Below are 70,267 nucleotides of genomic sequence, written 5' to 3'. Positions count from 1 at the left end.
CCCACCCCTGGTCCCTGCATGACCAGGTATCCCAGGTGACACTTGGAGGAATGATCCTGGGGGGGGAGCAGAAGGGATTTTTCTCCTCAGACCAGGTGGAAGCCATGGGCCTGGGGGGACTGGGGACACCTGTGTCCCACCCACAGCCCCACCAAGGTCCAATTTACACCACCCCTTTGCTCGTCTTCCCTAGGTTCTCTTGGATGGAAGCGGAAGTAATAGCCTGGATGTAAGTAGTGGGGTGGACTTGGAGGGTCTCCAGTCTGGGGAAGTGGAGGGCACCTTGGTCCTCCCATCCCTTGCTGGGACCAGGGACATGCCAGTGACCAGTGAGGTCTCATGGTCTCTCTGCAGGTGGGGTTAGTGAAAGACAGGCGAGTGAGGAGCACTGAGGTGGGTACCATGAGTTCTGCTGGCCCCAGACTCTCCCCTCCACGGCCACGACACTCCAGGGCATCCCAGTGTGCCCCAGTACACCCCAGTGCACCCCAGAGAACACCCCTGCACCCCAGTGTTTTCCCAGAGAGGTCCCCTTCCTCAGGGCTCCCACTGCATTCCCATCCATCCCATTACAACCCAGTACACCCCAGGATGCCCCAGTACACAGCCACGCACCCAGGTGGGCCCCTTCCCCAGGGCCCCCACTGCTTTCTGGGCACCACCACACAAACTCCTGTACCCCATTTTTCCCCAGAGGCACCTTCCCCAAGGACCCCATTGCTTTCCCCTGCCTCCCAGTACACCCCAGTGCACCCAAGCATGTCCCTAACCCTCCCTTTCTCCCCAGCCCCATCTGGCTGACGCGTTGGAGAGGCTTTTGCGCCAGAAACGCCTGGTTGCCTCTCTTGATGGCTAGGTGAGCAGCACCATGGTATCTCCAGCCCCACAAAGGATCCTGGGCCCCGGGGGATGCCTGAGCCCTTTGGGGTGGGCAGAATGTGGGTATGGGAGAGGGAAACAGAGGGGACTGTCCATGACCCATGCCCCAGGGTAGGCTGGATACAGCTGCCCCCCTGCCTTTCCTTCTACCTAGTGGGGCTCTACAGACCCAGAGGGTCACCGTGCAGACCAGGTAGGGGCTCTGGTGCCATACAGACGCCCAGGCCCACTGTGAGGGCTGAGTAGGGCTCTGGGGGATTTAGGGGCATCCCTCTGGGTGCCATATTGATCTCAGGAGAGCCAAGTGCTGTCCTGGGTGTATTGGGGGCTCCAATTCCCTTCTCCTTCCCCAGGTCTCTGCAGACAGAGATGGTGGGGGCAAGGCCCCTCTCATTGTTCCAGCTGACACTGGGGGTCACGTTCTGGGCTCTGTCTTTCAGGACTGGAACTGGTGGTGACAGCCCTGTCCTGTCCTCCCCCTCCAGAGGCAGGAGGAGATGATCATCCCTGGATGACCCCCCCCACCCCCTGGGAGCCCTGGGCCATTTCCTTCTAATGATCAATAAACCCCTTCAGCAAAGCTATGCTCTCGTGTGTGTCTGTGTGTCCGAGTCTATGTCCCCTCTCCTCTGCCAGTGCCCCGGGTCCTCTCTGGCTGCACCACTGCCATGAGCAGAGTGGCTGAGGGAGCCCGGACGCCTGAGGTGTCTCTGTAAAGGAGATCCCCTTCCCACCCACCACGTGACCCCCTGATCAGGGCAGATCAGAGCACACTGGAGTGTCCCCCCAGGAGGCTGGGAGAGGCAAGGGGCAGATGGTGCCAGCCCCTGGGGCACACGGTGCTTTGGAGGCACAGCGGGAAACAGGTTCTTACCAGGGCTCCAGTGAGCACCATCCCCCACATCGCACAACGGGGTGTCGAGGCAGGAGAGGAGCACGGAGAGGCAGCCTGGAGCCCCGGGTCCTCTGCCCAACTCTGGGAGGGGTGGTGGTTCCCTGCCCCATGGACTCAGCTCTCCTGGCTTCACAGGAGATTTCAGAGCCCCACGCTGGGCCCATGTGCCTTCCTGGACCCCCAGCCCCACACCCTTGTTGGGGACACCCCCCATCACAGACCAGGAAGGCAGGTCATGGGCTCCAGACACTGGACAGATGTCTGATGACACCGATGGCACAGCTACAGGAGGTAGCTTCTCTCTATTGTTAGCGCCATCAGATCTCCGATATACAGTGTTTCTGTAAAACTCAGATGCTAGAGTTATAACATGCTAGTTTGTGAAATACTGTACATTTCATTTCCAGAAATTACACACAAGAAAACATCTACCTTCTTAGCTCAATTGTCACAGCTCTACTACACAACACAAACTCGCAGGCAATCTGGTACGAGATCTTTGTTGAACTGAACTTCAGACCGCCAATGTAAACGTAAGCATTTTCTTCAGTGAGTCTCCATGTACTGGTGCTGTTTTCCAGCTTGGTATATCCAGCGCTCCGTGCTGCTTTTAGTGAATGTATCTGCTCTACCCATACGTGCATTGCCCAATATTAGTTTTCTTATCAAGCTTTTCTCCATTCTTATGTGCTCATGTACATTAAATCATTTTTTTCAGGGATTTCTTTAACCTGTCTCCTGTCACGTGCCAGCTTTGTTCCTGAAGCCATGAGAGCCCTCCACATGCTTCTGATCCACAGAGATTCCAACAAGCGATCCTCGACCTCACTCACCTTGTGAGTCAGTTAGAAGCAGCTGCTTCACAGTTCCAAGGTTATGGTGCTAAGCTTTCTATCTCTGCTGTAGGAGTGTCCAGTTTGGGGATCTTTTGGAACAGAGAAGAAATAGGTGGAGTTCTGGAGTCCGTGTCTCTAGAACTGTTCAGACAGCTTCCATTGGAAGAAGTCTTTTTGCACTGAAGCCCACTAGCATTTTGACTAACATCTGGCATGGTTTGCTGATGCAACAGTTAAAAAAAATAATGACACCTTCAAGTAATTACAAAAGCAAAAAAAATACTGCCAGACGAGCCACATTTTTATTATACCTTCTTTCTTTTCTGTCAGGTTTCTGCAGGCAAAAAATGGTGCAGATGTTTTCTTTTCACATGAGCTGCCTCAATCTTCATGCTTTTCTTTAGTACGCTTAGGTTATTAGCCTGCCTGTAAACTAATACGAAATTTAGTGTTGTAGCTCTTTTTTTTGTCATAATTTTGAATCACAGCGCCACGGGATGTCCTGTACAGGACAAGCATCAGTACAGATATCAGTGCAAGTTGGAGGAAGTCACCCCACCTGGCCTGAAACTCGGGCAAGAGTTGTGATGCATTTTCCTGGGCTTTTCTCATATGCCAAAGCACGAGCTAAAAAGGTCGGGTCTTCCTGCATTTACTCATGTTGTGTGAGCACAGCTCAGGCGGGTACCATGGATAAACTCTTCCTCAGTGCAAACCAACGTTTAAAGGAGACCACCGTTCAGAACTCTTTCTGCAAAAATACTGTCAACAGGCAACACCAACTTCTTTTAGAGCCTGATCCAGTTAATTCCCACTTGCAAAGTGCAGCAACTGACAAGCGTTTTGGACAAGTGTATCTACAGGCAGTACATGGACATCTCCTGGCTTCACATCGGACTGTCCACTTCATGAAACACAGCTCCTTTGTGAGTGCGTTTACTATGACCTGCAGAACTGTTACTTCACAATAGGGTATATGGTGTATGACTGTAGTACACACACACTTTTGGTTCCAGATGGACTTCCTTTGACAAAGTGTCAAAATAGTCTGTTTTTAAAGCTCATCTTCTCTCTGTTGCTCTCTATAGAAAGAGCTGAGAGCTAATACCAGAGGGAAGCACAACTCACTGTGCGAAGCTACTTCCATGAGAATAAAAAAAATGAAACCCTACAAGCCTAGAGGAAAATACAGGCTTACCTCTGCCTGTGAATGACCGTATAGCGTACATGAAATCAATGTTAACGCTTCCTGCATTTTCCACTTTCCTAAATACAATGCCAAGAAACCACATTGTCACATAGCCTCTCCTAGCAGTTCCACAGCACATAGGAAAGCCTATGTTTAATAGCTTTGCATTACATCTAAATCAAAACAGCAACTTCCTACATCTTTTACCTATTGCATTGTACAACCTGCGCTTGAGAAAGTTTGTACAAAACAAGAATGGCTTTTAGAGCTTGCTAGCATTCGAGATCTTTCCAGTGCACAGAAGGCCACCATCTGCCTTTCGCTGCCCCATTCTCCCGACAGAGGCGATAACATCAAGTGACATCAAGGACAATGTCTGTTAGATCTATCGGATATTACTCATATCCAATTCTTTTAGTCAACACTAGATATGTTTCAGTTGCCTGCATGTATTACTGAAAATTGGATCTCCCAACTTCAAAGGTGAGGAAAATGGCACCTGGACAGTTTTACTGAAAGAGTGATTATGTCCAAAAGAATCTGTCCCCCTTTTGGAATTTAAGAGAAATGAATGAAAATCTTATTTCTCTCTCAAGCGTAGCAGACTGCCAGGCATATACCAAGAAGGGCTGTTAAGAGAGAAAGGAGCACACATGGCATGCTACCTCTTCATCCATCAGCCTTCTGTTGAAATGAGAAGTCTGTTGCAGGTTAATGTTTTGCCAAGTCTTGCTACGATTTGTCCACCACAGTGCACAGCTCCAACATATTTCTGTTCTGACAGATCCTAATTTTATACAAGAAGTTAACTGAGGGAAAGCAGGGCTCCATCACGTGTAACGGTGACTTGGGAAGACAAACGCCATCACTCCAAATGCCATCACCCCCCTGTCCTTCCTCTTCCCCAAGCCCTTTATAAGCTGAGCATGACATCATATGGTATGGAATGTGCCTTTGGTCAGTTGGGGTCAGCTGTCCTGGCTGTGTCCCCTCCCATCCCCAGCCATCCCATTGGCGGGGAGATGTGAGGAGCAGGAAAGGCCTTGACTCTGTGTAAGCCCTGCTCAGCAACAACAAAAACATCTCTGTGTAACAAAAACATCTCTATGTTATCAACACTGTTTCCAGCACAAATCCCAAACACAGCCCCAGACTGGCTGCTGGGAAGACAATTAACTCTGTCTCAGCTGAAACCAGGACAGCTCATGATCCAGCCTCTGGTCCACAGCAGCAGCCAGACTGACCCTGACCGAGTGGAGATTTTCCAGCAGTGGCCAGAAGGGTGGTCGGGGCCTGGAGCACGTTATGTCCAAGGAGAGGCTGAGAGAGCTGCCCTGTTTTGAGAAATCCCTCAGAGCCAAACACTGGAGCCAGGGCCCGGGGGAGATGGTGGGATCTCAGCCAGTGGAGATATTCCAAATTTGTTGAGACAAGGCCCTGAGCACCTGATCTATCAGGAGCTGTTTGAGGAGGGGTTGGGACTAGAGCCCAATGAAATGATTGTCCTTTTTCAAATAGTCTTTCTGTGTGCCAGCCTTTCTGCAACACTGGCAGCTCCCACCCAGCTGAAATCACTTTGGGAGACGATGGTTCCCCTTTTGTACCCAGAAGAACCATAGTGTGAGGACATCCCCCGAGGCTCACATGTGCAGCCAGCACAGCGTGAGGCACTCATCCCCAGGGAAGCATTCCTGGGCTGCTGCTCAGAACCTGCTGTGGACTGAGGACCATCACAGCCCATCGCCAAGGGCAGCCTGTCCAGGATCTCCTGGGACTGTGCAGGAAGGCCATGGTGGCCAGCTCCAGCAGAGACACCCACAGCAGGTCCCTGCATGGGCTCAGAGCAGGGCACATGGAGACACCCAGCAGCCAGCGCAGAGGCACTGTGGCAATGCCTATAGGCTGACAGTGGGCTGAAGAGTGTGGGGCAAGAAGAGGAGACCTCCTCAGCTGGGCTGGCCAAGCCCTGCTGCCCAACATGGCCCCCCGGCCCTGCAGTGCAGGCACTAGATAGAGCAGGGTGCGTTCTTGGGGTGGGGAAACGTCTCCAGCAGCACAGTCCCTGTGGCAGCCCTCCATGCCTCCACCCACAGCAGCCCTCCATTTGGCAGCCCCCCACCAGTACCTGCCCCTGCACAACCTCGGTCGTGTCCCATGCAGGTGTCAGCAGTCAGCCGTGCGGTGGGATCTGCAGGGTGTGGGACAGAAGAGAGACGGCACCGGGCTGGCTGTGCCCCAGGACAGGCACTGAGCCCAGCAGGAGGACGGAGCTGGCCCCACAACAAAGGTCCCTCCCCAGGGCTGGGTGTATGGCCAGCGAGGGAAATGGACGATGCGTGGGGCGGTTTCTCCCACTTGCCCTGGGGCAGCTTCCCCAGCGTGTCCAGGGAACATGGCACAGAGCAGCTCCTCTCTCCTGCACCTGTGATGACTTGCTTCCTTCTCGAGGAGATCAGGCTCTGCTCCACAGGCCCACTGGAGCGGGTCCTCCCCCTGGAGGGTCACACAGCTCCGATAACATCAGGCTGTTCCTGTCCTGGGCACTTTCCAGTCCAGCCCATCCCCTCCCCGGCTCTCCCCCACCTTCCCTGCCCTCTCCCCAGCACAGCCCAGCAGAGCAGCCCAGTCTGGGCTGGCAGTCTGGGCTACTGCAGAGCTCTGGGCACTCAGCCCACAGCCCCAGCCCCTCGGAAGGGCACAGCAGCTGCTGGGAGGCAGAGGGGGGGGCTCATCCTCCCCATCGGCCCCAGGCCTGCAGCTGGCCCCAAGTGCCAGCGCAGGCCACTCCCTCTCGGCCTCTCCTGCATTGACGCTGCAGGGGATCCCCAGCCCTGACCGCCTTTGCCCCACTCTGCCTCCCCGCCAGCCCTGCTCCCCAGGACACCAGCAGAGTCCTGGCCCTGCGGCTCCTCAGGCACCTCCTGCATCTCTCCACTCTCCTGCCCTGTGCCTGCTGCATCTTCACGGACTCCCACAGCACTGCAGAGTCTTTCTGTGGGGGTACCTGGAGTGAGTGCTCTGCCCTGGGGGGACTTCATCTCAGGGTCTTTCGCCTTCTGAGTCTCCATTCACTTCCCACCCTAGAGTACCTGCAGTGTCCCCATCATCTCCTGACCATGCCAGATTCCTTTCCACATGGACTGACCTCTGCCATCAGCCCCGTCATACCTGTGACAGCCTGAGGAATGTGACTGGGAGCTCGTGCACCATTTCCAATGCCCCTGGACACCAAGACGAGAGCCTTCAGCTAAGTGCTTGGTGTCTAACAGTGATACCATGAGATTATTTCCCCAAAGAGAAGGAGAAAACCAGGCGGAAGAGACTTGGAAAGTCCAATTCCTCTGGCTTGTTCTTAGCCACAACTGTATGAAGGAGAGCCCAGGCTGCAGGCACCTCCCTCAGGAGATCCCCTTTTATTGCAGAGAGGCTATTAGGAAGGCAAAAGGTGACACATGGTTCTTCAAGGATCAGACACAACAGGACAGAGCCTCAAGAGAAGTGCTATGAACCCAGGCAATTACCTCTAATGATGATTATCAGAGAAAAAAACCCCCAGAGTACTGGCTTAAAATATACCATAGGCACTCTGCAGAGAAGGGGAGACAAATTACAGTTGGTGGTGCAAGGTCCATTGAATTAGTTTCCTGAGGGTATCCTTGAGCTCCTGGTTCCTCATGCTGTAGATGAGGGGGTTCACTGCTGGAGGCACCACCGAGTACAGAACTGCCACCACCAGGACCAGGGATGGGGAGGAGATGGAGGGGGGCTTCAGGTGAGCAAATATGCCAGTGCTGACAAACAGGGAGATGACAGCCAGGTGAGGGAGGCACATGGAAAAGGCTTTGTGCCGTCCCTGCTCAGAGGGGATCCTCAGCACTGCCCTGAAGATCTGCACATAGGACAGCACAATGAAAACAAAACAACCAAAAACTAAAAAACAGCTTAATATAAGAAGCCCAACTTCCCTGAGGTAGGTGTCTGAGCAGGAGAGCTTGAGGATCTGGGGAATTTCACAGAAGAACTGGCCCAGGGCATTACCCTGGCAGAGTGGTATAGAAAATGTATTGGCCGTGTGCAGCACAGCATTGAGAAACCCACTGCCCCAGGCAGCTGCTGCCATGTGGACACAAGCTCTGCTGCCCAGGAGGGTCCCGTAGTGCAGGGGTTGGCAGATGGCAACATAGCGGTCGTAGGCCATGACAGTGAGAAGGGCGTACTCAGCTCCAAGCAGGAAGACAAACAGAAAGACTTGAGCAGCACATCCTGTGTAGGAGATGGACCTGACGTCCAATAGGGAATTGGCCATGGATTTGGGCACTGTGGTGGAGATGCAGCCCACGTCGAGGATGGAGAGGTTGAGGAGGAAGAAGTACATGGGGGTGTGGAGGTGGTGGTCGCAGGCTATGGCAGTGATGATGAGGCCATTGGCCAGGAGAGCAGCCAGGTAGATGCCCAGGAAGAGCCAGAAGTGCAAGAGCTGCAGCTCCTGTGTGTCTGCGAATGCCAGGAGGAGGAACTCAGTGATGGAGCTCCTGTTGGACATTTGCTGGCTCTTGGCAAGAGGTCTGGTTGAACAAAATGAAAGGACAGGGAAAATTAGGACATCTTCCTCTGAGCAAAGCCACTCCATTTCTCATATAAACACCCCCCAATTGAAATGCCTTTCCCTTCTCTGGTTTGTGCTGGCTGAGTGTGTTGTGAGGAGCTGAGGAGTCAGCTGTGCTCAGCTGCAGTGGGTACGTGGAGCTGGTTTGTGACACCTCCAATGTTGACAACCGATGTCAGATGTTCTCCACCTTTAATGGAAAAATTAAATCTCTGCACTCATGACTCAGAAGAGTGCAGGCTGCCGAAGACAGGCTTAGCATTTCCTTAGAAGAATTTTGTCTGTGGTTTTTATTTTCCACCATCACATCTGGGGAGAGCTCTTGTGAGGGGTAGAAATACTCATTTTAGGACGGAAAAATGGGAAGAGGACAGCAATGGGAATGTGACAGGACAGGCAAAAAGGCTCAGCTCTTTGTAGCTTAGTGCAGAGTCAGGAGAGATGCAGTGTCCATTAGACTGACAGCCAGCTGCCCTGCACTTTTGCTTCTGCTGCCTTGAAGATGATGACAAACAGAAATTACTTTTAAATAATCCCCCAAAACTAGACTGTGATGAGAGATGGGGAGTCCTGGTTCAAAGAGCAGATCTGCAAATGGTTCTTTTTTCCCAGCCCAGGAGTGGAGTTGTGATTGAGAGAGAAGGACACAGCCCCTCTCAGAGGGAAGCAAAGGCCTCTGAGAGGAGAGAACTGACCTCCAAGGGAAAGCTCAGCACTCCCTGGGATCCTACAGCACAGCCGTGCTCTTCTGGGGCAGCTCCCAAGCCCAGCAGCACAGGCAAAGCAGACAGTCCGATGTCCTGAAGATGGGATGTCCTAAAGGCAGAGTCAGCTCATGGCTCAGCAGACAATGCCCAGCAGACATCTAGAGTGAGGGACCACAAGAGAGCAGCCTGAAGGCAGCCTAGCCCAGGGCTTGGCTGCAGTTTCCTCCCACTCCCTGCCCATGTCTCTGCTGCCTGGAGCTGTCCCTGCCAGGAGCTGGTGCTCTGCCCACACCTCTCCTCCCTGTCCCTGCTCACAGAGCCCATCCCACCCTCGGTGTGCTCAGCTCTGCCCTGCAGACCCCTCCTGGCAGCAGGGCCCTGCCCAGGGGCACCTCTGTGTTGGCAGGTCTTAAGGAGAAGAGCAGATCAACCCTGAAGAGACCACAAAGGTGATGTTGATGCTTTGGGTAGGCAGAGGAAAGGGTGAAGTGACTTTATCAGGTGCCTGAAAAACGTGACCCTGGCAGGCGGCAGAGTCCCTGCCCCGGCACACAGCCCCTGGGCTGCAGGGACCCTGCTCTGCAGGACACAGCTGGGTACCCCTGCCTGCACACCTGCATTCACAGCCACTCAAACTTGCCTCTGCACAGGGAGTCCACCTGGCACATCCCAGGAGCTGTGGGCTCTGCCAGCTTGAGGAGATGCCTCCAGGAATCGCATCGGCATTGCCCTGCACCCAGAGACTTACCGTGTCAAGGGCTCTGAAGATTTCTCCTTCCCTGAGCTCTCAGCAAGCCTCCCATTTCCAACTGCCTTTAAGCTCTCTCTGCCTCGCTGTTCTTCCCTCGGTGCCTGCAGGCAGAGCCCTCAGCCCTGCTGTGCTCTGCAGAGGAGCTGCTCCTGGCCAGAGATGTCTCTCTGCAGCACAGCCCACTTGCCATGAGCTCCCTCCATCCCAGGAGACCAGCAGCAGAGGCCCAGCCCAAGGCGGCATGTTAATGACCCCTCTGGTGGGTTTGGGGATGAGTCCATGAAGCTCAGACCCTGAGAGGAAGCTGATGAAACCTCTCCAGAAGTCACAGTCCGATGCAAACCAGCCTTTGGGCTGGTGGTCTCTGCAGCTCTGTCTTCTTGTGCTTCTCATTGCAACCCTGTCACCTCCATAGGAAAAAGTCAGGCTTGGGATGAGCTTCTCAGGTCTTCTTCTGGCTCCCAGAGGTGCTCATCCCCTTTGCACCACCTTGAAACACATCTTGGCCTCTTGGCCTGGCGGTTTCTACTGGGTGGTCACTGTAGATGCTCCTTCTACTGCCCTGCTTCCCTCCTAATGTGGACTCCAATGTCACCTCCGTGTCAAGCGGTCCTTTACCTGCAAGAGCAGCTACAAAGCTCAGAAGCCAGCTGGGCTCTTCTCCAAGCCAGCTGGGCTCTTCTCCCAGCAAGGCACTAGGTTGAATGGAGCTGGGATTTGTGTCTCCCCTTGGGAGCAGTGCCGTGAAGCGGGTGCTTCCAGGTCTTGGTCACTCTCATCCCCAAATCAATGCCTAGGCATGTCCTGTTGACTGTAGGAAGAACCTGGTTGTCCTGGAGATGTTTGCTCATAGGCACACATCTCCTCCTGCCTGTTGTTAGCTGTTGAAATGACCCCATGTAGAAAGCCAGGTGGAGGCCATGGAAACCTGCTGGGTGCCCCCAGCTTTTGCTAGATGCCATCAGCACCCAGCTGGGCTTCCAGTCTTCTCTCTCACTCCACCCTCTTGTGTCCAAATGCAGCATGGACTTCCCATGGAAGTGAAGACATGCAAGTGTGGTGCTGCCGTTGAGGGAACTGACCACAAACCTGAGACAGGCCTCATGCAGAAAGAAATGAAAGTCAATCCTCCTGGCTCCACAACCCCAGAGGGCTTCACCCGTCCACTCAACCCTCCCGCAGAGCCACGGGCATGGGGAAAATACCATGGCTGGCCAAGGCAAAGGTCTATGTGTCCTGTGGCCCCATCGTGGGACATAGGAAAAGACATGGTGGGTAATTGCTCTTTCTGAATGCAACACCAAGGATAAAAGAGAGAAAGGGTCCATCCTGGAGAGCCCTCTCTCATGGAGAAATGAGCTGGAGAGGTGCCTGTTGCCTGCCTGCGTTGGTCTTGTGAGAGATTTTCTCCATTCATCCCTCCTGCTGGGGATCTACACTGACAAAGAGGTCTACCATGCTGTAAGGGGCATTCAGCCTAGTTTGGGAGGAGATCTTCTTGAGAGCCTAAGGGAGGAACCTGCCCTGTGTTCCAGGCAATTCTAGACCTGATGAAAGAGGAATGGGAGGATATGGAAGAGTTCTTCTGGGGCCACCTTCGGAAAGACGTGGTGTGCCTGGCAGAAGCACTCAGCAGGAACACACAAGATGCCATGTTGCCTGTTCCTCTGTTTCTACAGCACCTGAGATGGAACAACCCTGCAGGTAGAGTGATGCTGGGAAGCTCTGGGAAGTCACCAACAGGTTTGTGGTCATTAGGTTTTAACCGGGACCGGTGTCATTGGTTCCTCCTTCCCGGGACAGTCTCCATGCCAGGAAACCAATGAGAAGACAAGGAGGACCATGAGGGCGGTGAGCTCATCCAAAGCGCTCAGGCCAGACCAGCTGGAGGCCATGAGCAGATTGGGAGATAGTTTGCTCCAAGTAGGCATCTGTGTCGTCCTTTCTGCTCTCGGTTCCTCTTCTTTCTACGTCATTGTACTCCTCGCTGTCAAGCAGCCTAGCAGAGCTCTGGGCAGACCTCAGGGTCTACAGAGAAAAGCTCACGTATTCCTTTGTGTCTTCTACAGACAAGAGTGTAGTCTTGAGCATCCTGCAGGAGGAAAAGGACCGAGAAGATTGGGAAACCTCCTTCAAAGCCCTGGCTCAGCCCTTCTTCCAGGTACGCGTGTGCCCAGCTGCTGCTCACAGGTATCACGTACCCAAAGCACCGCTTTGCTGGCGGTCGCGTCCATTTCCAGACACATCCGCTGAGCTCAGGGTGTTCCCACGTGGAAGAAAAGAGATCGGTCCCCTCTTTTTTGAGCTGGGACCTCGTCCTGCTGTGGTCTCCTGCTCTGCTCCTGCAGACAGCTGGCTTCCTGGGTGCTTTTTACATGCCGATTCAGATCCCCCTTGGAAACCAGATGGGTTTCTTCCCTTGGAGAAAATCACCTGTAGGTTTCTCCCTGGGCAGTTCTGTTCTTGTCCCTTTGGTGGCAAGTTCTCACCATGCCCCCCACTTCTCCAGAGCCTTCGTTGCTTTTCTTTGCACTAAGACCCCATGAATCCCCTCGGGCTGCTTGGGCAACGAGGGGTGGCTCCTAATGACCCTGGGTTCTTGCAGGAATGGGAGCAGAGCCTTCACTCTGTCAAGGAGCGGCGGATGAATGAAGGTCCCCATGGCTCCCCCAGAAGGGGAGCTGGGGGGGGCAACTGGGAGATGTGATGGGGTGTGCAGTGCTCCCAGTGCCCCCCAGTGCTTCAGCAGTGCCCCTTGATGCTCCCAGTGCTGCCCCAGTGCTCCAAGTGCTTCCCCATAGCTCCCTCCAGTGCCACCCCAGTGCTCCCAGTATGGCTGCCTGGCTCCCCCAGTGCTCCCAGTGCCACCCCAGTGCTCCCAGTATGGCTCCCTGGCTCCCCCATAGCTCCCTCCAGTGCCACCCCAGTGCTCCCAGTATGACTCCCTGGCTCCCCCAGTGCCACCCCAGTGCTCCCAGTATGGCTCCCTGGCTCCCCCAGTGCTCCCAGTGACACCCCAGTGCTCCCAGTATGGCTCCCTGGCTCCCCCACTGCTCCCAGTGCCACCCCAGCCCCGCCCCCTCTCCCCAGCCCCGCCCCCTCTCCCCCTCCCCTGCCGTGACTCCGCCCCCCGCAGAGCGCGGGAGCCCCACCCGCTGTCGCGCATGCGCGGTCGCACCGGCGGGGAAGGCGCCGCTGCAGCCCAGACCCGGTGGGCGGCTCCGTCCGGTACGGGGAGGGGGTGGGGGGGTGTTGGGGGGGGGTGTTGGGGGGGGTCGGGGGGATCGGGGGTGTTCCCGGGAGGGGGAGGGGAGCAGGGGTGTCAGCGGGAGGGGGAGGGTGTGTGTGAGGCAGAGGAGTGGGGGGAGGGGTCTGTGAGGGGAGGAGGGAGGGGGAAGCTGTGAGGGGGAGGGGCTCAGTGAGGAGAAAAGGGGTGGGAAAATGGGCCACACGTGTGTTCGTGTGTGTGTGTGTGTGTGTGTGTGTGCACCCGCAGGCGTGTGGCTCCCTGTCAGCACCACCGCCTGCCTGGCCCCGTTGCCGGGGGACTCCACCAGTGCCCCCCACCTTCAGGGACACCTGCCTGGGGGCTCCACACACACCCACCACGGCCACAGCCGCCTCGCTGGGGGCTCCACTGACAGCCCCCATGGCCGGGAGCTCCGTTGGACAGCACCATGCTGTGTCTGAGCCCCAAAGGCTCCCTAAATCAGTGTGTTGGATCCCCAGAGCTCCCAAACTCTGAGCCCAAAACCTCCCTACACTTGCCGGGGGCTCCACTGACAGCCCCCATGGCCAGGAGCTCCGTTGGACAGCACCACGCTGGCTCCTAAGGGCATCGACCACCACTATCACCGCAGCCACCAGCCTCTCCTCCATCACTTCCTGGGGAGGGGGCTCCCCAACGGGGCTCCCCATCCTCTGTGTGCTACCTTGATCTGTGGGGATCACAAAGGCTGCAGAGGACCCAGGAGAAGCCTTGTCCTCTCTCTGGTCACAGCTGGACCCCAGTCCTCCAGCTCAGCCCCAGGTGAGGAGCTTTGTCTGGGAGTGACTTGTGGGGTGAGAGCTGGCAGATGGGTGGGGGAGGTTGTCCCAAGAACATGTCCTGGTGGTGTGGTGTAACCCAGTAGGCAGCTCAGCCCCACACAGCTGCTCCCTCCCTCCCTCCCTCCCAGCAGGATGGGGAAGAAGAATCCAAAGGGTAAAAGTGAGTGAACTCGTGGGGTGAGATGAAGGCAGTTTCACAGGTAAAGCAAAAGCTGCGCACACATGCAAAGCCAAATCAGGAATTCCTTCACCACTTCCTAGCAACAGGCAGGGGTTTAGCCCTGGGCAGGAAAACAGGACTTCATCAGGAGTAACAGTTGCTTGGGAAGACAGAAGCCATCTTCCAAACATCCCCCCTTTCCTCCTCCTCCCCCACAGCTTTTTTGCTGAGCATGACATCATGTGGTCTGGAATATCGCTTTGGTCAGATGGGGTCAGATGTCCCAGCTGTGTCCCCTCCCAACTCCTTGCCCACCCCCAGCCTACTCGCTGGCGGGGCAGGGTGAGAAACAGAGAAGGCCTTGACGCTGTGTAAGCACTGCTCAGTGACAGCTAAAACATCGGTGTGTTATCAGGACTCTTTTGGTCACAGATCCAACACACGGCACCGTATGGGCTGCTATGGAGAAAATTAACTCCATCCCTGCCACCACCCGTGCAATAAAGCCCATCCTCCTCCTGGCACGCCAGTGGCACGCAGCAGAGAGGAGAGTTTGGGCACACTGGAGGGGCTGTTGCATCCCACAGGCCTTTGATCCCATCTCTTGTCACTGCCCGACTGCAGCCAGCCCCCAACCCCCACCTGCCCGGATGGGCTCCCAGCAGCAGAGACATGTTGGTGCAGGGGGCAGACGGGGATTTTGGAACAGGACTGGGGAGAAAGGGTTGAATGTTTCCCAGGACAAGAGGCGAAATCTCTCTCCTCTCTCCCCAGCTGTGCTGTCTCCTGCCTGATGTCATAATGCACCTTCAAATGATGCGGGCTGATGTCACAGGGGGATGCCCCACATCACAGGGAGGTCTCCCCAGCGCCACGTGGGTGCTGGCATTTCCCGGCGAGGCCTGGGAGCTGCTGGGCACTGCTCAGGGGCTCTCCACTGCTGCCCTTCGGAGCTGCTCCACAGCCAGGAGCAGGGTCAGGAGGCAGCGGGGCTGTGCTGGGGGACCCTCGCTGACAGGCAGAGCGGAGGCACATCAGAGAGGAGTTTTGGGAGAGGAGCTGCGAAGAGCATCCCTTTCCCTGAGCTGAGGGCAAGCAGCCAGCGCGATGGAGGGCTGCTGCACCGTGGCCGTCAGCTTGGAGCTGAGCAGCTCGTTCCCCATGCTCCTGCGGCTCTCCACCAAGGGTAAGGGGTTTGGGAGCTCCTTCCCCAAGGGTTGCGCTGGGGCTGTCCGCTGTCAAAAGCTGTGGGGGGTGGCTGGACAGGGCTGGGGGCTGCCACAAGAACCCTGCCCGAAGGTCCCACAGGGCTCGGGGGACAATGTAGCAACCAGAACTCCCGGCTGCCCGCAGCCCCCAGGCTCCCATGGGCATGGCTTGGTCCCCTGGCGAGGGGGGCCACCCAGGGCCAGCTTTTCCTGGGAGCTGGTACCTCTTGGGGTTCTGGCTCTGGGATGAAAAGGGGTCCTGCATCCCAGGGGCTGGGGTGTCCTTCAGCTCTCACAGGGCTCTCGTGAGCCAGCAGGAAATGCCTCTGCTGTAAATCAGCCCTTGACTTTGAACTAGTCTCCTCTGGGAGAACCTCTGTTCCTTCCCTCTGGAGCCTCTTGTGCTGCCAGGCTGGCAGATCACATCCTGGGCTCTGGGGTGCCATCCCTTTCTGAGGGTTAGGTGGCCACAGCCCTGATCGGGAGCCCTTCCCACGTCCCCATTTCTGCTCCAGCCCTGCCCCGGGAGCAGAGTAAGGCGGGCAGTGTGAAATGGGGGCACAGCCCCCTTGCCGAGAGACTGTGAGCTGGCTGGCCTGGAGCCTGACCCCTCTTTCCCTTGCTTTCCAGAGGTTGTGGCTATCTGGGACGCTGTGTCCGCGTACATCCTGACGCAGATGAAGCTGGACAAGGTGGGTTGGCCTCTTGGTCTCTCTTTGTCCTGGACAGCCTGGGCGCTGGGGAGCGATCCCTCCCTGAGCATCGTGGCCGCACACCGAGACAGCCTCATGTACCCACAGCTGCTGCTTGGTCAACCAGGAGAAAAATCAAGTCTGGACCTAGTCTGAGGAAGTATTCAGTGCACGATGGGGCTTCACTCTTCCCTGTGGTCAGAGTGGAGAGACCAAGCAGAGAGATGGGGGATTATGCTGGGTCCATACCAAGGGTAACGGCTGGGAATCAGTCCCAGGTGTATTCCCTGGGCTGGAAATGTCTGGGATTTTCTCTGGCCAAGGGATGTGAGCAAGTATTTTGAGGAGGGGAAGAAAACAAATGGAGAACATGGGCCTGTTGCAAAGTTTTCACTTTACCCATCTCTGCAGTACTCACTCATCAGCCTTTGGTCTTTTTTCCTGGGCAGGGTGTCCTGCTCACAGGACTTGGGACCTTCGCTGTGCTCCAAGAGCAACTCCAGGGCAAAGAGGCGGCGTATGCGCTTCGAAGACCAGTCTTCCAGCCAGACATCGATGCATTACATCTGGAGGAGCTGGTGTTCCCTACAGTGGTTATCCCTGGTGAGAAGGCAGTGGCCACCCTCCACTTTCCCCCTCCACGTCCGGGGGAGGATGTGTGCTCTCTGCTCTTTGGCAAGGGCTGGGAGATGTCGGGAATGGCCTCCAAAGGTCGGGGGACAGCTTGAGCTCCCCCAAAACAAACCACTCCCCGAGAGCTGTTTTATAAACGACCGTTTCCCTGGCATGTCGTTACGAATCTTACACGGAAATTTGGCCTGCTGTGGCAGTGACGATGTTCCTCCTCCTCGCAGGCAATGTCAAGATCCAGCCGCTGAACTACAAGTGGCTGTCGCGAGCCACCTGCTTCCCGCAGCACGTGGTGGCGGAGTGCGTGCGAGAGACCATACGCTTGTACTCGTTCCAACTGCAGAAGGGGCGGCGCCTCGCCTTCGCCTTCAAGGACATTGGCATTCTGTCCTGCAAAGACGACGTCCTGTGCATGCGGTTTTATTACGACTGTGTCACAGGGCTGGAGAGGAAGGCCAGCCGGATTGCGCTGCTTCGCACAGTAAGTTGCTCAGGTTTTGAGGGCTGCTTCCGTTCTTTGGGAGCTTATTGAAGGGCGAGCAAGCCAATCGCCCTCGGCCAGCCTGGACGTGGCAGGCCAGTCAAACACCTCTCCCCACGCTCGCCCCCGCTGACTTCTCCATTAGCAAAGAAAGTTTCTTCTGAGTTTCTGGGTCCTTGCCCTGCAAAAAGCCCGGCACTGTTATTGCGCAGTCTCAGCGTTTGCCGTGCAGCTTCTCCAGAGCAGAGCAAGGGTTAACGCTCAAGGAGGAGGATTTGGAAGACTGGTTTGGAGAAGTGGCTTTCTTTTGGAGCGGGAGACAGGTCTGCTTCCTTTGGGAGCCAAAAGAGAACTGCCTTGGAAACCTTCTGACAGCTCCGTGTCACTTTGCAGAGGCTGTGGATGCCAGGTGCAGAGGTCTCCGGTGGAGCAACCACCGCTCGGGGGATGCAGGCTGCACCTGCCCAAGCGTTCCCCAGGTGAGTGCCTTTCCTCTGCAGCCCTCGACCAACCAAAGTCCTGAAGCGACTGGTTTCTGGTTAAATAACGCTGATCTGGGGCTACGCGTGTGTTCTCCTGGACCGACCGGGCATCGTGATCGCGTTTCTCACGCCCAGCCTGCCGTCCTTCCCATCAGAGAGAACCAGCTGCACACGGAGAGGACCTTAAGCTACATTTTCTGGTGTTGGGGGCAGATTGCCAAGAAAACCTGTGCACGGCCACCAAGGAAAAGGGATGCCGTGCCTCGCACGACAGTCAGGAGGATTAGTGCTGGGGAGCTGCAGAGGGCAGGGGTCACCCTTCTTCAAGCCTGTGTCCCCATTTGCTTTCCAGGTTTAAGTTCATTGTGATCAGCAGATCGGTGGCCAAGGCGTTCTCCACCTGGCACAAGAAGGCTTCAGGAAAGCACAGGATCAGCAGAGGTACGGGAACAGGTCCCGCTGTCCAGGTGGGCCCTGCCCCACACTGGATGACCGCAGCCCCGTTAAAACGCACTCCCCACGGGGCTGCTCTGAAGAGCTTCCTCCTTTCCCAGCTTCCCAGGGGTGTCCTGACAAGCTGCTGCAGAGGCGCGTGAAGCTCTCCCTGCCCGTACTGCCAAGCCAGGGGCCAGGCACCAGGCAGCCAGACATGGAGAAGAAGACTTCTGCCAGGTGAGACCCTTGTGGGAAGAGATGAAAGGGGTCCTTGCACTCATGTAGGAGAGACATCCCGTTTGGACACTGGCTGTAGGGACTCGGGAAGGTCCCTGGCACAGGCCCCATGCTTTGTATGAGCTTCTTTGCCCCATCGCAGGCCCCGTAGTGGGGAAGGTGGCGGACGTTGAGTGCTCCCCACATCACTTTGCTTGCCCTTACAACAGACCTGAGGTGCAGTCCTCTCCCATCCGTCCGATGGGGCTCAGGAAAGGCTCCCCCTTGCCATGGGAAATGGCCCCACCTCCCCCGCTTCTTCTGCCAGCCTGGGGAGCTTTGATACCCGATGAAAGTGGGAGACCAAATTGCCCCGTGCTCGTGCCGACTCCTCCTGGTGTCTCTTTGCAGCGTGCTCCTGCCATGTCCAGGCAGCTCCCCCAAGACGAAGGAGGCAGGCAGGCAGGAGCCATTTCCTCCAGCCAGGCCCACCGCTGCAATCCCGTCCTCCGAAGGCTGCAAGAGAGCGCTGCAGGTACGTGCTGTGCCTTGCTGTAACTACCGTGCCGCTGAGACTCGGCTAAAGCCTCTTTGTGCAGAGAGCCGAGCTGAAAGGATCCCTTGGCGTGCGTTCCTTGTAACCTGCCTGTCACCCCCTTCAGATCTTCTTCACAAAAAGGAAGGTGCTACACACCCTTCTTGCCTGTTATTGCCCCGGGGGTTCATAGACTCGTAGAATCATTAAGGTTGGAAAAGACCTCTAAGATCACCAAGTCCAACCGTCAACCCAACACCACCATGTCCACTAAACCATGTCCCAAAGTGCCACGTCTACACGTTTTTTGAACACGTCCAGGGATGGGGACTCCACCACCTCTCTGGGCAGCCTGTTCCAATGCCTGACCACTCTTTGGGTGAAGAAATTTTTCCTAATGTCCAATCTAATCCTGCCCTGACACACCTTGAAGCCATTTCCTCTCGTCCTCTCCCTTTTTATCTGGGAGAGGAGACCAACACCCACCTCACTACAACCTCCTTTGAGGTAGTTGTAGAGAGCGATCAGGTCTCCCCTCAGCCTCCTCTTCTCCAGACTAAGGTTGCCATGAAACACTTTATTCTGGCCAGGGGCTATGGAAAATGTCCAAGTCCTTCCTAGGCGCTTGGCAGTGGAGGTCTTTGGTCACTCAGCCGTGCTCGCCATGCGTTGGCGTGACTCCACGGCCCCTGACCTGGTAGGGGCAAAGCGCTGCCAACCGACCGGCTGAGGCAAGGGGCACCACCACGGGTCAGAGCCGAAGGAAGCTGCTGCAGGAGCTGAGACTAATCCTGCCTGCTGCTGCGTTTCCATCCCCTCCAGGAGGTCTGGCAGCTGTCTGCAGAGTGGGAGCAAGTGAAGAGCCGGTGGCAAGAGCAACGACAGCAAGCGAAGGCAGAATGGGCGGTGTGGGAAGCCTGGGCTGCAGGGGAGGATCGCCAGCCACCCCAGGTACGGGCAGTGATTGACACCGCTGAGAGCAGCAGCGACCCTCTGTGTCGGGGGTCTCCAGGGGGTTGGAGCAGGACTGACACCCAGCTGCACGGCAGGGGTTTGCCTGCTCATCCCCGTGGGGGAGAGATGGGCAGCAGGATCCGAGGGGCAAAAGCAGCCATCAGCCGTGGTGACGGGCATGTGGTGCTTAGTCTGCCGGCTCCCAGGTCCTGCTGCAGGCTCCTTTCAAGAGGTCCTCTGGGGAACGGCACCTCTGTCTGCCGTCTGGTTTGCTGAGAGCATCTCCTCCTTGGCAGGCACTCGGCACTGGAGGCCCTTGGATTCCCCACCCTCCGGCCCAGCCCAGGAGAAAGGAGGTCAACGAGAGGTGGGGGAAGGCGGAAAACCCTCTCCCAGCAGAGGAGATGGCAGCAGCAGCCCAGCTGAAGAGACTCCAGCCTGAGTAAGTGTGCGCTGGCTCTGGACACAGCCTGGGGCAGTCGAGCAGCCATGACCCCGCAGAGATGTCCAGGTCCCCCGTCCCTGCATCCGGGGCTTGTGTAGGACAGATGCTGAGGGACGATGTTTCCCTGTTGTTGCAGCCACCTTTCCCCACGAGCGGTCCAGGTCCTCAACAGGCTGGAGCCGCACCAAGCGCGGAGGAACATTTTCAGGCACGTCGCTGAGAACAACAGGCGGCGTCAAGAGCGGCAGAGGCAGCTCCCCTGGTAACTATCTCCAAAAAGGCACGGTGCTTCCTCCGGCTGCAGGGCCCATCCCTCCACGGAGGGCAGCCCTGGGGGGAAAGAGGGCATTTCTCTGACAGCCCTCGTGTGGCAGAAGTGGGTTTTGGAGGGTGGGTTTGGGCTGGACCTCCCTGACACCCAAGGGGCACTGCCTGGGCACCCAGAACTGGCTTTCCATGTGGGATGTAAAAGTCCTGTCTGAAGACAGAGGGATCCCTGTGATGGCTGGCTCTCCCCTTTCCAAACAGAGAGCATGTCCTTCCCTTGCAGAGTCCTGCCCCAAGACACCTTGCCCCGAGGGGGGACACCTGTATGGGACATCCAAGGTCTCAGCTCCACCTGACTCAGCCCCAGGCTGACCAGCTGCACCTGGGACCTTCTCCTGGGCTTGGGCATCAGGGGCCTCTCCCACTGAAGTGACCCCTTGAAGCTTCATCGCAAGCAGATGCCATCATGGGTGGCCTGAGCTACGCCTGCAGGATTTCTCTGCCTTCTCTCCGTCCATACAATCATTTGCTTTTCTTTCTTCCTCCCTACAACTAGATGCTGGTACCGCAGCAGAGGGGAAGGTGCCGGGAGCGGTGGCTGTTAGCGAAGGCGCTTGGAGGCTTCTCAGCTGCCAAGATCCACCTCTAAAGACAAAATAAAGAGGTCTGGAGCTGTTCCCATCTGGACCGGCTGGTCTGTGCCTGGTGATGGATCCATCTAAAGGGATTGCACACACACACCCCACGTGTGATCCCAGAACTGCTCGCAGGGGCAGGAGGGAATAAAGTCCACGCACACCCCACAGCGCAAACACGTGCACATCCCAACACACAGGCAGGATGATGCAGGTGGTGCTCGCGCTCTCCCCGGGAAACCAGCACAGAAAGAACCAGTGAGAGAAGCCTCACGTTCACAGCTCTGGTCCTCGTGGGGGACCTGAACCACTCTGGTGCCTGCTGGAAGGACAAATCCAGCAGGGATGGAGCGATCCAGGAGATTTCTAGTGCACATTTCCTGGCAGGGGTGGTGGAGGAAAGAAGGAGGAGAGGTGCTCTGCTGGGCCTGGCACTGGTGAACAAGGAAGAAGTGGTTGGGGATTTGAAAGGCAGCGGCAGCCTTGGCTGCAGTGACCCTGAGGTGGTAGAGTTGAGGATGGGGAGGGGAGGGAGCAGGGCAAAAAGCCAAGAGCACAGCCCTGGCTTCCAGGAGAGCAGAGTTCCACCCCGTGAGAGACCCCACCTCTGCTCCCTCCTCTGGCCAGGCCCAGCCTTGGGAACCAGCTGGTGGCCACAAGGAGACAAAACAAGGTGTGGGAAGAGTGGGGTGGGGAGGCACGGCAAGCATCCGTTCAGAAAAATTGGCTGCTGGGCTGTCTGCATCTTCCCCAGACAGGGAGATTCCCTGAGCCGTGGTTGACAGCTCCGAGCGATAAGGGTGTAAATCAACTTTTGCGAGAAACTCCCTCAGAGCTAAAAACTGTAATGCTGACCTTTTGAGGTCCTCCTTGAGTAAGTTCACGGGCAGACCTGTTAACACGTGCTGTTACCTTACTCAAAGTTGGAGGATTTTTGCAGGGAAGCACCCAACAAATGAAAACACGTCGGGGCTCTGGGCAAGTGTCTCGTAAAGAACTGTTTCACTAAGCCTTAAAATTGGGGGTGCCCCAATGCCAAATCGATGGGGTACCCTATGCTCAATTAGCAGCGATAGTCCAGCAGAAAAGCAAGGAAAGAGCGGGAAAGGAGGGGCTGCTTAAGCCGCAGGAACAGTGTCCTTACAGTCCCCTGAGACAGGAACTGAGAAAAATGGATGGACAACATCAGGAGCAGGGAAAGGTGTGGCAGGGACCATACAGGAGGCAGCAGGGTCCCTAAACCAAGACCGGCTCTCCTTAAAGAATAGCAACCTTTTAATCTCCCTTAAGGCCCTGAAAGCAGAGTCACTCGACTTTATCGTGGATACGGGAGCACAAATGTTCCCCCAAAAGTACTGTAGAAGCAGGGGGATTCAATAGCGCAGTTTAGGTAACTTTGGGCTCAGCAATACCCACTTAGGGAGCTTTGGGGCTTAAAGCCAGTAATTCAGCATGTTTTTTGTGATCAGAAATAACCATTTAGGGAGATTTTGGGCTCACATGCAGCTATTTTGGGAGATTTTTGGAGCCCAGGGAGCTTTTGGGCTGAGAAAGAGCCACTTAGGGAGCTGTGGGGCCGAGAAACTGCCACTTGAAGCCATTTTGCATTCTGAAGCACTGATTTAGGCAGCTCCTGGGCTCAGAAACAGCAATTTGGTGAGCTTTTGGGCTTCAGGAAACCCATTCAGAGAGCTTTGGGGTCAGAAACACTCAGTTTGGGAGGTGCTGGCATCCTGATCTTCTTTTTAGGGAGCTCTGGGGCTCCGAAACACAACATCAGGCACTTTGTTGCTCAGAAGCATAAATTTAAGGAGCTTCTAGCCATTTTTTTGTAATCAGAAATAACCATTTAGGGAGCCTTTGGTCTCAGAGGCACCCATTTAGGGTGATTTTGGGCTCCGAAACACCCATTTAGGGAGCTTTTTCACTCAGACACACCCACTTGGGGAGCTTTTAGTGTGAGAAACATCCACTTCAGAAACTTCTCCGCTGAAAACCAGCCCCTAAGGGAGCTTTTGGGGTCTAAACCAGTGATCTAGGGAGGTTTTGGGGTCTAAACCACTGATGTATGAGGAGACAGTGGGGTAGCCCTGTATGTTAGGGAGTGCTTTGATTATGTAGAGCTTGACGATGGTGGTGATAGGGTTGAGTGTGTCTGGGTAAGAATCGGGGGGGAGGCCACCAAGGTAGGTGTCACGGTGGGAGTCTGATATAGATCACCTAAGTAAGACACACTTACTTAGGGGCCTTGTTGCTCAGAAGCATAAATTTAGGGAGCTTTTGAGGTCAAAACCAGAAATTTAGCAATTTTTTGTGAAGAGACTTAACCATTTAGGGAGCTTTTGGTCTCAGACACACCCATTTAGGGTGATTTTGGGCTTAGAAACATCCACTTAGGAATCTTCTGGGCTGATAAACAGCCACTTAGGGAGCTTTTGGTTTCTAAACCACTGATTAAGGAAGCTTTTGGGGTCTGGAAAACACAGTTTGGGAGCTTTCAGGATCTAAAACAGTGATTTAGTAAGCTTTTGGTCTTCAAAACCATGATTTAGGGTAAGAATTGGGGGGAGGCCACCAAGGCAGGTATCACAGTGGGAGCCTGTTATAGACCACCCAAGCACGATGAAGAGTTGGCTGACATATTCTATAAGCTGCTGGGAGAAGTCTCACGCTCGCTAGCCCTTCTTCTCGTGGGGGACTTCAACTCAGCAGATGTGTGCTGGAAATACAGCACAGCAGAGAGGAAACAGTCTCTCCTCCTCACCACCCGGGGGAAGGCGAGGCCTGAGGAAGGCCCTGGGTGCTGGGCTCAGCACGGGCGGTGTGACCGGGGGCAGAGCCCTGTCTCCTGCCAGGTGCCGGCCCGGCCGACGCCAGCGGCTCCCGTCACGCAGCTCCTGGCGCCCAGGGCTGTGGCTGGAGCGCAGGCAGACCCGCATTTTGGGAAAGACTTGCCAAGGCAGAGCAAATCCAGGGCAGCTCCCTCCTGTCCCCTCCCCTCCTGTCATGTCCTCTGCCACCTCTCTGCCTCCCCTCCCTCCCTGAGCGGGCCCAGCCCCCAGGAGCGGACCGAGGGAGGGCAGAGCTGAGAGAACAGCTCCAGGTGAAATGGCCCTTCCTGAAGGCCGTGTCTGCACCGGCACAGTGTCCTGGCTGGCTGAGGCATAGCTGTGGTCAGGGGGCGAGATGCCATGGCTGGCGGGCTGCGTTGGGTGAGCGCAGCAGGACGAGGCCTGTGCCCCGACAGGGCCCTTCCCAGGGCGGCCTGACTCCTCTGGGAAGGGCCTGGACAGAAGCTTCTGGCGTTGGACTTTCTTGCTCTGAAGGTGCCCGAACTAAACCCCCAGAAAGCTACAGGATCATGACAGGCAGCTCTTCCTGCCCAAAATCACCCCCCTCCATCAGCGGGACCCAGCCCCGGGGTCTGTGGCAGCACGGGGGCCAGCAGGCGCAGGGCAGCTCCGTGAGGAGAGGCCCGGGCTGCCCCAGAGCCTTTCAGCTCACAAACACCCATGTAGGGATTTTTTGGGCTCACAAACAGCAAATTAGGGAGGTTTAGGGATTCAAAGAAGACATTCATGGAGCTGTGGGATCAGACACAGCCTTGTAGGGAGATTTTGGGTTCACACACACCTATTTAGGGAGATTTTGGGCCCAGACAGCGCCACGCAGGGAGCCGTTAGGCTAAGAAACAGAAACTTAGGAACGTTTTGGGCTGAAAAACAGCCACTTAGGGAGCTTTTGGGGTCTAAACCACTGATTTGTGGAGTTTTTGGGCTGAGAAACAGCCACTTAGGGAGCTTTTGGGACTGAGAAACTGCCACATAAAGAACTTTGGGGCGGAGAATCTGCCATTTAAAGTGATTTTGCAGTCATTAACAGTGTTTTAGGTAGCAAATGGGCTCAGAAATGGGAATTTAGTTAGCCTTTGGGCTTCAGAGGACCCCTTCATGGAGCTGTGGGATCAGAAACACCCATGTAGAGATTTTTTTGCGTCAGAAACAGAAATTTAGTGAGCTATTGGGCATACACACACCCACTTAGGGAGCTCGTAGCCTGAGAAACAGCCACTTAGGGAACTTCTGGGCTGAGAGACAGCCACTAAGGGAGCTTTTGGGGTCTAAGCCACTGATTTCGGGAGCTTCTGGGATCTAAACCATTGCTTTATGGAGCTTTTGGGCTGAGAAATGGCCACTTAGGGAGCTTTTGGTTTCTAAACCACTGATTTAGGAAGCTTTTTGTGTCTGGAAAACACAGTTTGGGAGCTTTCAGGATCCAAAACACCAATTTAGAGAGCTTTGGGGCTCAGAAAGAGCAATTTAGTGAGCTTTTGGGCTTCACAATTTAGGGAGCTTTGGGCTCAGAAACCTCCCAATTCGTGGAGATTAGGACTAAACCGACTTCTTTAGGGAGCTTTTTTTTCTGAGAAACACTCATTTAGGGATTTTTTTGGCTCAGAAACAGCAATTTAGGGAGGTTTTGGGGTTCAAAGAAGCCATTCATTGAACTTTAGTACTCAGAAACACCCATGTAGAGGTTTTTTTTGGGTCAGGAACAGCCAGCCACTTAGGGAGCTGTGGGGCTGAGAAACTGCCACTTCAAGCTATTTTGCAGTCTGAAGCACTGATTTAGGTAACTCCTGGGCTCAGAAACAGCAATTTCGTGAGGTTTTGGGCTTCAGAAAACCCGTTCAGGGAGCTTTGGGGTCAGAAGCACTCAGTTTGGCAGCTTTTGGGATCCAAAACCACAGCTGAGGTAGCTTTGGGCTGAGGAATACCCACTTAGGGAGCTTTGGGGCTGAAATCCAAGAATTTAGGGATTTTGGGGGGTTCAGACACACCCATTTTGGGAGCTTTTGCACTCAGACACACGTAAGGCGATTTTGAGCTCAGAAAAAACCCAAGTGAGGAGCTCTTGGGCTCAGAAAAACCAATACAAGGCGCTTTTGGGAGTCACAACAGCAATTGAGGGATCTGTGGGGCTTAACCCAGGAATTAAGGGAGCTTTGGGCTCTAAAAACAGATATTTTGGCAGCTTTGGGTCTCAGAAACAGGGATTTAGGGAGCTCTTGGGCTGAGCAACACCCACTTAGGGAGCTTTTGGGCCTCGAAAACACTTACGTAGGGAGCTTTGGGACTCTGAAACAGTGTTTTGGTAGCTTTCGAGATCCAAAACTTTGATTTAGGGAGTGTTGTGGCTCAGACACATCCATTTAAGGAGTTTTGGTGGTCAAACCTCTTATATGGGGAGCTCTGGGTCTCAGAAACACTAACATAGGGTGCTTGGTTGCTCAGAAGCATAAATTTAAGGAGCTTTTGAGCTCAACCCCAGTAATTTAGCAAGTTTATTTGTGATGAGAAGTAAGCTTTTAGGGAGCTTTTGGTCTCAGACACACCCATGTAGGGCAATTTTGAGCTCAGAAACACCCATTTAGGGTGTTAGCCCTTGTCTCAGACACACCCACTTGGGGAGCTTTTAGTGTGAGAAACATCCACCTCAGAAACTTCTGGGCTGAAAAACAGCCACTAAGGGAGCTTTTGGGGTCTAAACCAGTGATTTAGGGAGGCTTTGGGGTCTAAACCACTGATGTATGGGGAGACAGTGGGGTAGCCCTGTATGTTAGGGAGTGCTTTGACTATCTAGAGCTTGACAATGGTGGTGATAGGGTTGAGTGTGTCTGGGTAAGAATCAGGGGGGAGGCCACCAAGGCAGGTGTCACGGTGGGAGTCTGTTACAGGCACATTCTGGGCTCTGTCTTTCAGGACTGGAACTGGTGGTGACAGCCCTGTCCTGTACCCCTCCAGAGGCAGGAGGAGATGAACATCCCTGGATGACCCCCCCCTACCCCCTGGGAGCCCTGGGCCATTTCCCTCTAATGATCAATAAACCCCTTCAGCAAAGCTATGCTCTCGTGTGTGTCTGTGTGTCCGAGTCTCTATGTCCCCTCTCCTCTGCCAGTGCCCCGAGTCCTCTCTGGCTGCACCACTGCCATGAGCAGAGCGGCTGAGGGAGCCCGGATGCCTGGGGTGTCTCTGTAAAGGAGATCCCCTTCCCACCCACCACGTGGCCCCCGATCAGGGCAGATTAGAGCAAACAGGAGTGTCCCCTCAGGAGGCTGGGAGAGGCAAGGGGCAGACGGTGCCAGCCCTTGGGGCACGTGGTGCTTTGGAGGCACAGCGGGAAACAGGTTCTTACCAGGGCTCCAGTGAGCACCATCCCCCACATTGCACAGTGGGGTGTCGGGGCAGGAGAGGAGCACGGACAGGCAGCCCGAAGCCCCGGGTCCTCTGCCCCGCTCTGGGAGGGGTGGTGGTTCCCTGCCCCATGGACTCAGCCCTCCTGGCTTCACAGGAGATTTCAGAGCCCCACGCTGGGCCCATGTGCCTTCCTGGACCCCCAGCCCCACACCCTTGTGGGGGGCACCCCCCATCACAGACCAGGAAGGCAGGTCATGGGCTCCAGACACTGGATGGACCTCTCCCTGTGCCTCACCATGTGTGGCCCAGCTTTGTGGGACTTTGTGTTCATTATCTCTCGGCTGTGGTTTTGTCTCTCCAGGCAGGCACTGAATTACCAACTTTTACATTAGGAATTGTTCCCTCACCCTGCATTTTTTGTCACATTTTTCCCTGCATGTGATGATCTGAAAGGGTCTTTTCCAACCTCAATGATTCTCTATGATTTCATGTCTTCAGCAGGGTCGACTGCAGGGGAATATTTCCCAGGGGGCTGGGAGGACCTGAGAGTCTCCAGGGCAGCAGATTGCAAGCGGGGCTGATGGGCAGCATCATCCTGTTGCTCATCCCTGGGCTGTGGGGTTGGGGCAGGAGCTGTCAGCTGGGAAACCAAAAAAGGGTTTCCTTTTTTTTGGAAGAAAAAAAGAAAAAGCGGAAGCCAGAACCCAAAATTTACCAAGGCACAGGCGTGACAGAGCAAACATGGAGCCAAGGAGAAGAACCCAGCCTCGCTGCTCACAGTAATTGGTGGGCCATGGAGAAAGCACAGGCGCCACTTCCAGGAAGGTCAGCCTGGACTCTGCAAGAGTGTGACCCAGGGGGACCCTGGCCTGGGAGGGATGCGGGAATCGATAGAGCTGTGTGAATCCGTGAGCGATGTGCAGGGGAAGGGGGAGCAGGAGGAATAAAGATGGGGATTGACAGAATCACAGAATCATTGAATACCAGGTTGGAAGGGACCTCAGGGATTCTCTGGTGCAACCTTTCTTGGCAAAAGCTCCGTCTAGACAAGATGTGCCAGCACCCATCCAGGGTTCCTTTTGTTCCTGAAGCCATTAGAGCCCTCCACTTGCTTCTGATCCACAGAGATTCCAACAAGAGATCCTCGACCTCACTCCCCTTGTGAGTCAGTTAGAAGCAGCTGCTTCACAGTTCCAAGGTTATGGTGCTAAGCTTTCTATCTCTGCTGTAGGAGTGTCCAGTTTGGGGATCTTTTGGAACAAAGAAGAAATAGGTGGAGTTCTGGAGTCCGTGTCTCTGGAACTGTTCAGACAGCTTCCATCGGAAGAAGTCTTTTTGCACTGAAGCCCACTAGCATTTTGACTAACATCTGGCATGGTTTGCTGATGCAACAGCTAAAAAAAATAATGACGCCTTCAAGTAATTACAAAAGCAAAAAAAATACTGCCAGACGAGCCACATTTTTATTATACCTTCTTTCTTTTCTGTCAGGTTTCTGCAGGCAAAAAATGGTGCAGATGTTTTCTTTTCACATGAGCTGCCTCAATCTTCGTGCCTTCCTTTAGTACGCTTAGGTTATTAGCCTGCCTGTAAACTAATATGAAATTTAGTGTTGTAGCTCTTTTTTGTCATAATGTTGAAACACAGCGCCACGGGATGTCCTGTACAGGACAGTCATCAGTACAGATATCAGTGCAAGTCGGAGGAAGTCACCCCACCTGGCCTGAAAGTCGGGCAAGAGTTGTGATGCATTTTCCTGGGCTTTTCTCATATGCCAAAGCACGAGCTAAAAAGGTCGGGTCTTCCTGCATTTACTCATGTTGTGTGAGCACAGCTCAGGCAGGTACCATGGATAAACTCTTCCTCAGTGCAAACCAACGTTTAAAGGAGACCACCGTTCAGAACTCTTTCTGCAAAAATACTGTCAACAGGCAACACCAACTTCATTTAGAGCCTGATCCAGTTAATTCCCACTTGCAAAGTGCAGCAACTGACAAGCGTTTTGGACAAGCGTATCTACAGGCAGTACATAGACATCTCCTGGCTTCACATCGGACTGTCCACTTCATGAAACACAGCTCCTTCGTGAGTGTGTTTACTATGATCTGCAGAACTGTTACTTCACATATGGTATATGGTGTATGACTGTAGTACACACACACTTTTGGTTCCAGATGGACTTCCTTTGACAAAGTGTCAAAATAGTCTGTTTTTAAAGCTCATCTTCTCTCTGTTGCTCTCTGTAGAAAGAGCTGAGAGCTAATACCAGAGGGAAGCACAACTCACTGTGCGAAGCTACTTCCATGAGAATAAAAAAAATGAAACCCTACAAGCCTAGAAGAAAATACAGGCTTACCTCTGCCTGTGAATGACCGTATAGCGTACATGAAATCAATGTTAATGCTTCCTGCATTTTCTGCTTTCCTAAATACAATGCCAAGAAACCACATTGTCACATAGCCTCTCCTAGCAGTTCCACAGCACATAGGAAAGCCTATGTTTAATAGCTTTGCATTACATCTAAATCAAAACAGCAACTTCCTACATCTTTTCCCTATTGCATTGTACAACCTGCGCTTGAGAAAGTTTGCACAAAACAAGAATGGCTTTTAGAGCTTGCTAGCATTCGAGATCTTTCCAGTGCACAGAAGGCCACCATCTGCCTTTCACTGCCCCATTCTCCCGACAGAGGCGATAACATCAAGTGACATCAAGGACAATGTCCGTTAGATCTATCGGATATTACTAATATCCAGTTCTTCTAGTCAACACTAGATATGTTTCAGTTGCCTGCATGTATTACTGAAAATTGGATCTCCCAGCTTCAAAGTTGAGGAAAATGGCACTTGGAGAGTTTTACCGAAAGAGTGATTATGTCCAAAAGAATCTGTCCCCCTTTTGGAATTTAAGAGAAATGAATGAAAATCTTATTTCTCTCTCAAGTGTAGCAGACTGCCAGGCATATACCAAGAAGGGCTGTTAAGAGAGAAAGGAGCACACATGGCATGCTACCTCTTCATCCATCAGCCTTCTGTTGAAATGAGAAGTCTGTTGCAGGTTAATGTTTTGCCAAGTCTTGCTACGATTTGTCCACCACAGTGAACAGCTCCAACATATTTCTGTTCTGACAGATCCTAATTTTATACAAGAAGTTAACTGAGGTGGATTTGTTCTGGGTTTTGTCACTTATTCGTAGCTTTACAAAGCTGCAAGCCATTTCTCTGGCATGCGCTGAGAGACAACGGGTAAGTTTACACAATTCCAGTTCAGGGAGTTGCCTTCAGCCATCAGGGCAGTGTAGGAGTGTTCCCTGTGAATGCGTTTCCCCAACTCATGAGGTCAGCTTGTGTCATGGTGTGGTGGGTTGACCCTGGCTGGGGGCCAGGTGCCCACCAGAGCCACTCTCTCACTCCCCTCATTCACTAAACAGGGGAGAAAAGGCATAACGAAATGCTTGTAGGTCGAGATAAGGACAGGGAGAGATCACTCACTAATTATTGTCACGAGCAAAACAGACCAAACTTAGAGAGGGAATTCATCTAATTTATTACTAAGCAAAACAGAGTAGAGGAATGAGAAAATAAAATCAACTCTTAAAACACTTCCCCCCACCCCTCCCATCTTCCCAGGCTCAACTTCACTCCTGGCTTCAACCTTCCCCCCCTCAGCGGCACAGGGGGACGGGGAATGGGGGTTATGGTCAGTTCATCTCACGGTGTTTCTGCCGCTTCTTCATCCTCAGGGGGAGGACTCCTCTCATCGTTCCCCTGCTCCAGCATGGAGTCCCTCTCACGGGGTGCAGACCTTCAGGAGCAAACTGCTCTAGCATGGGGTCCCCCACGGGGTCACAAGTCCTGCCAGCAAACCTGCCCTGGCGTGGGCTCCCCTCTTCACGGGTCCACCGGTCCGGCCTGGAACTTGCTCCAGCGTGGGCTTCCCACGGGCCACAGCCTCCTTCAGGTGCCTCCACCTGCTCCGGCGTGGGGTCCTCCACGGGCTGCAGGTGGAATCTCTACACCCCCTCATCCTTCCTCCATGGGCTGCAGGGGGACAGCCTGCTTCACCATGGTCTTCACCACGGGCTGCAGGGGGATCTCTGCTCCGGCGCCTGGAGCACCTCCTCCCCCTCCATCTGCACTGACCTTGGTGTCTGCAGAGTTTCTTACATCTTCTCACTCCTCTCTCTGGCTGCAAAAGCTCTCTGTTTTTTTCCTTCTTAAATATGTTATCACAGAGGCGCTGATTGGCTTGGCCTTGGCCAGCGGCGGGCCCGTCTTAGAGCCGGCTGGCATTGGCTCTATCAGACACAGGGGGAGCTTCTAGCAGCTTCTCACAGAAGCCACCCCTGTAGCCCCCCCGCCACCAAAACCTTGCCACGCAAACCCAACACACATGGTTTTACCCCAACCAGCAACTGAGCACCACGCAGCCGCTTGCTCACTCCCCCACAGCGGGATGGGGGACAGAATCAGAAGAATCACAGTGAGAAAACCCGTGAGCTGAGATAAAGACAGTTCAATAAGTAAAGCAAAAGCCACACGTGCAAGCAAAGCAAAGCAAGGAATTCATTCCCCACTTCCCATGGGCAGGCAGGTGTTCAGCCATCTCCAGGAAAGCAGGGCTCCATCACGTGTAACAGTGACTTGGGAAGACAAACGCCATCACTCCGAACGCTACCACCCCCCTGTCCTTCTTCTTCCCCAAGCCCTTTATAAGCTGAGCATTGTGTCATATGCTATGGAATGTCCCCTTGGTCAGTTGGGGTCAGCTGTCCTGGCTGTGTCCCCTCCCACCCCCAGCCATCCCATTGGTGGGGCGGTGTGAGGAGCAGGAAAGGCCCTGACTCTGTGTAAGCCCTGCTCAGCAACAACAAAAACATCTCTGTGTAACAAAAACATCTCTACATATGTTATCAACACTGTTTCCAGCACAAATCCCAAACACAGCCCCAGACTGGCTGCTGGGAAGACAATTAACTCTGTCTCAGCTGAAACCAGGACAGCTCATGATCCAGCCTCTGGTCCACAGCAGCAGCCAGACTGACCCTGACCGAGTGGAGATTTTCCAGCAGTGGCCAGAAGGGTGGTCGGGGCCTGGAGCACGTTATGTCCAAGGAGAGGCTGAGAGGACTGCCCTGTTTTGAGAAATCCCTCAGAGCCAAACACTGGAGCCAGGGCCCGGGGGAGATGGTGGGATCTCAGCCAGTGGAGATATTCCAAATTTGTTGAGACAAGGCCCTGAGCACCTGATCTATCAGGAGCTGTCTGAGGAGGGGTTTGGACTAGAGCCCAATGAAATGATTGTCCTTTTTCAAATAGTCTTTCTGTGTGCCAGCCTTTCTGCAACACTGGCAGCTCCCACCCAGCTGAAATCACTTTGGGAGACGACGGTTCCCCTTTTGTACCCAGAAGAACCATAGTGTGAGGACATCCCCCGAGGCTCACATGTGCAGCCAGCACAGCGTGAGGCACTCATCCCCAGGGAAGCATTCCTGGGCTGCTGCTCAGAACCTGCTGTGGGCTGAGGACCATCACAGCCCATCGCCAAGGGCAGCCTGTCCAGGATCTCCTGGGACTGTGCAGGCAGGCCATGGTGGCCAGCTCCAGCAGAGACACCCACAGCAGGTCCCTGCATGGGCTCAGAGCAGGGCACATGGAGACACCCAGCAGCCAGCGCAGAGGCACTGTGGCAATGCCTATAGGCTGACAGTGGGCTGAAGAGTGTGGGGCAAGAAGAGGAGACCTCCTCAGCTGGGCTGGCCAAGCCCTGCTGCCCAACATGGCCCCCCGGCCCTGCAGTGCAGGCACTAGATAGAGCAGGGTGCGTTCTTGGGGTGGGGAAACGTCTCCAGCAGCACAGTCCCCGTGGCAGCCCTCCATGCCTCCACCCGCAGCAGCCCTCCATTTGGCAGCCCCCCACCAGTACCTGCCCCTGCACAACCTCGGTCGTGTCCCATGCAGGTGTCAGCAGTCAGCCGTGCGGTGGGATCTGCAGGGTGTGGGACAGAAGAGAGACGGCACCGGGCTGGCCGTGCCCCAGGACAGGCACTGAGCCCAGCAGGAGGACGGAGCTGGCCCCACAACCAAGGTCCCTCCCCAGGGCTGGGTGTATGGCCAGCGAGGGAAATGGACGATGTGTGGGGCGGTTTCTCCCACTTGCCCTGGGGCAGCTTCCCCAGCGTGTCCAGGGAACATGGCACAGAGCAGCTCCTCTCTCCTGCACCTGTGATGACTTGCTTCCTTCTCGAGGAGATCAGGCTCTGCTCCACAGGCCCACTGGAGCGGGTCCTCCCCCTGGAGGGTCACAGAGCTCCGATAACGTCAGGCTGTTCCTGTTCTGGGCACTTTCCAGTCCAGCCCATCCCCTCCCCGGCTCTCCCCCACCTTCCCTGCCCTCTCCCCAGCGCAGCCCAGCAGAGCAGCCCAGTCTGGGCTGGCAGTCTGGGCTGCTGCAGAGCTCTGGGCACTCAGCCCACAGCCCCAGCCCCTCGGAAGGGCACAGCAGCTGCTGGGAGGCAGAGGGGGGTCTCATCCTCCCCATCGGCCCCAGGCCTGCAGCTGGCCCCAAGTGCCAGCGCAGGCCACTCCCTCTCGGCCTCTCCTGCATTGACGCTGCAGGGGATCCCCAGCCCTGACCGCCTTTGCCCCACTCTGCCTCCCCGCCAGCCCTGCTCCCCAGGACACCAGCAGAGTCCTGGCCCTGCGGCTCCTCAGGCACCTCCTGCATCTCTCCACTCTCCTGCCCTGTGCCTGCTGCATCTTCACGGACTCCCACAGCACTGCAGAGTCTTTCTTTGCGGGTACCTGGAGGGAGTGCTCTGCCCTGGGGGGACTTCATCTCAGGGTCTTTCACCTTCTGAGTCTCCATTCACTTCCCACCCTAGAGTACCTGCAGTGTCCCCATCCTCTCCTGACCACACCAGATTCCTTTCCACATGGATGGACCTCTGCCATCAGCCCCGTCATATCTGTGACAGCCTGAGGAAGGGGACTGGGAGCTCGCGCACCATTTCCAATGCCCCTGGACACCAAGACGAGAGCCTTCAACTAAGTGCTTGGTGTCTGACAGTGATACCATGAGATTATTTCCCCAAAGAGAAGGAGAAATCCAGGCGGAAGAGACTTGGAAAGTCCAATTCCTCTGGCTTGTTCTTAGCCACAACTGTATCAAGGAGAGCCCAGGCTGCAGGCACCTCCCTCAGGAGATCCCCTTTTATTGCAGAGAGGCTATTAGGAAGGCAAAAGGTGACACATGGTTCTTCAAGGATCAGACACAACAGGACAGAGCCTCAAGAGAAGTCCTATGAACCCAAGCAATTACCTCTAAGTATGATTATAAGAGAAAAAAAACCCAGAGTACTGGCCTAAAATATACCCTGGGCACTCTGCAGAGAAGGCGAGACAAATTACTGTTGGTGGTGCAAGGTCCTTTGGATTAGCTTCCTCAGGGCCTCCTTGAGCTCCTGGTTCCTCATGCTGTAGATGAGGGGGTTCACTGCTGGAGGCACCACCGAGTACAGAACTGCCACCACCAGGTCCAGGGATGGGGACGAGATGGAGGGGGGCTTCAGGTAGGCAAAAAATGAGGTGCCGATGAATAGTGAGACAACAGCCATATGAGGGAGGCACATGGAAAAGGCTTTGTGCCGTCCCTGCTCAGAGGGGATCCTCAGCACGGCCCTGAAGATCTGCACATAGGACACCACAATGAAAACAAAACACAGTAAGAATAAACAGGCACCAACCACAATAAGCCCAACTTCCCTGAGGTAGTAATGTGAGCAGGAGAGCTTGAGGATCTGGGGGATTTCACAGAAGAACTGGTCCAGGGCATTGCCCTGGCAGAGTGGTATAGAAAATGTATTGGCCGTGTGCAGCACAGCATAGAGAAACCCACTGCCCCAGGCAGCTGCTGCCATGTGGACACAAGCTCTGCTGCCCAGGAGGGTCCCGTAGTGCAGGGGTTGGCAGATGGCAACATAGCGGTCATAGGCCATGACTGTGAGAAGATAAAATTCTGCTGAAATCATGAAGATAAGAGAAAAGACCTGAGCAGCACATCCTGTGTAGGAGATGGCCCTGGTGTCCCAGAGGGAATTGGCCATGGCTTTAGGCACAGTGGTGGAGATGGATCCCATGTCAAGGATGGAGAGGTTGAGGAGGAAGAAGTACATGGGGGTGTGGAGGTGGTGGTCGCAGGCTATGGCAGTGATGATGAGGCCATTGGCCAGGAGAGCAGCCAGGTAGATGCCCAGGAAGAGCCAGAAGTGCAAGAGCTGCAGCTCCCGTGTGTCTGCGAATGCCAGGAGGAGGAACTCAGTGATGGAGCTGCCGTTAAACATTTGTTCCCTCTGCACACGAGGGCCTGTCCAAGGGGGAGAAACGCAGTGAAGAGTTAGGACGGACACCTGTGAGCAGAACCTATTCCATTCATCACAGTAAGCAACCACAAGTGTCCTCTGTCTGTCTGCACACAGATCCTGGCATGATCCTTGGTTTGTGCTGGCTGAGGGTGCAATGCAGAGCAGGGGCCTCTTCTGTGGGCTCCAGAGGAGTCAGTCCTGCTGTGCAGCAACAGGCAGAGAGGAAACAGGAGTGATCACAGGTTAAATCTACCCGTGATATAAGAGAGATTTGACCCTTGCCACTCCCAATTCACCTGAGTGCAGAACAGAACTGTGGGGGTTTCTTTTGTTGATTTTTCTCCTGTTACCCCTTTCCCACCTGAGGAGGAGGCTGAGGTGAGTGAAGGGACTTTATCAGGTTCCTTGAAGAGGTGTTGACCAATGGCTGTAATGCTGTCAGTGTCTCGCACTGTGGTGCTACCCTGAGAGCTCCATGACCATATTTCTGCACCACCACCACAAGAAACTGGAAAAGCACAGACTCTGGAAAGCACCTTTCCTTCCAGGTAGCCCCTGCCTTGATGTGCTTCTTGAAAAGTCCCCTGGGACTTGTGCTGGGAGTGATCTGGAGCTGTGAGCAGCCATGACCCACACAGCACCCTCTCAAGAGCAGAAGGACCCTGCCCTGCCCTTCCAGGGGGTCGCTCCTTCCACCCACAGCTTCTCCCTGCAGTGCCCTGGGGAGCTCCCCGGGCAGGCTGAGTGCTGACCCTGGCAGGCGGCAGAGTCCCTGCCCCGGCACACAGCCCCTGGGCTGCAGGGACCCTGCTCTGAAGGACACAACTGGGCACCCCTGGCTGCACACCCACCCTCACACCCTGCAGCTGACCCCGGGACAAGGCAGCCGTCATGGTCTGTCCCTCTGACCGTGCTGCAGGGAACCCTGCGCTGGAGGATGCCCTTACCTTCTACTCCGGAGAAAGGTCCTATAGGCTGTGACCTGTGACAGCTTGAGGAGAACCCTTCAGGAACCGCAGTGGCACTTGCCTGCACCCAGAGACTTACCGTGTAGAGGGCTGTGAAGATTTCTCCCACACTGAGCTCTCAGCATCCTCCTATTCTCTGCCTCACTCCTCTCCCAGTGCCCTCAGCCCTGCTGTGCTCTGCAGAGGAGCTGCTCCTGGCCAGAGATGTCTCTCTGCAGCACAGCCCACTTGCCATGAGCTCCCTCCATCCCAGGAGCCTGGAGCAGCTCAGCAGCAGAGGCCCAGCCCAAGGCGGCATGTTAATGACCCCTCTGGTGGGTTTGGGGATGAGTCCATGAAGCTCAGGCCCTGAGAGGAAGCTGATGAAACCTCTCCAGAAGTCACAGTCCGATGCAAACTCCACAGTTTCTTGGAGCATTAATGGGTCCCCCTGAGGGCCATCACTGACAAAGCCTCCCCAGGGGCTCATTAGAGCAGGAAACTGGAAGCAATCATGACAAGCAGACAAAACCAATGTCAAGGTGGCTCTGATGCTGAGTAACCTGGAAGTGTTAAATGAAGCCAGATGGACAAGCCCTGACCCCCAGCCCCTGGGAAGGGAGATCCTGTCCCTCACATGTTGCTCAGGGCTCTTCCTGGGGCAGTGGGATGTGGGGATGTGCAATGCCTGGCATGACCCTTCTGGGTGGAGCAAGGAGGTCATGAGTTCTTCCTGAATCAATTGAAGGCACCTTCTGGTAGGCCCTGACTGCAGAGACAATAGCCATAGCCATGGTGATGCAGAGGTCATCTGTGGTTGGGGTCTTTCAGCCTTGCCACAGCCCTCAGCAGTGTCCAATACAGCCTGCCCTACAGTGTCCCACACCTGCACCTCTTTCTTTGAAGACACCCAATCCTTTTTTCAATTTCACCCCAGTATCTCACTAGCCTTACTGATATCGCTGCATCCTCCCTGGCTGTTCCTTGAAAGAGAAAGCCATGGGCTGGTCCAGACTCCCTCTGGGCACCCTATTCTATGTCAGCACTGCCCTTGGAGTCACATTTCCTTCTCCTCATTTCTTGTCTCAGCCTCCCAAGCCACACTTTGAGGTGCTCTTCCTTTTTCCTCCTTTTTTTCCACTATGAAGAAAAGCTCCAGCATCACTGACAGCATCCTTCAAGTAGCCACAGGTTGTGACTGTGGTGCTCTGAGCCTCCACTTCAGCAGCCTGAAGAAGCTCAGGTCCTTCAGCCTCCCCAGACAGGGCATGTGCTTGAGGCCCCACGTCCTATATTGGCCATCCTCCTCTGGAGTCTCTCCATTCCTCCCCACTTGACTACAACAGGAAGCTCCACAGAGGGACACACGGGTCCAGGCTTATTTTTCCCCCCAGTGCAGGACTGGCCACTTCTCCTTGTAACATTTCAAGAGGTTTCTGTTCTCTAAATCCCAGAGTGTCTCAAGGTCCCCCAGACTGAAGCTCAATATTTGTGTGCAGATGGTCACCGTGATGGTGGTGTCCCTCACAAGGTAACAGCACGGGGAGTTGCAGGGTAATACAAATAGTAGAAGGTGGTGCTACTTTAATGCAATTTCCTTCCAACATAGGATTATCCATGGTGACCATCTCAGAAACAGCTTCAAAGCCAGCAAAGCCAGGGCCAGTGAGGAAAGAGTGAACAGAGGTGGGCTGTTAGTGTGGGAGGGTACAAGAAGGATCAAAGGGAAGAGAAGAGGGAGAAAGGAAATAGAAGGTGAAGCAGAACACTAGATCAAGGCTGTTTTGGGGGTACCTGCCATGCAGCTCTGCATCTGAGCAGCAGTGAGTGGTTTGGGACAGGAATGACACAGATGACCTGACCAAACTTAGTCTGGCTTTCCTCATGGTCATGGGGAACCTGAGTGCTTTCCTTACCATGGTGAAGGGAAGACCTGTGGTGGAAGGAAATGGACAGACGTTCGTGCTGGGAAGGGACCCTAGGAGGTCTCGAGGCCAATGTGCATCACACAGCAAGGGCAGCTATCAGGTCACACCAGGTTGCTCAGGGAGTTCTTCATGTTGGCTTTGAACTCTTCCAGGGACTGACACAGCACAACATCACTGCTCCACTCACTTCATGGCTAAACAGTTTTTCCTCACACACAACAGGGAAAAGCCTGGATCTGTCTTGCTGATGACCTCTTGGTAGTGGTATGCGGGTCATTTTCAGTTCTTCCCAAAGCCCTCTCTTCTCACCATTGAACAACCCCACCTCTCTCAGCCTCTTGTACTGGTAAGGTCAACCTTACAAATGCATGCCTGAGAGGTTTAGGGCTCTTCCAATTCTACTGGATTTTATTGGGTTGGCAAGGGACCTTGGGGATGTTGGAATATCATCGCCCTCACACCATCCCTTCCTGCATGTGTCACTCTCATTTGTCACCCTGTTGCAAGGCACGGCTGTTGCAGGCTGTAAGGAGAGCCTGTTCTGTCTGAAGAAACTGTCATCCACAACAAAACACTGAACTTTGAATGTTTCAGGCCCTAGTGGCAACATGAGACCACTGTGAGGGTCTGGCTCTGTGAGGGTCTGCTGTGCTTGGTGCTAACCCACAGGCAGATGAGGCATTAATGACTGCAAGAACCACAGGAGCTGTCCTCAGAGATTATCAGTGAACTGTTCAAGTTGGGTGGGAGCTTGGGATGTCTCTAGACCTACCTCCTGCTAACAAGGGGCTCAACACTGAATTCACCCCAAGTTGCTTCCAATTCACTTTGTCCAGCAGAGTCCCGAAAACCTCTTCTGAGGACTTTGTCAGATATCCTTGGTGAACATGAATCTTCATCCAGGGCCTGTTGTTGCCAGTTAAGGAGGGTCAGAGGAGACAGAGACTGCTGGCAAGCAGCTGACTAGCTCTAGCAGCTTCTAAGGAGCGCTGCCAGCTGTCCTTGATCAAGGGGTGCACTGCTGAGAGGCTGCTGAAGCTTGTCCGACCTTTGGACTATTAACCCCTGCTGCTCTTCCACACGAGCACCAATGATACTTTCCCAGGAGACCTGGAAAACATGAAGCATGACTATGTTACTCTGGGCATGCTGGTCAAGGGCAGGGGGGACACAGGTGGTGATCTCAGTCCTGCTACTGAGGGGAAGAGGTTTGTGGAGAAGTGGACAGGTCCTGTAGGTAGACAATTGGTTGTGCAGTTGGTGTCAGCAACAGGGTTTCTATGACCATGAGTCACTCTCTGAGGATCAACAACTGCTTGGAAGAGAGGGGATTCACCTGGCACAGTGGGGAAAAAGTATCTCTGTCAACAACCTGGCCAACCTGGAAAGAAAACTTCAACTTGGAAGTGATGAGGAAGGGAGAGGATGACCCAGAATGACATGAGGAAATGGTGAGTGTCATTGACGAGGAGAGGGTCTTGCATGACAATAACAAAAGGAGCGTGGTAATCAACAATGAACTGGACAATGGAGAGCTGAGAGGGTCTGTGAGTTGGCTACTCACAGTTGGAGCTGGAAGGAGAAGGTGGCCCAAAAAACGTCTGGGATGACCTGTGGGCTCTTGGGGTTCAGGTACTTACAAACAAAGAAGAGGTGATTAGGGATGTAAAAGTCCGGGGTGAGAAGGTAGAGTTGAGGCTCCTGAAAGAAAGGCACAAGGCCAAGAACAGGACTTCAGGAGAGCAAACTATGGCCTGCTGGGAACCCTGCTTGGAAGAATCCCATGCGGTATGGTCAGGCAGAGAAGAGGGGTGCTGAGAGCTGCTTGATGGTCAAGGATCTCCTCTTCAAGCTCCAGAACGGTCCACTCCAACATGCAGGGAGTCCAGCAAAGTTGGCAGGAGGTTGGCATGGATAAGAAAGGAGCTCCTGACTAAAACCAAGCAGGAAGCACAGAGAAGGTGGAAGGTGGCTGCCTTCCAGCCTTAATGGTTCTGTGATGCTGGGCTGGAGAGAGCCATTTGTCTGTGCGCGTGTTTGTGTGGGGGGGATGAGGGGATCCCGGGTACAGCTTCTGGATAGATGGAGGGTCTAGAACCAGCTCCTGGAGGGGTCCAGATTGTACACGTGTACACATACAATGTGCCCATTATATAGGTGCCCATTTCACACTAACAGATCCTAGCACACAAACAGCCCAATCCTCATTCACCCTTTCTTCACTGGCCCTGCATTAGCTTCCTTTTTACCCTCATTTGGTATTTTGGAGATGGTTGTCATGGTAATGCCTTCCTGGTTCATTAATTCCATTGAACTAGAACCTCTTTCTGTTATCTACAGCATCCTGCAACTCCTCCTGCTGTTACCTTGTGGGAGACACCACCATCAGGGTGAGCCACTTGCACACAAAAATTAAGGGCTGCCTCAAAGGAGTGTCAGTCCAGGGGGACCTTGTGAAACTCTGGGGTTTGGCCTGGGTTTGAGGAGGAGAAGGAGAAGTGGTCAGTCCTGCATCAGGAGGAAGAACAGCCCTATAGACCAGGGCTAGCTGTGACCTGACTGGCTGAGCTGTGATCCTGAGAAAATCCTGGGTCCTGCAGTGGCCCCACACACACAGGTGTGTCCCAGGGTGTGGCTCCCCGTTTTGGAGGAGTGGGGAGGCACTGGAGAATGCCCAGAAGAGGTCTGCCAAGGTGAGGTTCAGGGCACATGCCCTGCGTGTGGAAGCTGAGGGACATGGGCTTCTTCAGCCCTTTGGCCCAGTGGTGGAGAGGCTCCGGGAAGTACAGGAGTAGCCATAGAGTGGTTGAAGTGTGGTTCCAGAGCTGGAGGAGCTTTTCTTCATAGTGGGAGACAGCATGGGAAAGAAATCATACCAGAAATGGAGGCTTGGGATGCTTAAAGTGGACACAAGGAGAAAAAAATGTCCCTCCGAGGGCAGCGCTGTGGTATAATCAGACCCCCCGAGGGAGCCTGGCTCAGTCCATGGCTTTGTGTTTCAAGGCATACCTCGCAGGGATGGAGAGACAGCAGTCAGGGGAATGAGTTGCTCAGGTCAGAGCAGGGTGGAGAAGCAGAGTGGATGTCTGCAGCATGCCGGGAGCTAGGGACAGGTGTGGGACACTGTAGGACAGCCTGTGGTGGAGACAATCTAGGGCCGTGCAAAGCTGAAACCCTCCAACAGATCTGAGGTCTTTGCCTCCTTGGCCATGGCTGTTGTCTCTGCCACTGATGCCAGTGAGGAAACACCTTACCCTTAGGGCACTCGGGCCTCATGGCCTCCTCGTCCCCACCCAGGAGCCTGGCAGATGTCATTCCACAGCCTTGCCCTTGGCATTGCACATCCCCACACCCCACTGCCCCAGGAAGAGCCCTGAGAAACATGTGTGGGACAGGATCTCCCTTTGCCAGGGGCTGGTGGTCAGGGCTTGTCTGTTTGGCTGGATGCAAAGATTCCAGATAGCCTCAACATCAGAGCCACCTTTACATTGTCTTGGCCTTCCTGCCATTATTGCTTCCAGTTCTCCGCTCTAACGAGCCCCTGGGGAGGCTTTGTTGGTAATGGTTCTCAGGGGCACCCATTAACACTCTGAGAAACTTTGGAGATTGTGTCTGAGTTTGACTTCTTGAGAGGTCTCTTCAGCTGCTGCTCCATGCCTGAGGTTCATGGACTCATCCCCAAACCCACCAGAGGGGTCATTAAAATGCTGCCTTGGGCTGGGCCTCTGCTGCTGAGCTGGTCCAGGCTCCTGGGATGGAGGGAGCTCATGGCAAGTGGGCAGCACTGCAGAGAGACATCTCTGCCCAGGAGCAGCTCCTCTGCAAAGCGCAGCAGATGTGACACATCGAGGGTTACTCAGCCTCAGAGCCACCTTAACATTGCCTTTGCCTACCTGTCATCACTGCCTCTAGTCTTCTGCTCTAACAAGCCCCCAGGGTGGCTTTGTCAGTGATGGATCCCAGTGAGACCCATTAACACTCCCTGAAACTGTAGGAGTTGCTTCCAACTTTGACTTCTTCAGTGGTTTCCTCAGGCTTCTCTCAGTGTCTTAGTTCATGGTCTCAGCATCAAATACACCAGGGAGCTCATTAAAATGCACCAAGCCATGTCTCTTCCCATTATTTTCTTCAAGTCTTCAAGACTCACACAACTAATTGGAGAGGTCTCCAGGGTGTATGTGAAGTCGAAGATTTCAAAGATTTCAGTGAGCACTAAAAAAAGGAGTATTTTTGATTTTTAACAGTTTGGGGTTGGTTTCGGGTTTGTTTTGATTTGGTTTGGTTTTTAATTTACAGAATTAATATTGATGCAGAGGAAGTCAGGATGGGTAGGAAGAGCTCCTCCCTGAGGTCAGGCACTGCATGGACAACCTTCCTCATCACCTCCCCAGCCCTGCCATCTCTCTCATGGGCCACCTGGGACTTGCATCACTTCTCCTCACATCACACTTCTCACCCAAGTCTGCAGCTGGAGGTTACAGCTCCTTTGCACCAACTCCCACCTGCTTTCCTTAGGGAGCTGGCTGCACACAGGCACAGCTGCGTTGCTCTGCATGGCAAACACACAGAAGGAAAGCAGGGTGAAGTTTCATAAACAGTAACCCATGTTCCTCAACTCCATGCCGAGTCCAAGCTGCCTCCAATGAGGTTCGCCATCCACAGGGAACAGCCTCACCAGAAATGTTTGAGAGAGAGAGAGATCGGACAGGATAGCTATAACCCCAGTGAAGGAGTTGGCTGAAGAGATAATTAGACTGCTGAAAGACAGGACAGGCTTCTAACTCCCTGAAGCTCAAAGCAACACCTGGGTGGTGGGGAGGGATCTGGCTGAGCAAGGAGTAAGGAGAGGGGAAAAGTGGAGAGCAATGGGAAGGGCACAGAGCCAGATAGTCTGCGGAAAATATGCCTTTAGAGCTGGACATTTTATCAGGACAGCTGGAAAGATTGGGGAGATGAAACACGCGGGATAATCTTTGTGGTGCTGGCAATGCAAGTACAGGGGAAGAGCAATATTTCTTCTCCTGCAATTGATACACCGCCTGGAAATTCCCATTTTTGCATGGGGGGAAAACATCACCATTTGATTAAAGTATTCAATCCGTTAATGCAAAGGCACTCAGGTGTTTTTTAACAGTTCCAAGCAGTTCCTTCCCTTTCCAGGCAGAGCTCGGTTGTCTGACCGTGGACATCGAGTGCCCCTGGCAGAGGCCCCGGTGTCTCTGAAGTGTTTGCCTGGGACTGGCCGCTGTCACACAGGAGCTGCAGGAGACCAGAGCCCCTCAGGAGCTCCTGACAGAGCCTGGGCAGAGGGTCCCTGTAACTGAAGACAGCTGTGTCCCTGTAGCTGCACCCCAGATCAGTTTTGGAAATGGCTTTTCCTTCTAAGAAAAGAAAAGGTCACCAAATCCCCCCCAAAGATCGGAATATAAATCAAAAGGAACCAAAACCAGGAGGACAAGAACACAAAGAATTTCAGAAGCTGAAAAGTGTATTAACATATTTCTTCACTTTAGATCTTTTTCTTTACTTCTTCAATGTGCCATTTTTTTTTGTCAAAATCTTCTAAAATTTCCCTCATCATAAGGCCTGCAGCATTAAAAATAAGAATTCATAAAGACATCAATGAGTGTTGCCCCAGGGGTTGGTCACTGATGGAGGCCCCTAGTAACTGGCTGCTCGGTGGCTGCATGGTCCAATCAAGGTTCCACCTGCCTGGGATCCATTTACCCACTCCAGATCTCAGTGGTCTGGCCATCTGGAGACATGGGGGACTGTGTTAAAGGCCTTGCTAGAGTGAGGGCCCACAAATTCCCCTGGGGCACAAGGCCGTTCTTCTTAGTGGAGAACACAACCAGGCTGGTCAAGTGGGATTTCATTTGCCCTTGGAGGCTCTTCCAATCTTGTCCATCACAGGCTTGGAATTGGCTTCCAGGAGGATTTACTCCATCACCATCTGTCGGGGGGCGGCGGCGTTCGGGGGCCGCGGTTGCGTCTGTGTCGCAGCAGGTATATCTCGAAGTGTCTGGGGCCGCGGTTGCGTCTGTGCCGCAGCAGAAAAGGCCTTGGCCCTGTGTAAACACTGCTCAACAATAAGTCCATAGAACAAAAACATCTCTATATTATCAACACTGTCTCCAGCACAAATCCAAAACATATCCTCACACTAGCTACTATGAAGAAAATCAACCCTCTCAGCTAAAACCAGGACACCATCCCAGGGAATGAGGTGAGGCTGACTGGGCTGTAGTTCTCCAGATCCTCCTTCTGGCCCTTCTGGAGGATGGGTGCAATGTCTGCCTCTCTGCAGTCATCAGCCACCTTCCCGGATAGCCCTGAAATGTCAAGGACAGACAAGCACAATCTTGCAAGGACCCTGTCCAGCTTCCCCAGCACCCGTGGGTGTATCCCATCTTTTTCCATGGACTTGTGTGTGTCTGAACTGGCCCAAGGGATCCATTTGGGGACGAGGGGGACCTGGGATGAGATTTCACTGGAAAAAGGCACGGTGAAGGAAGCAATGAACTCCACAGCCTCTCCCATGTCTTTGTCACTACATGCCCTGCTCCACTGAGCCCTGAGACCACATTTTCCTCAGCTGACTCCTTGTGCTGCCAGTGAACGTACAACAGCCCTTGTCGTTGCCCTCCTTATCCCGCACTAGTTCCAGCCCCGCTGAGGTTGGCTTTTCTGGCTCCATCTTGGCACACACAGGTCATGTCTCCATCTGCCTCATGGCCAGCCTGTTTCCCCTGCCACCCTCTCTGCACTGCCTCCTTGCTCTTGGAACTCGTCAGCCAGACACTTCCTCTTCATCTTCATGGAGGGCTGCATGGATCTTGGCTCTCCAGGGTCCTGCCAAGCAGGTCTTGAACAAGCTGAGACCTGCTCTCCTTCCCTCCAAGGCTGTCACTACGCTGTGTGTCTTTCTGCTCTTGCTTGATCGTGGCAGCAATGCCTGCCCTCAGCCTTGACATCCTCATCCCGTTCTGCCTTGTCTGTGAGGACCAGAGTGCAGCCCTGGTCAGCCGTCAGCTGTTGGTGTCCAAAGAAAGGGAGGGGTGAGGCCGGTGAACGGGACACGTCTGGGTGCTGACTGTGAGGGCACCTCTGTTACAGCCACTTGACTGGCTGCAGCAGGCCGGAGCGCAGGCAGGGCTCAGGGACACCCTGCTCAGCACCAGCCCCTCCGGAGCAGACCTGACACCAAGCAGCATGTGGCTCCTTGCCTTGGCCTCCCGTGAGTCCCACGTGCTGCCCTTGTGGCCTGGACACCATGGGGATCATCTGCAGGCTTGCTTGGGCAGCTCAACCTTCCCAGAAGTGGCGTGTGATACATTATCACCAGCCAGAAGGTTTCTCATAGCATGCTGCAAAAGGCTTGGCAGTGTGTGCACTGAGGTACAGTCTGAAGATGGGTGGGCTGGTGGGTGGGTGTGTAGAACTGTGCAGAGCCTTCTGGGACAGCACTGGAGTGCTGCAGAGGGAGTTGAACCTTGCTGGGTTTTACCCAGACTTTCAGGAGGTTGCCTTGGGCCAAAGCAGGCTCAGAACCAGACCTGGGAATTCAACGTGGATAGGGTTCACCTGGAAAGAAGATGCCAGGAGTGAGCTGATGCCCAGGCTGTGTGGGGGCTGGTCGGGTTCCTGGAGGCCAAGACAATGAAGGAGCCAAGTGATTGACAAGTGCTGCGAGGATAAAGGAGACTGCAGGAGGGTCAAGAACCCCCATCAGCTGTAAGAGGAGCCTGCACAAGCAAGGGTGGAAAGACACCCAGACAGTGGTTGTCTAAAAGAAGGGGAGACAAATCCCAGGTGGAGTCCATGTCACCTGGGAACGCACCAGAAAGAGAAACTCCTTGCTGTTCACAAACACCAGGAATGCATCTAATAGTCACGGGTGGTATTCAGCTTCCCTGATTCACAAAACCTTCACGTAGGACCTTCAGGGTCCAGACCATGGCCACTGAGGTGGTTAAAGGAGGATGCAATTAACGTTAGGTGTAATGCAGAGCTATCCCAGGCAGTGCCTCCCAGCCTACCCTTGCAGTTACCAGGCTGGAGGAGATGTTCATCGTACTTGACTTTGCTGGTCACAAAAAACACCATAAACATCTGTTCTCTCATCTGCTGATAAGATATTGGACAAGAGATTTGAGGATGATAAGATCACTGAGTTTCAGAGCAGATGCTGAGAAGTCTATAGAAAAACTCTCTAATCCAAGACAGGTCAGGTAAATGGTCAGACCTGGTTTCACAGGTCTTGGTCCACCTGGGTCATGAAAACCTGCAAGGACAAAGGACTTTACAATCTCTCATGGTGATCAATGCTTGTTCCAATGCTTGGCTAGCCTCATGGTGAAAAAGGTGAGATCCCCCTTGCTGTGAGGTGTCTCTCAGCCATCCCTTCTCCAGGCTGAAGGAGCCCAGCTTCATCAGCCTTTCCTCACAGAGACACTGATCCAGCCCCCTGACCATCTCAAGGCCCTTCACTAAACCCACTCCAGCTGGGCAACACCTTTCCATTCTTGGGGTTCCCAAAAGTGGACACGGCATTCTCGATGTGAACTAGAAACTTTCCACATAGAGAGGGTAAATCCCTACCCTCCATCTCCTGGCCATGCTGCTGGTCACACAGCGCAGGGCACTGCTGTCCTCCCTTGCTGCCAGGGCACACGGCTGCCTCCTGTCCAGCTGCCTGCCCACCAAGACCTTTCCCACAGAGCTGCTCCCCAGCCAGGCAGCCCCCAGCCTGTGCCATTGCCAGCGTGAGTCCCCTGCAGGGGCAGAACCTGGCACTTGTCCTTGGGGGGTTTCATGAGGTTCCTCTCAATACCTGCTCTCCTCCTCCTTCAGCCCTTTCACTGAGCAGAGGCCTGGCAGAACTTTTGAGCACAGTCTAAGGCAAGGAAGGCGTTGAGTCACTCAGTCCCACCTGTGTCTTCTGTTATGAACCCCCTCACCATTCAGCAGCATGTTCCTTGTTCAGCCTTTTACTGCAAACACAGTGGCTGAAGCTCTTCATTTTGCTCTTGATGGTGCCTGCAGCCCCCACCAGCTCCAGCCGAGCTCTGGCTTTCCTAAACACATGCCCACACACTCAGGTCATCTTTCTAAATTCCTCCTTCATAGCCTGTCCCGGCTTCCACCTCCTCATCGTTGTGTTGTGGCTCCCATCCGTGACCCATCCCTGCCCCTGTGCAGCCCCACTGCCCCACACATGCCCCCAGCGCCCCCATCATCAGACACTGCACAGGACAGGGTGTGTTTGGGGCGGGGACGCGTCCTCCACCACAAGTGCCCATGCCAGCCCTCAGTGTCCATCCTCAGCAGCCCTCCTTCTTCTGCAGCCAAGCAGTGCCCAGCCCCAGCCAAGCCCCAGCTATGTCCCATGCACGGGTTCCCAGGCAGCCCTGCTCGGGGCTCTGCCAAGGTCTGGGCAAGGCAGGAGGCTGGGGCAGGGCTGGCTGTTTCCCCAACACAGGCACCAAGACCAACAGCAGGAAGGAGATGGCCACAGAGCCCAACCACCAAGAACTGGGGGAGTGACCAGGGCTGGAAATGGCTGATGGGAGAGGCTGGGGGGTGATGAATGCCCTGGGGCACCTTCTCGCTCTCTCCATGCCACCAAGAGTCCCGGCCAGGGGACACAGCAGCCTGCTGCGAGTGGGTGCCTGCAGAAAGAGGTTTCTCTTTCTCATTGATTCCTCCTTTCAGGCACAGAAATGCTCCTTTGATCTCCTCCAGAGTCATCCCTGCTCTCCAGAGAGCCTTTCCCCAGGTGAGCGTGTCTGTGCTGGCCTGGCTGGCCGTTCCTGGTTCCCTCCCCATGCTCCCTGCAGGGCCCCAAGCTGGTGGGGCTGCTCTGCAGAGCGAGGGGGCTGTGGTGCCCCGGGGCCATGGGGTGACCCTGCACTGGCCATGCTGGTCAGGGTGGGAAGCAGAGCCAGCCAGAGGGGATCACAGCTGCTGAGCCCCTTTCCATCTTCCCTGATGGCTCAGAAGACAAGGACAGTGCTTGGTAGGACCATGGTGTGTCTCCAGTGGCACAAAGGGCAGGGGAGGGCTGCACTAGGTCCAGCCCACAGGGTTTCCATGAGGGTGTGATGAACCACTGTCTAGACTTATGTCCCTTTGCCTTCTGGCTCCTCACAGCCTCTCCTGCCATTGCAGAGCCCTCGTTAGCCCATGGTCTCCTCAGGTTTGCCTTCTCCTCTGGGACACTCCTCCTTGGATTGTCACTCATTTTATGAGGTGCCACTCTCTGCCACCTCTGACTTATACACTGTCCCTGGAGATCCCCCCACTTCTCCTGGCAGATCTCCATTCTTCTCCAGGATGACATCTGCCATCAACCCCACCACAAGTGGGACAGCACCAGGCAGATAAGCCAAAGACCAGTTCTTGTCTGAATGGACATGTGCAACCAAGAAGGAAGGTCTTCATCCAGCCCTTGTTCCCTAACAGATCCCCCTGGGACTCTGAGCTTGTCCCCCTGAATCCATCAAGAACCCCAAAGAGCAAAAGTCCTTTGGAGGGAGCAGCTTCTTGGGTGTATTCCTGACAGCAGCTTTGGAAGGGGTGTCCAGCCTTCTGGCCCTGCCCTGAGGAGCCCTTCTGGTTATGGTGGTGCTAGCAGAGAGGCCAGCTCTGGCACGCTGCTCCACATGGCCTGCTCCTGCCTTCAGGCACAAGGATGCCACTGTAGAGACAGCAGGACTGTCACAAGTTACACGAGACCTTGGGGGTGACAGCAATGCCAGGACACAGCAGGACAGTGTGGAAGGGAGGAGAGAGCAGCCCTGTCCAGGCCGTCTCCTGCTGCTGGCCTTGGCCATGGCTCCAGGGCAGCAGCAGCCCCGACGTGAAGGCAGCAGAGAGGGAGTGCCCGCTGAGGCAGCGAGGGGCAGCCCCAAGGGCAACCCAGGCTGCTGCTCCATGGGGCAGCTGGGCATTTGGCTCCTGAACCCTCCTGCATGCTGGGGCTGCTCCCCCAGGTCCAGAGGAGATGTGCACAGATGGGAGCTGAGAGAATTAACTTCCCACTGCTTTCTCCATGGAGTTTATCTAAACAGGGAGCCCAGATGGATATGTACAATGAGGTGTATGGGTCAAGGATAGGAATATCACCAAAACCCCCGAAAACTCACAAAAAAATCAGACACAAAGCAAAAATAAAGACACATATAAAGACAAGTTAGTCCTGGCTTTTCCTGAAACACAGAGGGAGCCCTAGTTGGATAATGGGTGCCTTATAACTCTGAAGTAGATTGTATTCAAATAGTTTCCACAGGGCATCTATGATTTCCTGGTTCCTCATGCTGTAGATGAGGGGGTTCGCTGATGGAGGCACCACTGAGTACAGAACTGCCACCACCAGGTCCAGGGATGGGGAAGAGATGGAAGCAGTCTTCAGGTGAGCAAATATGGCAGTGCTGATAAACAGGGAGACCACGGCCAGGTGAGGGAGGCACGTGGAAAAGGCTTTGTGCCGTCCCTGCTCAGAGGGGATCCTCAACAAAGCCCTGAAGATCTGCACATAGGACAGCACAATGAAACTAAACCAACCAAAAACTAAAAAAGAACTAACCACAATCTGAGCAGGAGATCTTGAGGATCTGGGGAACTTCACAGAAGAACTGGTCCAGGGCATCCCCTTGGCAGAGTAGAATGAAAAACGTACTGGCCGTGTGCAGCACAGCATTGAGAAACCCACTGCCCCAGGCAGCTGCTGCCATGTGGACACAAGCTCTGCTGCCCAGGAGGGTCCCATAGTGCAGGGGTTGGCAGATAGCAATGTAGCGGTCATAGACCATGACAGTAAGAAGGAAATATTCTGCTGAGATAAGAAAGTAAAAGAAGACGACCTGAGCAGCACATCCTGTGTAGGAGATGGCCCTGGTGTCCCAGAGGGAATTGGCCATGGCTTTAGGGACAGTGGTGGAGATGGAGCCCAGGTCGAGGAGGGAGAGGTTGAGGAGGAAGAAGTACATGGGGGTGTGGAGGTGGTGGTCGCAGGCTATGGCAGTGATGACGAGGCCATTGGCCAGGAGAGCAGCCAGGTAGATGCCCAGGAAGAGCCAGAAGTGCAAGAGCTGCAGCTCCCGTGTGTCTGCGAATGCCAGGAGGAGGAACTCAGTGATGGAGCTGCTGTTGGACATTTGCTGGTTCTTGGCATGGGGGCCAGTTCTAATAACCAAAGGACAGGGAAAAGTTAGGACAGAATCCACTGAGAAAAACCACTCCATTTTTCATAGAAACACCTCCGAATTGAAATGCATTTTCCTTTCTCTGGTTTGTGCTGGCTGAGTGTGTTGTGAGGAGCTGAGGAGTCAGCTGTGCTCAGCTGCAGTGGGTACATGGAGCTCGTTTGTGACACCTCCAATGGTTTAAACCCATGTCAGATGCAATCCACATTTAATGGAAAAATTCAATCTCTGATCTCACGACTCAGTGCAGGGTACAGAAGAGAGGCTTAGCATGCTAATATAAGTGTTTTCTGTGTTTTTATTTTCCACAATCACATCTGGGGAGTATTCTTCTGAGGGTTAGAAATGCTCATTTCATAATGGAAAATGGGAAGAAAAAGGACAGGCAAAAGGGCTCAGCTCTTTGTAGCTTAGTGCAGAGTCACGAGAGCATGCAGTGCATGAAGCTCAGACCCTGAGAGGAAGCTGATGAAACCTCTCCAGAAGTCACAGTCCGATGCAAACTCCACAGTTTCTTGGAGGATTAATGGGTCCCCCTGAGGGACATCACTGACAAAGCAGCTCTGGGGCTGGTTAGAGCAGGCAAGTGGAGGCAGGGATGACAGGTAGGCAAAGGCAATGGCAAGGTGGCTCTGATGCTGAGTAATCCTGGGTGTGTTTCATCAAGCCAAAGGGCCAAGCCCTGACCCCCAGCCCCTGCGAGGGGAGGTCCTGTCCCACACACAGGGCTCAGGGCTCTTCCTGGGCCAGTGTGATGTGGGGGTGTGCAATGCCTAGAGCAGGACTACCACACACTCTTTCTCAGGTTCACAGGTTGTGACAAGGGGGCGATGAAGTCCTGGTGCTCTAATGATAAGATGTCTCCTCACAGGCATCACCTGCAGAGAGAACAGCCACAGCCCAGCAGAGCAAGACCTTGGCTGTCTTGGGGGCTTTCAGTCTTGCCACTGCCCCCAGATGTCTCCACCACAGCATGTCCTACGGTGTCCCACACCTGCACCTCTTTCCCTGCAGGCTCTTGACACCCAGCCTGCTCTCCAACTTGGGTCTCACCTGAGCGTCTTCCTACCCTTACTGATATCTCTCCATCCTCACAGACTGTTCATTGAAATGCAAAGCTCTGGCTAATCCAGACTCTTGCTGGGTGGCCTCTTGTACCACAGAACTGCACTTGCAGGGACATTTCGTTCTCCTCGTGCCCAATCTCAAGAACTTTTCTTTCTCATGATGTTTCCCAGTTTTGAGAAAATCTCCACCATCTCTGAAACCACCTTTCAAGCAGTCTCAGGCTACTCCTAGACTGCCCCGAGCCTCTCCACCACTGGGCAAAGGGGCCAAAGAAGCCCAGGTCTCTCAGCCCCTCCACACAGCCCATCTGCTTAAGGCCCCAGACTCCACCTGGCCACATCTCCTCTGGCCACTCTCCAGCTCCTCCCAGCTCCAGCAAAAGAGGGAGCCGAGAACTGGGACAAAGCCATGTGTGGGGGTCCCTACCAGTGCGGTGTCAAGGGCCAGAAGAACTGCCCTGCTCTGGGGGACCATGCTCATCCTAACGCAGCCCCGTATGCAACTGGCCTTCTTCACAGTGAGCAGAAACCCCTGGCTCGGATGGTGTCCCTTGCAGTTGCCAGGCCCTTCTCCTCAGAGTCCCTCCTCAGCACAGCAGGTCCCAGCTAGCCCTGACGTACAGGTTGGTTCTTCTCCCTGAGGCCAGACTGGCCAATTCTCCTTGTCAATGTCACGAGGTTTCTTTTGGCCAAATCCCCGAGTTTCTCCAGGTTCCTCTGGACTGAAGCTCCATTTGGTCAGCGGTTACTGTTTGTGTGCGGGTGGCTCACCCTGACGGTGGTGTAGTCTCACAAGAGAACAGCATGAGGAGTTGCAGATCTCTACAGACCCAGGTAGGAATTGCCATGAAGAGAGTCTGCAAAACACCAAAGGAGGGTACAAAGACCTTCCATCTATCCAGGCGCTGGCCCCAGGATAACCTCAGCTCCCCAGTTCCCCCACGCACAGACAGACACACATACAAATGTCTCTTTCCAGCCCAGCAGCACAGCACCATTGAGGCTGGAAGGCAGCCACCTTCCACCTTCTCTGTGCTTCCTCTGCATGCTTGGTTTTTCGTCAGGAGCTCCTTTCTCATCCATGCCTTCCTCCAGCCATTTTTTTTTTAACTTTCTGCATTTGGGTTGGACCATTCTGGAATTTGAAGAGGAGATCCTTAGCCATCAAATAGCTCTCTGCACCCTTCTTCTCTGCAGGGCCATATCCCAAGGGATTCTTCTAAGCATGGCGGCCAGGAGGTCAGCTTCTGCTCTTCTCAAGTCCTGCTCTTGGCTTTTTTCCCTTCTCTCAGGATCCTACACTCTACTTTGTCACCCCAGACTCTTACATCTCTTCCTTCTTTGTAAGCATGAAGTCCTGCAGGGCGTCTCATCTCTTCTTTTCTCCACTCTGCTCCCACCAGCGAGTAGCTTTGTGGGCAGCAAGGGAAGTTGCTAAAACACCCGTGTGAACAGGAGTCAAATGGACGATGACCTGTGGATAAGTTCACACTGGAGGTACATCAGCTGAGGTGATGGTTGCCTTTGGAAAAGCCCCTGCCAGAACATGTACACACCAGTGACCGCACACCCAATAATCCAAAGCCCCTTTGATCTTTAATGGCTTGAGTGATATCAGCCCTGTTCTGCAGTTGGAGTACATGGTCCCTTCCAGCTTGAACTATCCTATCCTATCCTATCCTATCCTATCCTATCCTATCCTATTCACATGTTTCCTCCCCATTTCAAATCTTTCACTTTTTCATAATCTTCCGACATTCTTTCTGTTATACGCAATCTGTATGCACCCTCTCACTAGACAGAACAGGAATGACAATAAAAATTCTCCACCAGTTCTACCTGCCAAGGAACTGACTGTGATTATAACACTGAATTTACCCCACTCTGTTCTATCACTGGAGTACCAAAGCTTACCTGGGACAGATGGCATCACTTCCCTCCACATCACTTAAAGCTCTGCTCATCTGTCGTTTAAGTCTAAACTCATTTTGGGGGGGTTGTTTGTTTGTTTGTTTCTTTTTCCTCCATAAAAGGAGATTTTGTCCAGCTTTCTGAATGTCTCCTTCTGTTAGAATCATCATAGAATCATCATAGAATGGCTTGGGGTTGGAAGGGACCCCAAAGATCATCTAGTTCCAGCCCCTCTGCCATAGGCAGTAGACCAGGCTGCCCAAAGCTCCATCCAACCTGGCCTTCAAACCACCCAGGGATGGGGCATCCACAGCTTCTCTGGGCAACCTGTTCCAGTGCCTCACCACCCTCACAATGAAGAATTTCTTCCAAACATCTAGTGTCAATCTACCCTCTTTTAGCTTAAACCAAATTCCCCTTTGTCCTATCACGACACTCCCTGATAAACAGTCCCTCTCCAGCTTTCCTGTAGGCCCCATTCAGGTACTGGAAGACCTAGAAGGAATTAGATCTCCCCAGAACCTTCTCTTCTCCATGCTAAACAACCCCAACTCTCTCAGTATGTCTTCACAGGAGAGGTGCTCCAGCCCTCTGATCATCTTCCTGGCCTCCTCTGGACTCACACCAACAGCTCCATGTCTTTCTTGTTCTGGGGACCCCAGAGCTGGACGCAGTCCTGCAGGTGGGGTCTCATGAGAGCAGAGAAGAGTGACAGAGTCCCCTCCCTCGACCTGCTGGTCACGCTGCATTTGAATCGGCCCAGGACATGGTTGGCTTTCTGGGCTGCAGGCGCTCATTGCCGGCTCATGTTGAGATTTTCATCAATCAGCACCCCAAGTCCTCCTCAGGGCTGATCTCAATCCATTCTGCACCCAGCCTGTCGTTGTGCTTGGGATTGCCCCAACCCATGTGCAGGACCTTGCACTTGGCCTTGTTGAACTTCATGAGGTTCGCATGGTCCCACCTCTCCAGCCTGTCAAGGTCCCCCTGGATGGCATCCCTTCCCTCCACTGTGTGGACCACACCACACAGCTTGGTGTTATCGGCAAACTTGCTCAGGGCGCACTCGATCCAGCTGTCCATGTCGCCAACAAAGATGTTAAACAGTTCCAGTCCAAATACCAACCCCTGAGGAACACCACTCATCACTGGTCTGCACTTGGACATTGAGCCGTTGACCACAAGTCTTTGAGTGTGACCATCCAGCCAATTCCTTATCCACTGAGTGGTCCCTCCATCAAATCCATGTCTCTCCAATTTAGAGACAAGGATGTCATGCAGGACAGTGTCGAATGCCTTGCACAAGGCCAGGTAGGTGATGTCAGTCACTCTTCCCTTATCCACCAACGCTGTAACCCCATCGTAGAAGGCCACCAACTTTGTCAGGCAGGATTTGCCCTTAGTGAAGCCATGGTGGCTGTCACCAATCACCTCCTGGTTTTCCCTGTGCCTGAGCACAGTTCCCAGGAGGATCCGCTCCATGATCTTGCCAGGCACAGAGGTGAGAAGTCCTCCCAGTGACACTCCAGTGCTGCCAGTGAGGATCAGAGTGCTGCCCCGGTTCTCCCAGTGCTGCCCCAGTACTCCCAGAGCAGCTCCCTGGCTCCCTGCAGTGGTCCCGGTTCCACACCAGTGCTCCCAGTGCTGGTCCCTGGCTCCCCTCGGTGCTCCCAGTGCCGCGCCAATGCCACTCACTGGCTCTCTTCAGTAGTCCCACTGCTGCCCCAGTGTTACCAGTGCAGCCATAGTGCTCCCAAATCCGCCCCAGTGCTCCCAGTATGGCTCCCACTGCCACCCCAGGTCTTTCACTGTGGCTCCTTGGCTCACTCCTAGGGCTCCCAGTGCTCCCAGTGATGCCACAGTGCTACTCCAGTGCGGCTGCCATGGTCCCAGTGCCTGTCTCTGGCTCACCCAAGTGCCCCCATTACATCTCCCAGTGCCAAACCAGTCTTGCCAGTGCAACTCCTGGACTTCTCCCAGTGTTTGTAGTTCAGCCCCAGTGCACCCAGTGAGGCTTCCTGGCTTTCCCCAGTGATCCCAGTGCCACACCAGTCCTCCCAGTGCTCCCTGGGCCAATTACTGGCTCCCCTCAATGCTCCGGATATCTCCCCAGTACTTCCTGTACAGCTCCCAGTGCAGCCATAGTGCTCCCAGTGTTTCCCCAGTGCTCCCGGTGTGGCTCCCTTGCTCCCCTAATGCTCATAGAACAGGCCCAGTGCTGTGGTACAACAGGCAAACCAGAAAGAGTCTGGATTAGCCAAAGCTTTGTATTTCAACACACAGCCCATGAGGATGGAGAGATATCAGTAAGGGCAGGAAGATGCTCAAGTGAGAGCAAGGTTGGTAAGCACAGTGGATGCCCACAGCCTTCAAGGAAACAGGTGCAGGCTTAGGACACCATAGGACAAGCTGTGGTGGAGATGGTCAAGGGAGATGACCAAGTTGAAAGCCCCCAACAGAGATGAGGCCTTTCTGCCATGTCCCCACAAAACCCTGCCCCAGGAAGAGCCCTGAGCCCTGTGTGCAGGACAGGACCTCCCTTCCCAGGGGCTGGGGGTCACAGCTTGGCCCTTTGGGTTTATCAAACACATCCAGGATTACTCAGCATCAGAGCCACCTTGCCATTGCCTTTGCCTACCTGTCATCACTGCCTCCACTTGCCTGCTCTAACCAGCCCCAGAGTTGCTTTGTCAGTGATGGCCCTCAGGGGGACCCATTAATGCTCCAAGAAACTGTGGAGTTTGCATCGCACTGTTATTTCTGGAGAGGTTTCATCAGCTTCCTCTCAGGGTCTGAGCTTCATGGACTCATCCCCAAACCCACCAGAGGGGTCATTAACATGCCGCCTTGGGCTGGGCCTCTGCTGCTGCTCTCCTGGGACAAAGGGAGCTCATGGCAGGTGGGCTGTGCTGCAGAGAGACATCTCTGGCCAGGAGCAGCTCCTCTGCAGAGCACAGCAGGGCTGAGGGCTCTGCCTGCAGGCACCGAGGGGAGAACAGCGAGGCAGAGAGAGCTTAAAGGCAGTTGGAAACGGGAGGCTTGCTGAGAGCTCAGGGAAGGAGAAATCTTCAGAGCCCTTGACACGGTAAGTCTCTGGGTGCAGGGCAATGCCGATGCGGTTCCTGGAGGCATCTCCTCAAGCTGGCAGAGCCCACAGCTCCTGGGATGTGCCAGGTGGACTCCCTGTGCAGAGGCAAGTTTGAGTGGCTGGGAATGCAGGTGTGCAGCCAGGGGTACCCAGCTGTGTCCTTCAGCTGTGTCCCTGCAGCCCAGGGGCTGTGTGCTGGGGCAGGGACTCTGCCGCCTGCCAGGGTCAGCCCTCAGCCTGCCCGGGGAGCTGCCCAGGGCACTGCAGGGAGAAGCTGTGGGTGGAAGGAGCGACCCCCTGGAAGGGCAGGGCAGGGTCCTTCTGCTCTTGAGAGGGTGCTTTGTCTGTGAGGGCTGATTACAGCTCCAGATCGCCCCCGGGATATTTCCCAGGTCACTTTTTAAGAAGATTATCAAGGAAGAAGCTACCTCGGAGTAAAGGTGCTTCGCAGGGTTGGTGCTTTCAATTCCCTGCTGTGATGGTCGGAGGAAACAGTGATGGAGCTGTCAGGTTTGCACAGGAGACCAAGACTCCTCCAGCATTACAGTGAGTGATGAAGAGGCTTCTCAAGGCACCTGATAAAGTCACTTCACCCTTTCCTCTGCCTACAGAAAGCATCAACATCACCTTTGTGGTCTCTTCAGGGTTGATCTGCTCTTCTCCTTAAGACCTGCCAACACAGAGGTGCCCCTGGGCAGGGCCCTGCTGCCAGGAGATGTCTGCAGGGCAGAGCTGAGCACACAGAGGGTGGGATGGGCTCTGTGAGCAGGGACAGGGAGGAGAGGTGTGGGCAGAGCACCAGCTCCTGGCAGGGACAGCTCCAGGCAGCAGAGACATGGGCAGGGAGTGGGAGGAAACTGCAGCCAAGCCCTGGGCTAGGCTGCCTTCAGGCTGCTCTCTTGTGGTCCCTCACTCTAGATGTCTGCTGGGCGTTGTCTGCTGAGCAATGAGCTAACTCTGCCTTTAGTACATCCCATCTTCAGGATTCCTGAATGTCTTCTTTGTCTCTCCCACCGAGCTTCTGTGCTGCCCCCGAGAAAGGCACAGCTCTCCTATAGGATCCCAGGGATTTCTGAGCCATCCCTCGTGGGTTACCAGTCTCTTGTCAGATTCCTGTGCTTCTTTCTGAGAGAGGCCATGTCCAGTTCTAAGATCCAGTTCTAAGATCTGTCCTTTGAAATAGGACTCTCCTGCTTTCATCAAACTCTAGTTGCGCTTCCTTTTTTTTTTTTTTTTTTAAACACTAATCAGTATATGCTGTCATCCTCTTCTACCTCGAGGTAGCAGAAGCAAAAGCATGGAGCAAGTCCTTTTGCGTCTCTTTTTCTAACAATCCACCCTTTCAGTTGTAAAAAAGAGGATCTTTGGCCCTAAAGCTAATACTCACCAGATGTGATGATGGAAACAAAAAAACTACAGAGCAACAGACATGCTCAGCCTCTCTTCTGCCACCCACTCTCTGGAGTGGTGAGTGCAGATATTGAACATTTCCATCAAGGGTGAATTGCATCTGACAGCCCTGGTGACCATCGGGGGTGTCAAGAACCAGCTCCCATGTACTCACTGCAGCAGGGCAGAGCTGACTCCTTGGCAGCACAGGGGCAGAGGTCCTGCTCCTCACAGCACACTCAGCCAGCACAAAGCAAAGAAAGGAAATGCCTTGGAATTGGGGGAGGGGGCGGGATTTCTGTGAAAAATAGAGTGGCTTTGCTCAGAGAACTCTGTCATAGCTTTCCCTGTCCTTTCCTTTTTAGGACAATGGCTCCATATTAAGAACCAGCAAATGTCCAACAGCAGCTCCATCACTGAGTTCCTCCTCCTGGCATTCGCAGACACACGGGAGCTGCAGCTCTTGCACTTCTGGCTCTTCCTGGGCATCTACCTGGCTGCTCTCCTGGCCAATGGCCTCATCATCACTGCCATAGCCTGCGACCACCACCTCCACACCCCCATGTACTTCTTCCTCCTCAACCTCTCCCTCCTCGACCTGGGCACCATCTCCACCACTGTGCCCAAAGCCATGGCCAACTTAATCTGGGACACCAGGACCATCTCCTATGGGGGATGTGCTGCTCAGGTCTTTTTCTTTTACTTTCTGATTTCAGCAGAATATTTCCTTCTCACAGTCATGTCCTATGACTGCTACGTTGCCATCTGCCAACCCCTGCACTACGGGACCCTCCTGGGCAGCAGAGCTTGTGTCCACATGGCAGCAGCTGCCTGGGGCAGTGGTTTCTCTATGCTGTGCTGCACACGGCCAATACATTTTCTATACCACTCTGCAAGGGCAATGCCCTGGACCAGTTCTTCTGTGAAGTTCCCCAGATCCTCAAACTTTCCTGCTCACACTCAGACTATCTCAGGGAAGCTGGGCTTATTGTGGTTAGTTCCTCTTTATTCTTTGTTTGTTTTCTTTTTATTCTTCTGTCCTATGTGCAGATCTTCAGGGCTGTGCTGAGGATCCCCTCTGAGCAGGGACGGCACAAAGCATTTTCCACATGTCTCCCTCACCTTGCTGTTGTCTCCCTATTTATCAGCACTGGTATTTTTGCCTGCCTGAAACCCCCCTCCATCTCCTCCCCATCCCTGGACCTGGTGGTCGCCATTCTGTATTCCGTGGTACCTCCAACTGTGAACCCTATCATCTACAGCATGAGGAACCAGGTGCTCAAGGATTCGCTATGGAAACATGTTTAATGGTTTTTGTTTCACCAACAATAACCTGTCTCTCTTTCTCTGCACACGTCCCAGAGTTCATCTTAGACCAGGAGTCAGCACTTTTCCCTTGTGAAAAATCCTACTTATATTTACTTTTCTGGTTTATATTACTTGTCTGGAGGTTTGATTGTGTTGTGTCGGACCCTTGTGCAGCACTGTGTCAGATGTGAGATGCTCAATCGCAGCCCTTCAAGATCAAGAGGATCTCTTGGTGCAGTACCTGAAGCCTGGGCTCTTCCCCTAGAGTACTGCCAGTGAAATATCCAAAGAATTGATCTTTTAAAGAGTCTGTTCTCCTTGTGTTCTCCCTGTGTTTGGGGTTAAGCTCACAGTACCATGGGGTTCCATTGGCCCAAAAGTTCTGGTTTTAAAGGTGTCCATTTGCTGTTGAGATGGTCCATCAGCTCTCCATTACATCCTCAGGCTTCTTCACATATGACAGGCCCGATGGCATATAGCAGTGTATCTGGATACGAGTTTGGAGGAGTCAGGAGAGGATGGGGACTCACCTTGTGCCCTGGGGTGGGAATGAATGGAGACACACAAAGTGGAACACCCTTAAAGGAGAATTGCCCCCAAAGTAAAGCACTAAGTTGATGTATCCACAAACAAGGACTCTACAGTGCCATGGGAGTCAGTGGGGCACCAGCGGGCATAGGGAGGGGAGAGTGGAGAGATCCATGAGCTGCCTGAGGACCCCCAGGGCCAGGACTCTTGTGTTGTGCTGGGGAGTGGGGCTGGTGGGGGCAGAGAAGGGGCAAAGGCTGTTGGGGTTAGGGATCCCCTAGAATATGAATGCAGGAGAGCCAGAGATTGAGTGGCCTCTGTTTGCTCGTGTGCTCAGAGCCAGCACCAGCCCTGGGCTGATGGGGAGGCTGAACTGCCTCCCTGCCCCCCAGGAGCTGCTGTGTCCTTCAGAGGGGCCGGGGCTCTGGTGTGAGTGCCCAGAGCTCTGCAGCAGCACCCTGCGGTGGGAACTGCCACGGGGCCAGGGGAGGTGGCTGATGGCCTTTGCCACGATGGTGCACTGCTGGCTCCTGCTCAGCTTGTCATCCTCTGGGACCCCAAGGCCCTTCTCTGCAGCGCTGCTCTCTAGCCAGTCAGCCCCCCGCATGATGTCCACAGCGTGGCTGGACTGTCCTCCCCTAGGGACTTTCTCAGCAGCAGCTTGTCCTTCTTGGAGATCGGCTTCACCTCTGCCACAGGCCCCACGCTGCTGCAGGGTCACTGGGGACAGCAACCCCCTCTCCTGCCAGGGCTGCACAGCCCAGGCCCGTTTCTCTCTGGCCTTGGGGGCTGCAGCCATTGCTCTCTTGGTGGGAACCTCATTCATCCTTAAGTTGCCACCTGCCACCCACCCCAGTATTTCTCTGCTGTGAAGCAAAGCCATTCCACACAAGGGGTCCAGTCTCTTGGTACCAGGTTTCCACATGACAAGTCTGGAAAGGTCCCAGTGGACTGGAAGCTGGCAAATGTTGTCCCAATTTCCAAGAAGGGTGAAAAGGTCTGCCTTTGCCTGACGCAGGGATAACCCAGACTGTCTTCACTAGTGTATTTTTTATGTGCACTATGGGAACTTTATCCCCTTCTGCAGGGCGTGGGAGTTTTGACTGGGCAGGGCCAGCTCGATTGGCAGATCCCCTAGTGTTGACTAACCGGGTGGCCTTTGCTAGATGTGTATCCCAATATTTGAGGGTCCCACCACCCATTGCTCTCAAGGTAGTCTTTAAGAGCCCATTGAATTGTTCAGTTTTCCCAGAGGCTGGTGCATGGTAGGGGATGTGATACACCCACTCAGTACCATGCTCTTTGGCCCAGGGGTCTATGAGGTTGTTTCAGAAATGAGTCCCGTTGTCTGACTCAATTCTCTCTGGGGTGCCATGTCACCACAGGACTTGCTTTTCAAGGCCCAGGATAGTGTTCTGGGCAGTGGCATGGGGCACGGGATATGTTTCCAGACATCCAGTGGTTGCTCCCACCATTGTAAGTACATAGCGCTTGCCTTGGCGGGTTTGTGGGAGTGTGATGTAATCAATCTGCCAGGCCTCCTCATATTTATATTTCAGCCATTGTCCTCCATACCAAACAGGCTTTTGCTGTTCGGCTTCCTTGATTGGAGCACATGTTTCACATTCATGGATGACCTCTGCAATAGCATCCATGGTTAAGTCCACCCCTCAGTCATGAACCCAACTATATGTTGCATCTCTTCCTTGATGGCCTGAGGTGTCATGGGCCCACCAAGATATAAATAATTCACCCTTATGCTGCCAGCGCAGATCCACCTGAGCCACTTCAATCTTAGCAACCTGATCCACCTGCTGGTTGTTCTGATGTTCCTCAGTGGCCCAACTCTTGGGTACGTGGGCATCTAAGTGATGTGCTTTTCCAATGAGGTTCTCTAGCCGGGCAGCAATATCTTGCCACAGTGGGGCAGCCCAGATGGGTTTGCCTCTGCGTTGCCAGTTGCTCTGCTTCCACTGCTGTAACCACCCCCACAGGGCATTGGCCACCATCCATGAGTCAGTATTGAGGTAGAGTGTTGGCCACATGCTGAACGAGAAGTTCAGCATTGCGTAAAGGCAGCTGGATGGCTTTCACCTCTGCAAACTGGCTCGATTCACCTTCTCCTTCAGAAACTTCTGCGACTCATCATGTAGGAACTCCATACAGCAACGTTTCACCTCTGATGCTTTCCCACAGTGTGACAGGACACATCAGTGAACAGGGCAGATGGCCTCTCATTTTCTGGTAGTTTATTATACGGTGAGACCTCTTCAGCACATGTCACCTCCTCTGGTGAAATTCCGAAATCTTGATCTACTGTCCAGTCCGTGATTGCTTCCAGAATTCCTGGGTGACTGGAGATTCCTCTTTGAGCCTGCTGTGTAGTCAATGCAACCCACTTACTCCATGTAGCATCAGTTGCATGATGTGTAGAGGGGACCTTCGCTTTGAACATCCAGCCCAGCACTGGCAGTCGGGGTGCCAGGAGGAGCTGTGCTTCAGTGCCAATCACCTCTGAAGCAGCTCGAACCCCTTCATAGGCTGCCAATATCTCCTCTTCCGTCGGAGCGTAGTGGGCCTCGGATCCTCTGTATCCCCGACTCCAAAACCCCAGGGGTCGACCTCGAGTCTCCCCTGATGCTTTCTGCCAGAGACTCCAGGTAGGGCCTTTCTCCCCGGCTGCACTGTAGAGCACATTTCTGACATCTGGTCCTGCCTGGACTGGCCCAAGGGCTACTGCATAAACTGTTTCTTGTTTAATTTGTTCAAAGGCTTGTCATTGTTCAGGGCCCCATTTGAAATCCTTCTTCTTCTGGGTCACTTGATAGAGAGGGCTTAGACCAGACTGTAATTTCGGATATGCATTCTCCAGAAACCCACAACATCTAAGAAAGCTTGAGTCTCCTTTTTGCTGGTCAGTGGAGACACAGCTGCTATTCTTTAGATCACATCCATTGGGATCTGATGGTGTCCATCTTGCCATTTTATTCCTAAAAATTGGATCTCCTGTGCAGGTCCTTTGACCTTACTTTGTTTAATGGTGAAACCAGATATCAGAAGGATTTAGACTATTTTCTTCCCTTTCTCAAAGACTTCTTCTGCTGTGTTGTCCCATACGATGATGTCATGAACATATTGCAGGTGTTCTGAAGCCTCACCCTGTTCCAGTGCAGTCTGGATCAGTCCGTGGCCAGTGGTAGGACTCTGTTTCCACCTCTGGGGTGCACTGGCTGCCCCTCCAGGTGAAAACAAACTGTGGCCTGCGCTCCACTGCCAAAGGGATTGAGAACAATGCATTGGTGAGATCAGTTGTGGTGTACCACTTGTCTGCCTTTGACTCCAGTTCATATTAGAGCTCTGACACATCTTGATAAACTACATCAAGGCGTTACTCAGCATCAGATCCACCTGCACAGCGCCTTTGCCTACCTGTAATCACAGCCTCCAATTTTCTGCTCTAACAAATCCATGGGGAGGCTTTGTCAGCAATGGCCCTCACTGGGGCCAATTAACACTCCAAGATACTTGGGTGTTTGCTTCTGATTTTAACTCCTTGAGTGATTGGTTCAATCTCCTCACAGTATCTGAAGTTCAAGGGCTCAGCACCAAATACACCATGGGGCTAATTAAAATACAAAAAGCCCTAACGAGCTATGTGCCTTCCATTAATTTTCTTCAGGGTTTCCAGACTTGTACAGCTAATTGGAGAGGTTTCAGGAGTCTACTTAAAGTGGAAGATTTCAATGAGCACTTAATTAAAAAAAGGAGTTTTGATATTTTAGGGCTTTTTAGTTTTTCAGTTTACAGAAGTGACAGCAGCTTTCTCCAATTGATGCTGAACCAGAGGATCTTCTAAGGAGGTGTGGAAAGGTCACTCCAGCTGTCTCCCTGAGTTCCCACACTGCCTGGACAACCTTCCTCCACACCTCCCCAGCCCCACCATTTCTCTCAGGGGCCGCTCGGGACTGACATTCTTTTCCTACATCAGGCTTCTGCACTGAGTCTGCAGCTGAATGTTACAGCTCTTTCGCAGCAATTCCCACCCAATTTACCCTGAGGACGGGCTCTAAATAGAAACAGGAACCTTCCTAAATTGGAAAAATTGAATAAAAAATAAAACACATTCCTCAAGTGGATCTGAGTAAAAAGTTGTAAGGGGAGGAGTAAATCCTGAGAGCAAAGGAAAGTCTGCTGAAAAGGTGTCTTTAGACACAGTCCATTTCATTAGGACAGGTGGAAAGACCTGAAAGATGAGTGAGTTTCAGTGCACAGTGTAACAGAGTACTGACACCACAAGTACTCGGGAGGATCCTTATTTCTTCTAGTAATAGTAATACACATCCCCAAAAATCTCATTATCATAGAATCATTACTGCATGACTTGGGGAAAAAAAAACAGTTGCTTTGTTGGAAATATTCAATCATTTCAGCCAGTGAAAAAGTGCTCATGTCTTTTTAAATGTGAAGAAATCCCTCAGGTGTTTTTGGCAGAGGTTCAGCATCCACTTTGCCTTATTCTTGGCCAAATTTCCTGCCCAGAGCCTTGTCACCAACTCATGCCTCTAGTGACCTCCCTGCCCATCTTCCTGTGGTCACATCTACCTGGCTGGCTGTGTCTCCTGATGCCATGCCCATCTCTAGCAAATGGGGCTGGCGTGTTGTGTGGGAACATTTTACAGTCAAATGAAAAATCATTTGTCAATGTTGAAAGTATTAGGGAGTTATGACTGAGAAGGAAATGGACTTGTGTTATATGATGTGCTTGTTGACATTAGCAAAACTCTTCCTAGAAGACAGTCTCTCCTAAAAGTCCCCCTGCAACTGTGCAGAAATTGAGAGGCAAGAATAAACTCATTATAGTGGCTGCACACTAACAAGCTCCCAGGGCAAAGGCACTGAGTGTGGAGTGCCATGGCAGGAATAAAGATTCCTGGAGGTTTAGCAGAGGCTGCCGAGGGCTGTGGGTGATGAAACTGCTTCAGGAAATTGAAGCATGGCTCCCTGGGGGCTGATTAGAGCAGAAAATCAGAGGCAGCGATTTCAGGATGACAAAGAAAGGAGACAGAGACCTCCTGTCCCGTGTAGCCCCTTGGAAGTGCCTTGTCATGTGCCCAGCGCTAATCCCCAGCCCATTGCAATGGGGATGCTTTTGGTCATCACCAGCTGAGGTTTCCCTCTGGTCACCATGAGGGTGGAAGCACGCAGAGTGCCCACACACCCTGGCCCCTCCGACCTGGCATTGCCCAGCTCACCCTCAACCTTTGCTGTACCCTCACCCTAATGCCTAACCTGGAGCTCTCATCCTTCACCCTACTCTGAGCACCAATGCCAAAGCTGAAACCCTCACCAGATGCCTGAAGCTTAATCCTAACCCCAGTCCTTAATCCTGTCCCATGCCCCTGCCCCCCCCATCTTCAACCCCACTCCTAAGCCTAACTCATGTTTCCCAGGAGCTAGAAGGAGGGCAGGGATTGTGAGGGAAGGCCAGGGAGATCAGGTGAGAGCGGAGATGAGGTGAGAGTTTAGGGGCAAGAGGAAGATGAAGGCAAAGGTGACATTGCTGGAGGGCAGCTTGTGATGTCCTTTCTGCTGGAGGAAGCTGGTTGGTGAAGGAGCAGCATTGTGAGGTGCTCGAGATGCCTGAGAGTTTCATCAGAGAGAGAAGGGAGCGTGGGAGGTCAAAGGAGATGCATGTGAAAGGGACAGCACATGATTGTTGTCTGTGATGTCCCTACTCTGGAAATGCTAGCCTTAACCCTGGCCCTCACCTCTAGCCCTAACCCAACCCCCTATCCCACAAAGCTGACCAGTCCTGAAATCAATTACGGGAAGCTCTAAGCAGAATCACAAACCTTCACCCTGAGCCTCACCATGATCCCGAACCCTAAAGGGGGACCTCTAACCCTTAGCCCTACTCTGAGCACAAAGTAGAAACTCTCACCAGAGTTTTGGGTTCGCCTGAACCCAAACTGCCAACACAAACCTGCAACCCCTGAGCTCTAGCACCCTTGAAGGCCCCAACCTTCCACCTGTCCTCTAACCCTCACTCTAAGCTGTTTTTCCCCCAGGAGGCAGAGTGAATGCAGAGACTGTGAGGTCGTTGACCAGCTGGAAGATGAACATGAGGTGACATGTGTGTGATGAGGTTGTAGGCCACAAGGTGAGCGATGGGTGGGGAAGTTACTATTAGTTCATCTGTGCCTCAGAATCTCATGGGTGAGTAAGAGGCAGGTGGCTGTGAAGGTGACTGCGAAGTCATTTCCGTGTGAGTACCCGACAGGCCAGAAGCAGGGAAAAGACTTGGGTGTGGATTGTGAGGTCACATCTGTCTCTGCAGGTGATAGGCCAGAGAAGGCTCACAGCTGAGTCTTCTGAGGTCACTTCTGCCTGAGGACATTGAAAGGCCAGTAGGCACTTGGCTTGGATGTTCATGATGACATCAGTTCTGCCTCAATACCAGATAGGCCAGCAGCAGGATCATCACTTGGACGTTGATTATGATGTCCTTTTGTCTCTGCAGGTGAGAGCCTGCTTGCAGCAGGCTCATGGCTGGGGTCGATGCATGTGAAGTCACTTCTGTGGGACTACCCGAGAGGACAGCAGTAGGCACAGGACATGGGCACGTTCTTCTGATGTCACTTCTACCTGACTACCTAATGTCTGATTGGATGCATCACTCTCGCAGGCTCTCATCATGCTGGGAGACATCAACCACCCTGTAAAAGTAGCATGGCGCGCTGTAGGCAATCCAGCAGTATCCTGGAGTGCATCAAGGATAATTTCTTAGGGCAGGTAATAGACAGCCCTACCAGAGGGGACGTGTTACTGGACCTGTTGGTCATCAACGCAAGTGAGCTAATGGGAGACATCAAGATTGGAGGCAGCCTGGGCTGCAGCGATCATGCGTTGGTGGAGTTTGCCTCCTGAGAGATATGGGACAGGTGAAGGGTAAAGTCAAGACCCTGAATTTTAGGAAAGCAAACTTCCAGCTGTTCAAGGAGTTAGTCAATAGGACCCCTGGGGAAAGGTCTCTCAGGGACAAGGGAGCAGAACAGAGTGGCAGATCTTTACAGACACTTTCCATAGAGAGCAAGAGCTCTCGATCCCCAGGTGTAAGAAATCAGGAAAGGAAGGCAAGAGACCAGCATGGATGAGCCGAGACTTGCTGGTTAAACTAAAGGGCAAGAAGGAAGGGCACAGGCAGTGGAAGCAGGGACAGGTATCCTGGGACAAGTATAGGGATGCTGCTTGGTTGTGTAGGGATGGGGTCAGGAAGGCCAAGGCGCAGCTAGAGCTGAACTTGGCAAGGGACACAAAGAATAATAAGAAGGGCTTCCATAGGTATGTCAGCCAGAAAAGGAAGGTCAAAGAAAGTGCACCCTGCTGATGAACATAACTGGCAAACTGGCAACAACAGATGCGGAGAAGGCTGAGGTACTCAACAACATTTTTTGCCTCAGTCTTTGCTGGCAACCTCTCTTGCCACACCTCTCAAGAGGGTGGGCCTCAAGGCAGGGACTGGAGGAGCAAAGTCCCTCCCACTGGAAGGGAAGATCTGGTTTGAGACCACCTGAGGAACCTGGACATACATATGTCTGTGGGACCCAACAAGATGCATCCCAGAGTCCTGACGTAGTTGCCAAGCCAATCTCCATGAGATTGGAAAAGTCATGGCAGTCAGGGGAAGTCCCCGGTGACTGGAAAAAGGGAAACATTGCACCAATTATTAAAAAGAGTCAAAAGGAGGGTCCTGGGAACTAGTGACCTGTCAGCCTCCCCTCTGTGCCTGGCAAGATCTTGGGACAGATCCTCCTGGAAGCTATGCTAAGGCACACGGAGGACAGGGAGGTGATTCGAGACAGCCAGCATGGCTTCACCAAGGGCAAGTCTTGCCAAGCTGAGTGGTGTGGCTGACATGCCTGAGGGACAGGATGCCATTCAGAGGGACCTGGACAAGCTGGAGAAGTGGGCCCATGTGATCCTCATGAAATTCAGCAAGGCCAAGTGTGAGATCCTGCACCTGGGTTGGGGTAGCCCCTGATATTAATACAGGCTGGGTGATGAAGGGATTGAGAGCAGCCCTGTGCAGAAGGACTTCGAGGATGAAAAAATGGACATGAGCCAGCAATGTGCACTCACAGCTGAGAAAGCCACCCGTATCCTGGGCTGCATCAAAAGGATTGTGGCCGGATTGTTCAGGGAGGTGATTCTGCCCCTCTGCTCTGCCCTGGGGACACCCCACCTGGAGTATTGTGTTCAGCTCTGGAGTCCTCAGCACAGGAAAGACATGGAGCTGTTAGAGTGGGTCCAGAGGAAGGCCACAAAAAATGATCAGAGGGCTGGAACACTTCTGCTATGAAGACAGGCTAAGAAAGTTAGGGTCGTTCAGCCTGGAGAAGAGAAGGCTCTAGGGTGACCTTCCTGCAGTCTTTCCATACTTGAAGGGGGCTTATAAGAAAGATGAGGATAGGCTTTTTAGTAGGGCCTGTAGCGATACGACAAAGGGTAATGGTTTTAAAGTAAAAGAGGCTAAATTCAGACCAGAAATAAGGAAGAAATTTTTTATGATGAGGGTGGTGAAACACTGGAACAGGTTTCCCAGAGAGGTGATTGATGCCCCATCCCTGGAAACTTTCAAGGTCAGGTTGGACGGGGCTCTGAGCAACCTGATCTAGTTGAAGATGTGCCTGCTCATTGCAGGGGGGTTGGACTAGATGACCTTTGAAGGTCCCTTCCAACCCAAACCATTCTATGATTCTATGTGATTCTTGAGGACAAATATGGCCAAGGACAGCTGAAGAAACATCACAACTTTGGTCTTTCTGTGCCCCTTGGCATGGAAAACTGAGCCAATGGAAATATTGACTTTAACCTGAGATGAATGGCTTGTTGGATGCCCTGTCTGTGTTGAGCATATCTGTGGTTCACGAGGGGTGATGTTGTGGTTGTTGGACTTCTGTAGCCTAAATGGAGGATGCTGAAACTACTTTCAGTGTTGGCGTCACCCTGGATGGTACTCCAGACGAGTGTGATGTTGCCTACACTAGGTCCTATTTGTTGGTGCTGAGAAGATGCCGTGCATATCTCAGGGTTTTCTGCATGGTGCTAGACCTTTGGCCATGGAACGTCCTCTGCACGTCAAATCAGAAAAGCTCTGTGTAGACTTGAGGAGTGGGAAACTGGAGCTGAACCCTATCCACCAACAGCTGGAGAGTGAAGGTCTCTTTGACATTCTGTCTTTATCCGTAGTGCTAACATTATCCACTGCTTCAACTCATACTTTGCACCCCCCCCAGACAATTGGTGCCAAGTGGGTCACATCTCACACAGGGCCATGGGCAAGCCTTTTCTGGACTTTGTGTCCCCATCCACCCTTTGTCCCAGATCTTCTCTGGCTTCCTTCCTTGCCTTAGTGCATGAGGGCCTGTGATGCTTAGCTCTGGTGTGACAACCACACTGCACATGGGAAGTTCTGGTGAGAGCTTCACCACTCGACCCGTGGTATGGCTTCACCCTAAGCCTCTGCAGCTCAGAAGGGAGCAGGGGGACAAGGTTTCACTCCCTTCTTTCTCTACATTGGCTATGATTTATAGGAAGGCAACAAAATAACACCTCCTAATACATTCAGCCTTGTACTACAGACTTCTGGAAACAATTTTTGAGTTTATGATGTGAAGCAGTCTCAGTGGGGACGAAAAGTGAAGGCCACCTACTTCATTTCTTTGTTCCTTCTCTGCTGGCCAAAAGAAAGCTGTAATACTGGTTTGTTTCTTTGTTTGTTTGTTTGGGTTTTTTTAAAGGATAAGGAATTTCTGTATCTCTTTTTCACATCCAGACAGCTGTTGTACAGCTTCATTTTGGACTAAACTCAGTTGTTATCACTCACTGTGAAAAGATATATTTCAGTTTTCATTATGTGTTCTTGGTTATTTTGTAAGGACTATTAATCTCTTCCCTCTCCACCATGCCCAAAAAAGTCTTTTGAAAAAAAGATGCTTTCTAGAAATTAAAGCCATGCGTACAAACCTGTGGAAAATAGGAGAAATCAAAAGTTGTGTTCATAATTTATAATGCCAATGATCCTGTTGCCTGAAGTGATAATCTAAAAATCTTCCAAACTTTTTAAATCTTCAGAATACATCCCATATTTCTTCTCTTTGATTTTTATCCTTCCTTTTTTTTTTTTTTTTTCCCTCCACATTTCCAGTCCCAAGACTTGTGTGGTGGGTTGACCTTGGCTGGCCTCGAGGTGCCCACTAAGCTGCCCTATCACTCCCTCTCCT

General features: G+C 53.5%; 1 protein-coding gene across 1 annotated transcript; it reads right to left on the bottom strand.

The window, feature by feature from the left end:
* Positions 1-34,655: 34,655 nt before the first annotated feature.
* On the bottom strand, positions 34,656-45,184 carry LOC129196865 (olfactory receptor 14A16-like). The gene is made up of 3 exons (XM_054804834.1): positions 45,112-45,184; positions 44,725-44,819; positions 34,656-35,657 (listed from the first exon to the last, which is right to left on the bottom strand). The coding sequence occupies exons 1-3, from the start codon at positions 45,182-45,184 to the stop codon at positions 34,656-34,658; spliced, it is 1,170 nt and encodes a 389-aa protein (XP_054660809.1).
* Between the last annotated feature and the right edge of the window lie 25,083 nt (positions 45,185-70,267).

This window comes from Grus americana, chromosome 27, assembly GCF_028858705.1.
Source record: "Grus americana isolate bGruAme1 chromosome 27, bGruAme1.mat, whole genome shotgun sequence".
In the NCBI taxonomy this organism is placed as follows: Eukaryota; Metazoa; Chordata; class Aves; order Gruiformes; family Gruidae; genus Grus; species Grus americana.
Note: the sequence above shows the minus strand (reverse complement) of the source record. Positions and strands in the feature narration are given on the sequence as shown.

Bases quoted from the DNA above. Each gene is read 5' to 3' on its own strand.
- LOC129196865 (XM_054804834.1), bottom strand. From the start codon at position 45,184: ATGGAGCCAGAAAAGCCAACCTCAGCGGGGCTGGAACTAGTGCGGGAT. The intron at 44,820-45,111 runs GTACGTTCACTG...TTGACATTTCAG, and splicing joins GGGCAACGACAAGGGCTGTT to GGCTATCCGGGAAGGTGGCT. The intron at 35,658-44,724 runs GTCAGCCTCACC...TTCTGCTCACAG, and splicing joins ATCTGGAGAACTACAGCCCA to GTGTCCGTCCTAACTCTTCA.